The sequence below is a fragment of the Scyliorhinus canicula genome, chromosome 7 (assembly GCF_902713615.1).
Source record: "Scyliorhinus canicula chromosome 7, sScyCan1.1, whole genome shotgun sequence".
Lineage (NCBI taxonomy): Eukaryota > Metazoa > Chordata > Chondrichthyes > Carcharhiniformes > Scyliorhinidae > Scyliorhinus > Scyliorhinus canicula.
Window position 1 is genome coordinate 46,097,746 of NC_052152.1, and position 68,641 is coordinate 46,166,386.

The 68,641-nt window shown below is 48.0% G+C and overlaps 1 protein-coding gene across 2 annotated transcripts; it reads left to right on the forward strand.

Moving 5' to 3' along the window:
• The first annotated feature begins 26,704 nt into the window (after positions 1-26,704).
• LOC119968929 (cytochrome c oxidase copper chaperone) lies at positions 26,705-36,335 on the forward strand. 2 transcript variants are annotated; one of them, XM_038801933.1, is made up of 3 exons: positions 26,705-26,972; positions 33,231-33,333; positions 36,094-36,335. In XM_038801933.1, the coding sequence occupies exons 1-2, from the start codon at positions 26,854-26,856 to the stop codon at positions 33,313-33,315; spliced, it is 204 nt and encodes a 67-aa protein (XP_038657861.1). In that variant the 5' UTR covers positions 26,705-26,853; the 3' UTR covers positions 33,316-33,333; positions 36,094-36,335. The 2 variants fall into 2 exon arrangements, with proteins under 2 accessions (XP_038657861.1, XP_038657860.1); XM_038801932.1 differs by having other exon boundaries at positions 26,709-26,972; positions 33,231-33,340.
• The last annotated feature ends 32,306 nt before the right edge of the window (positions 36,336-68,641 follow it).

Below are 68,641 nucleotides of genomic sequence, written 5' to 3' on the forward strand. Positions count from 1 at the left end.
GGCTGTAGTCCACGACCATTCTTTCTCCCCAGTTTTAAAGACTACCACTTGGGCTCTCCAGGGGCTGTTGCTGGCCTCGGTGATGTCTTTCCAAAGCAACCGCTGGACCTTGGACCTGATGAAGGTCTTGTCCTGGGTGCTGTACCGTCTGCTCCTGGTGGCAACAGGTTTGCAATCCGGAGTTAGATTGGCAAAGAGGGAGGGTGGGTCGTCCTTTAGGGTCGTGAGGCCGCACACGGTGAGGGGTGGTAGGGGCCTGCCGAATTTGAGGGTAAAGCTCTGGAGATTGCACTGAAAGTCCAGGCCTAGTAATAGTGCAGCGCAGAGATTAGGAAGGACATAGAGGTGGAAGCCGCTGAATTCTACACCCTGGACCGTGAGAGTGATCGTGCAGAACCCCCGGATCGCGACGGAATGGGATCCGGAGGCCAGGGAGATTCTTTGATTGGCAGGGTGGACCGCGAGGGAGCAGCGCCTTACCGTATTCGGGTGGATGAAGCTTTCGGTGTTCCCGGAGTCCAGCAGGCAAGAGGTCACGTGACCGTTGATTCTCACACTGGTCGAAGCGGTGGCTCGGTTGTGCGGACGAGACTGGTCGATCGTCACTGAGGCGAGCTGGTCGGTCGTCGCTGGCGTCAGAAGATGGAGAGCATGGGGGGCCCAGGACGTGGAATGCTGTTGGCGTCCATGCCCCGTGAGGAAGACAAGATGGCGGAGCCTGAAGATCCTGCAGGGGACAAAATGGCGGCGCCCATGGGCCACACGTTGCGGGGGCTAGACAAGATGGCGGCGCCCATGGGCCGCACATTGCAGGGGCTGGAGAAAATGGCGGTGCCATGGGCCGCATGGGGACTGAGGGGGGAAGATGGCAGCGCCCACTGGCCGCTCGCGGCCCCGGGAGCTGAAGATGGCGGCGCCCACTGGCCGCCCGTGGCCCCGGGAGGTGAAGATGGCGACGCCCACTGGCTGTGCGTGGTCCGGGGCGAAGATGGTGGCGCCCATTGTATGTAGATCAGGGAGGAGGGGGCGATACCGGCGACTGCACGGGCTTGGCACACCCCGGCGAAGTGCCCCTTTTTGCCGCAAGCCTTGCAAATGGCAGTGTGGGCCGGGCAGTGTTGGCAGGGGTGCTTCTGCTGGCCGCAGAAGTAACATTGGGTTCCCCGGGGTGCACGGGTTGGCGTGTGGCGCAGGCTTACTGGATGGGTAAAGCCCCGGCTGGGACGGCCGTCTGTGGGGTACACGAGGGATAGGAGGGATGGGCCGCGCGGCTGAAGGGGAAGGCCTGAGCATTACATGAGGCGACCGTCATGGAGAGTGCTAGCTTCTTAGTCTCAGCTAGGTAAAACGTGGCCCCTTCTAGCAGTCTTTGGCATATAAGGTCTGACCCAATCCCCATTACGGTAAGGGGCTGGTTTAGCTCACTGGGCTAAATCGCTGGCTTTTAAAGCAGACCAAGCAGGCCAGCAGCACGGTTCGATTCCCGTACCAGCCTCCCCGGACAGGGGCCGGAATGTGGTGACTAGGGGCTTTTCACAGTAACTTCATTGAAGCCTACTCGTGACAATAAGCGATTTTCATTTTCATTTCATTTCATTACAACCGCATCGCACATAAGAAGGTTGGAATGTTTGGTGGCCGTAATGGCCTGACGGTCACAGTCCCGGACGAGTGGGATTAGGGCCCGCCAGAAGTCTTCTATGGACTCACCAGGGAGTTGAGAGCGAGTGGTGAGTACGTGCCTGGCGAAGAGTATGTTCGTTTTCTGTGCGTAGTTTTCTTTGAGGAGCGCCATGGTGTCTGCGTAGTTCGGGGCGTCCTGGATCAGCGGAAACACGCTGGAGCTCAACCTGGAGTACAGGATCTGTATCTTCTGAGCCTCCGTCGGAGGGGTGGTCGCTGAGTTGATATAGGCCTCGAAGCAAACTAGCCAGTGATTAAAGTCCTTTTTGGCGTCGCTTGATTGCGGATCCAGCTGCAGGCGATGTGGTGTGATTCGGAGGTCCATCTTTTAGAAAATCCTACTGCAATAAATTGATGCACGATCAATTGTACAAAGACTAAGGTTGGATACAACTGTGGCTTTATTGCAGTAAGATCTGTGGCCTCCCACAGCAGCTGGCGAAATGGCTGCTGAATAGATGACACGCGTATTTATACTCTTCCTACTGGGCGGAGCCAGCAGGCAGGGGCTACCAGCGAACCTGTGGTACAGGTCCTACCTTACACCACCTAATACAGGTGTAACAGTGGTTTACCACACTCTCCGTCTCGTGTGAATTGATGGTCGCATCAGCCAGCAGTGTCCATATGAAGTGTGAAGGTAGATGTAAGAAAGGAGCGATGGGACCCAGTAGGAGGAACCAGATCAAATTAATTTAATTTCAGTTAGGCTACTCTTGATCTGCTAAGTGTGTGAATTAATTATTTGGTGACAAATCATCAAAGAAAAAGCCAGAGCACAAGCCATGTGCCAAACACTATTCATTACAAATCAAAACTTAAAAATAAAATTGTGACAACAAACACTTCATAAATGTATTCAGAATTACCCAGCAGTTGAGCAGCAATCACTGAACAAAATTATTCACAAAGGTTACAAAGACATTTCAGTGTTTCACTGTAAATCAGCATAAATGGAGTATTTACCTACAGCAGTGACTGCAGTCTGAGATTATAAATTAGTAAAATTAGTTTAGAGTAATTTCTCAGACACCTGACAGGTTAGTTGAATAGTAAGTCTATCATAGCACAAGTATATGTCCAATCAACAAAGTTGAGGTGTACAGCTCTCGGTAGAAGGTCTCAAATGTCCGGTTGACCTCTTTTGGTTCGGATCCCAGTCTTGCTCTGCTGTCTTTTATCTACATTATTTCCCTCAGCTGGTAAGCCAGTAGGCGGCTAGCCTTTTCTCCATGCTCGTAGAAGGTCCCCGTGTCTAGCAAAGGTGATGTACTGCTTTCCTTGTGGATAGCAGGTTAAAGTCCATTTGTAGCTATTTCCTCTCCACCAGATGCTCTACGGTCGGGTTCTCAGAGTACTTTCTATCAACCTCCAGAATGGAGTCAATCAACTGTTGCCTGGTCACCCTCTCTTCCCTGTCACTGCGAGCCTTGTAGGCTATAAATTCCCGCCTGATCAAGCCTTCAGTGCCTCCCAGAACATGGAAGGTGAGACTTCCCAGTTCCGGTTGTTAGTAATATAGTCACCTATGGCTTGTGATGTTTCCTGCAGTAGGCCTTGTTGGCCAAGAGGTCCGTGTCCAATCTCCATGTGGGGCACTGGGCACGGCCCATCTCCAACTCACATCCATGTAATGTGGAGTGTGGTCGGAGATGATGATCACGGAGTATTCCAACCTTGTTATTCCTGGAATGACCAATTTCCCCACTGCAAAGAAGTCGATCCAGATGTATACTTTGTGGATCGGTGAGAAGAACAAGAATTCCCTCGCACTGGTGTGCAGGAGCCTCTGTAGGTCCACTGCCCCCATCTGTTCCATGAATGTTTCCAGTTCCCTAGCCATGCCTGTCTTTTTCCCGGTTCGGGGATTTGATCGGTCTGTCAGCGGGTCCTGTGCGCAGTTAAAGTCGCCCCCTTAATCAGTTGGTGTGAGTTAATGTCGGGGATTTCTGCATTGGTCTTCTTTATAAAGTCTGTGTTAACCCAGTTGGGTACATACACATTTACAAGTTCTACCGATGCCCTGTCTAAACACCACTGACTGTGACGTACCGCCCTAATCTCCGTAAACCTCGTCCTCTTGCTAATCGGTGTGGCTACTCCCTCGTCCCGTAGCCTCGCTATGTTTCTCGGCTGCTCCTCCGCCTTTGGCTTCGGTCTGAGCGGCTTGTGTGCCCTGTCAAATTTTGGGGGGTTTGGGGAAACTGTCCCTTCCGACTTGGTTGTCCAGCATTTGGGCGATATAGTCTGTTGGATCTCTACCCTTGATGCTTTCCGGCAGTCCCGCATCCTTATACTCTGCAGACCAGGACCTGTTCTCCTGGTTCTCGACCTTTCCCTTCAAGTTTCCCTGGGCCGCCACCAACCTTTTCACCTCTGCCTTCAGAGCAACGATCTTGTCGCGCTGGTCCGTCGAGGCTCTCTCGAGGTCTAGGATCGCCCTTTCTGGCACCTCAACTTTCTTTCCCATCGATTGTGCATTGTAGGGAGACCATCGTCTCCATTATCACCACCTTCACTGCCTCCTGGATCTCGCTTTTAATCGCCTCCTTCATGGCGGCCAGCTCCTTTTTTAGGAAGATCCTCCATCCATCCTCTGGTGGAGAGGGGGAGGCTGGTGCTGATGTGGGTGCCAGTGTTCAGGTTGCCGTTCTCCCCGCTCTTCAGCGGCCGGAGCCGCCTCCTCACCTCGTGGGTCCACCAACTCTTCCACCCGTTGCTTGTGGCCCTTTCCTCCATCTCTACCCTCTTGTTGACCCCTCGAGCTTCCATTTGCCGGCATCTTCTCCTCCGTTGCTTCTTTTCCTCCGTTAGGGTCATTTTTTGTTGGTTTTTCAGGCCAAATTCTTCTAAAAGTGTCTTTTTTTGGTTTTGGTTGGGAGGAGAGCCACCTGATGTGCATCCGCTCAGCACATCACCGGCACCGGAAGTCCCGTGTTCTGTGTTCTTGTCTCTGTAATGAATCTACAGAACTGCTGGTGAGTTAATTAGAATCAGGATTTGTTGATGTACATGTGGTTAAGTAACAATCAAAATTGCTATACAGACCAAGTTATCATAGAGTTACATTAGACTGTCCTGGAATTACGCTTATGTCCAACTGTCCTTGTGGATGCGATACAACCTTCTGCTGAGTGTCACATAACCGGTTTCTCAAGACAGCATGGTAGATCGGTTCCGCCACCTGCTGGTTAGAGGTTGCACCACCAACTATATACAATACTATCTACAGGCAAATCACCACAGAGCCAAGATGATTTTACCACTTAATTGCTTAAAGGCCCATATTAACTATTTACTCCCCAGCATTAATTTCAACAGCTGAACTCCATTATTGGTTGGAGGTAAGTTATAGAACAATTTCCACACAATCTCGAGGTGATCCTTTGGGTAATTAATGCTGGGGCAGCATGGTAGCATTGTGGATAGCACAATTGCTTCACAGTTTCAGGGTCCCAGGTTCGATTCCAGCTTGGGTCACTGTCTGTGCGGAGTCTGTACATCCTCACCATGTGTGCGTGGGTTTCCTCCGAGTGCTCCGGTTTCCTCTCACAGTCCAAAGATGTGCAGGTTGCGGTGATTGTAGATCTGACTAGATGCAATACAACTGAGCAAGCACTAGAGGGAGCACAGGAGAGCTATATATACACAGGAACAGGAAGTGACGACGACACTTCACGGAAGGCAGAACTCGTAGCAGGACGCAGTAAGTTAAGCTCTGACGAGAGAACAAATTCACAATAAAGCATCTTCTCCACCTTTGAGACTACGAGCTTTATTAAGACACGAGGAACAACACATGGTACCAGCAGTGGCTTCAGAAGCTTACTACAGGACAACTCAGCTGCAGACACAGAAAGAACAAAATGGCATGGAAATCTCCTTTTGGACTTGGGAAGACATCGCTTATTCGAGGATGTGGCTTGGAACCCCACCTCAGCTGGACATGACCGGCAAAGTAAGAAATGTCTGGAATATGTTTAAACAAATGTTCGATTTATATATCATAGCTAATGATGTAGCAGCAGCCTCAGACGAAATTAAAATAGCAATGCTCATCGCAGGACATGAAGCTAGGAAAGTTTATAATGGATTTAAATACTCAAAAGATGAAGACAGCAACAACTTACAAACAATACTAAACAAATTTGAAGACTACTGTAAGGAATTTGAACAGCAACGCATGCTCAGAGGCCAAACTACACAGAGACTGAGTGATGCAAAACTCAGACAATCACTATCAAAAAAGAAATCGCGAGTGAAAAGTACAGATCAAAAGGAAGAAATAACTTGAATTTTTCACAAAGCCAAAACGCTGAAATCCAGTCCAGATCGAAAGGAAAAGGTAACATACAACTTTCAGAAAGAAAAAACGCTGAAATCCGCGATAAAATGGCGTCCGACCACATTTTACAGTCTCTGGGGCACAAAAAACTAAAAACTGTCTCTGCGCATGCGCAGGAAACGGAAGCCGCGCATGCGCAGTTACAATCACCCGTTTATTGTTCTGCGCATGCCCCAGTATGCGCAGTTTAAAAAAGTTTGTGTTGCTGATCATTATGCGCATGCGCAATTCACGCATGCGCAGTCTCAAAACGTTTTGGTCGCGGACCGTTATGCGCATACGCAAGCCGCGCATGTGCAGTGGACACAAAACCGCAAAGTAAAGGAAGACCGATTTGCGCATGCGCAATTGATTCCTACACATGACGTCACGAGCGTCATGACGTCTGAGCATCCGGACCACGCCTACTTAAAAGGGAAATGCCCGAAAATTGAAAACAAAATACTTAAAGCTGTAAAACCAAATGTTCTTGCCTCAGAACACAGAAAAACGCCTGAACTCAAACCAGCAGTTGAAAACAACTCGCACAACACATTGGAAAAAGCAGTCTGCACCACCCAAAGTGAAGAGAACAAAAAGAAATCCGAAACAAAAAAAGATGATTTGTTTTTCGAAGAATACTACTCAGACATGGCTGAGTTATTCGGATATGCTGATCACAGCATCAGCGACACGGTCGCAAAGATCAACACAAATCTACTCGTGGTAGATGACTCCAACACCATGGTGCCATGGCAGATCGTCGATACATTGGATGACAGCAATACCCAAGACGAAGACGACGCCACACAGAGAGCACAGACAGACTCCACAGAGAGAGCGATGACAGGCTCCACAATGAGAGTGATGAAAGAATCCAAAAGGGAAGCAAGCAAACACTCACTGGCGAACACCATGCATGAACAAGACCATGAAGGTCAACCCGCTGTATCTGAGCAACCGCAAGCAGACTATGAAAGTCTACCAAGCTCACATAAACAAGAAGAAGACAATGTACATCTACCCACTGCATGCGAAAACAGTGACAAGGTGATCACACTCGATGTACAGGATCACAGCGAGACTGACAGTTCTCAGCTTGTCTGTAGAGAAGCACAGAGTCGGGCCACCCAAGAGTCCAGAGAGACAACGCCAATAGAAACCATGCAGATTTTGACTCCAGAGGAGGAGCACCAAGAGTCCAGAGAGACCACGCCAACAGAAACCATCCAGATTTTGACTCCAGAAGAGGAGCACCAAGAGTCCAGTGAGACCACGCCAATAGAAACCATGCAGATTCTGACTCCAGAAGAGGAGCGTCAAGAGTCCACAGAGACCATGTCAATTGAAATCATGAAGATTTTGACTCCGGAAGAGGAGCACCAAGAGTCCAGAGAGACCGCGTCAAATGAAATCGCGAAGAATTTGACTCCAGAAGAGGAGGACCAAGAAAGCAAAGACGAGGAATCAAATCCACCACAAATGACTGATGTCACCAGCATCAATGCAACATCAGATCATTCTCACTATTCTCGAGACGAAACATTCAATTACTCAAATTATCCACATGCGACACTCATTGAGCATAACAAGAAAAACAAAAGCCTAAAGAAGCACAGCAGAAACGAGAACAACAACAGCAAGAACAAAAGCAACATGAAGTGCGACAAGAACAACAAAAATCGCAAGAAGCACTGCAGAAACAAGAACAACAACAGCACCAACAAAAACTACAAGCACAACGAAAAAAACTACAAGAAGAAAAACAGAACCAACAAGAAGCATAACAAAGATAGCGACAACAACAAAGACAGAAACGACAAAAACAGCAACAAGAATGGCAACAAAGACAGGAACGTCAGAAACAACAGCAATGAAACAACGACTTGTACAAAATGGTACAACTCTGCACATGAAGGACAATGCCACAGCACACTGCAAAACAATGACAAGACTACAAACATGCCATGGGATGACAACGAATCGCACAAACTCACATCTGCTCCAGAACAAGCAAGCACACCAGCTTTCAAGGCAGATGACATAATAAAACGATACCACAAGCACAGAAAAAGTCCATGTCAGTCAACATCAGTGGTTCGACCATGCAAACACCTCGGGATGACGCATTGGTTACTTAAAATAACAAGGAACACCGACAACATTCACAACGGAGTTGCAATATCAATATTACCACGTCAACAACAACAAAAGAAAAAACTCAGTGAACAAATTCATCAAGTTTGGACTCATAAATGTTTTTATTAAGATTGGACTCATAAATATAAATTGGCTTTGTAAAATATACAATAGCACCATCACTTGTATAGATACACATATCATAAGTAACTATTTTGTACAATTTTCTTTAACGATGTACAGAAAATATGTAAAGAAAAAAGGGGGGATGTGGTGAATGTAGATCTGAGTAGATGCAATACAACTGAGCAAGCACTAGAGGGAGCACAGGAGAGCTATATATACACAGGAACAGGAAGTGACAACGACACTTCACGGAAGGCAGAACTCGTAGCAGGCACAGACACAAGCAGGCAGCATTTGAGGTAGCCGTAAGTTAAGCTCTGAAGAGAGAACAAATTCACAAGAAAGCATCTCGACCTTTGAGACTACGAGCTTTATTAAGACACGAGGAACAACACACAGGTTAGGTGGACTGGCCATGATAGATTGCCCTTAGTGTCCAAAGTTGCCCTTCGTGTTGGGTGGGGTTACTGGGTTATGGGGATAGGGTGTTGACCTTAGGTAGGTGCTCTTTCCAAGAGCTGGTGCAGACACGATGGGCCGAATGGCCTCCTTCTGCACTGTAAATTCTATAATGTGACAGGGGACATTTCCTGCAAGGGAGCAGAGAGAATTGGACGGGAGGATGGAGGAAGGGGGATTGGTGGGAGAAAGAAAGAGGCAAAGGATAATGAAGGAAATAGTGAACTAGAGAAGAAACAAATGAAGCAAAGGTAGGGAATCCATCTTAGCTGGATGAATGAGCTACGGTGACCTAATCCACTCTCCCACAGGGCCAGACTTTCTGCTAAGTGTTGGGTTTTTCGAGGAGAGGAACAGATGGATATGTATGGAACAGTTTATGTTATTCAGTCAGGGGTTTGAAGAGTGATGCTCTGTAGTGGGGAAAGGAGAGACAATTAGGACCATGACTTAGGGAATTCATCAAAACTTTAATGCTGTAAGTGGCTGAGAGCATGGTGTCAGAATAACGAAGTACCTTCAGAAATAATTGAGAATGGGCAGCACGGTGGCGCAGTGTTAGCAGTGCGGCCTCACGGCGCCGAGGTCCCAGGTTCGATCCCAGCTCTGGGTCACTGTCCGTGTGGAGTTTGCACATTCTCCCAGTGTTTGCGTGGGTTTCGCCCCCACAATCCAAAAGATGTGCAGGGTAGGTGAATTGGTCGTGCTAAATTGCCCCTGAATTGGAAAAAAATTAATTGGGTACTCTAAATTTATTTTAAAAAAAGAAATAATTGAGAATCATTCCAGAATAAAAGCGATGGTGCAAGAGAGATGGGCTGCATTTAAATCAAACAGGAAAAAAAATGTCTTGCAAAGAATATTGGAGCAGCACCAGAAGAATACTTAAGATAAACTTGTGAGAGACAGATCATAGGATAGAAAGTCATCAGATTTCAACCGAGAAACTCAGAGAGATACACATGAACTGGAGGCCAGATATAAGCAAGCGCTGAGGGATGTTAGGAGGAGGAAGAACCATGATGATTAATGCTAGAAATGCTAACAATAAATGCCAGATCTGGAGGCTGTCGTGGTACTAATGGTCTAATGTGGTATTGTTGAAAAGAGAGACATTTTGCTGAAGCTTTTCATCTTGCAGTTATCAGGGAAAATGCAAGAATGCCAAATTTCAAACAATTACGATTTATTTGCAGAAGCAAAGGGTACTGATTGGCTGGCTAGTCAACTCTGAATTGCTCAGGAGCTTGGGGGAGTCTCTAGTTCCCTGTTGCCTTCTCCATGGCAACAACTCAGCCAGTCAGAGTCAATTTACCAACTAATCAGCACCCTTTATTCTTTGGTATAAATTGTTTATTATCATTTGAAATTTGGTTTGCACTGATAAGTGAAAGGTGAAAAGCTTTGGACAATTCTGTGATTCTGAACAAATCTCTCTTTTCAGCAAGATTCAAGTTCTGTATCACCAAGCGACTAAAATGTGGAATTGTTAAATCTGGAGATTGGAATTTAATGTAATAATTAGGGAATTAGAATCTTTATAAAAAGCTGGTGTAGGAGATGAGTTCACTATAGTACCACTTAGCAATAGAAAATCAGTATAAGAAGTAGATCACTCAAGTATTATAAAATCACAGGAGCTGAGGAGTGGGGGGAGAGGAGGTCATTGCGAGGAGCTTTTGAGCAGGAGCTGCCATGCTAGCAAGTAATGCTGGTGAATGGAAGTGGAAAGGGAGGAGGCTGAGAAGGATGGCCCCCGGGGGGCAGGGGTGGTGTTGTTGCGATGTGGCAGGGGGTGATAGATGGCAGGGACAGAGAAGGGGGCCATCTGGGGTGGGTTCGGTATAGGGTGAAATGAAGGGGGCTGGAGTTAGGTGAAGAAAATGACAGACGGTGGAGGGGATTGGAGGCATAAGCCTCTGGTAAGGCTGGTAATGTGGATGGGCCAGTTAAAAGGTCACGGGTGTGTGGTAGTCACCACTAGCTGTATTATATGTATTACGGTAAGACACATATACTAGAGGTACATGGGTAAATCCCTGCCTGCTGGCTCCGCCCAGTAGGAGGCGTATAAATGTGTGTGCTCGCCGGTGCTGCAGCCATTCTGGTAGCAGCTACAGGAGGCACAACATCTTTGCTCAATAAAGCCTCGATTATTCCAACTACTCTCATCTTTGTGGTAATTGATCGTGCATCAACTTATTGAACAAAGATTTTTAAAACGATGGATCTTCGCATCAAGCCTGATCGCCTACAGCTGAGCCCTCAAACAGCCAACGCTATGTCCGCTTTTGACCACTGGCTAGCCTGCTTCGAAAGCTACCTCCGAACATCCGCTGAGGAACACTCGGACGCACAGAAGCTCCAAGTCCTTTATTCACGGGTGAGCCCTGACATTTTTCTTCTCATCCGGGATGTGTCCACTTACTCCGAAACAATGGAGCTCCTGAAGGAACATTACGTTCAGACAGTCAATCAATTATATGCCAGGCACCTCCTGTCCATGAGACAGCAACTCCTCGGTGAATCCCTAGATGATTTCTGGCATGCCCTGCACATCCTGGGGAGGAACTGTGACTGCCAGTGACAGTGTAAACCGGCGACGGCTTGGTCTTCGGTGGCTCCGGGAGCATGTCGAAATCCTCTTTATCCCCGGGTGTGGGCAAGGGGAGGACGGATTGTCCCGGAGTGGGGGGCTGTGGTGGGGTGCGCCGGGGGAAGGGAGGGTGGTGCCGGGCTGGAGGGTGAGGTGTGTGGGGAACCAGCTGGTGCCAGGTCCCGGAGGGAGACTGTGTCTTGGCGGCTGTCGTGGTATGCTACGTAAGTGTACTGCGGGTCGGCGTCATGTAGCTGTACCCTCTGAACCAACACATCCGCCTTGTGGAGTCAAATATGTCTACGGAGGAGAACGGGTCCTGGAGCTGCCAGCGATGTCGGGAGCGAAACCCCGGAGGTGGACTTCCGAGGGAAGGCAAAGAGACGTTCATGGGGGGTTTCATTAGTCGCGGTGCACAGGAGCGACAGAATGGTGTGAAGTGCGTCGGGGAGGACCTCCTGCCAGCGGGAGGCCCACCAGACCATCCCATTCTCCATCTCCACCTGCCCGTTTCCCCTGGGATTGTAGCTGGTCGTCCTGCTCGAGGCAATGCCCCTGTTGAGCAGGTACTGGCACAGCTCATTGCTCATAAATGAGGATCCCCGGTCGCTGTGAACGTAGGCGGGGAAATCGAACAGGGCGAAGATGGCGTTGAGGGCTTTGATGATGGTGGCAGACGTCATGTCGGGGCATGGGATGGCGAAGCGGAATCAGGAATATTCATCGACCACACTAAGGAAGTACGTGTTGCGGGCGGTGGAGGGGAGGGGCCCTTTGAAGGCCACGCTGAGGCGTTCAAAGGAGCGGGAGGACTTCACCAGACGCGCACGGTCTGGCTGGTAGAAGTGCGGTTTACACTCCGCGCAGACCTGGCAGTCTCTGGTGAACGCCCTGACTTCCTCGATGGAGTAGGGCAGGTTGCGGTCCTTGATGAAATGGTAAAAACGTGTGACCCCTGGGTGACAGAGGTTGTCGCGCAGAGTCCGGAGTCGGTCCGCTTGTGCACATGTACATGTACATCGGGATAGGGCTTCGGGGGGCTCGTTGAGCTTTCCAGGGCGATACAAAATCTCGTAGTTGTAGGTGGAGAGCTCGATCCTCCACCTCAAGATTTTATCGTTTTTGATCTTGCCCCGCTGTTTGTTATTAAACATGAAGGCAACCGACCGTTGGTCAGTGAGGAGAGTGAATCTCCTGCCGGCCAGGTAATGCCTCCAGTGCCACACAGCTTCAACGATGGCTTGGGCTGCTTTTTTGACGGAGGAGTGCCGAATTTCTGAGGCATGGAGGGTACGGGAAAAGAATGCCACGGGCCTGCCTACCTGGTTGAGGGTGGCGGCCAGAGTGACGTCTGATGCATCGCTCTCCACTTCGAATGGTAACGTCTCATCGACCAAGTGCATCGCGGCCTTGGCGATGTCGGCCTTGATACGGTTGAAGGCCTGGTGAGCCTCGGTTGTCAGAGGAAAAACAGTGGATTGAATGAGTGGGCGGGCCTTGTCCGCATAGTTGGGACCCACTGGGCGTAATACGAAATGAACCCCAGGCATCGTTTGAGGGCCTTGGGGCAGTGGGGGAGGGGGAGTTCCATGAGGGCGCGCATGCGATTGGGGTCGGGTCCCAGAACTCCGCTCTGGAGCACATAGACGAGGATGGCTAAGCGGTTCGTGTTGAATACGCACTTCTCCATATTATACGTGAGGTTGAGGAGAGTGGCAGTGTGGAGAAATTTGGCAAGGTTGGCGTCATGGTTCTGCTGATCATGGCCGCAGATGGTGACACTGTCCAGGTACGGGAAAGTGGCCCGCAGCCCATACCGGTCAACCATTCGGTACATCTCCCGTTGGAAGAACAAGACCCCATTGGTGATGTCGAAGGGAACCCTAAGAAAGTGGTAAACGCGGCCGTCTGCTTCGAACGCAGTGTAAGGGCGGTCCGCCTTGCAGATGGGGAGCTGGAGATAGGCAGCTTTCAGGTCCACTGTCGAAAAGACTCGGTACTGTGCAATCTGATTGACCATATCAGGTATGCGTGGGAGGGAGTACGCGTTGAGCTGTGTGTACCTATTGATGGTCTGACTATAGTCAACGACCATCCTGTTTTTCTCACCAGTTTTGACCACTACCATTTGGGCTCTCCAGGGGCTGTTGCTGGCTTCGATGATGCCTTCCCGAAGCAGCCGCTGAACTTCAGACCTGATGAAGGTCCTGTCCTTGGCACTGTACCATCTGCTCCTGATGGCGATGGGTTTGCAATCCGGGGTTAGGTTTGCAAAAAGGGAAGGCGGGTCAACCTTAAAGGTCGCGAAGCCACACACAGTAAGGGGTGGTAGGGGCCCGCCGAATTTCAGGGTTAGGCTCTGGAGGTTGCACTGGAAGTCCAGGCCAAGTAGCAAGGCAGCGCAGAGGTTGGGGAGGACGTAGAAGCGGAAGCCACTGAACTCCATGCCCTGGACAGTGAGAGTAGTGATGCAGTGCCCCCGGATCGCCACGGAGTGGGATCCGGAGGCCAGGGAGATTCTCTGGTTAGCGGAGTGTAGCGCGAGGGAGCAGCACCTTACCTTATCAGGGTGAATAAAGCTCTCAGTGCTCCCGGAGTCCAGCAGGCAGGAGATCTCGTGTCCACTGACCTTCACTTTAGTTGAAGCAGTCGCGAGATTGTGTGGTCGAGACTGGTCAATCGTGACCGAGGCGAGATGCGGCTGGTCATCGGTAATTGCAGACGATGAGCGGCCGGATGAGGTGCCCGACGGGCAGGGGTCCTGAGTTGGGTAAGATGGCACGAGCCGCACGTGTCGTGGGGGAGGCAAGATGGCGGCGCCCTAGAGCTGCATGTGTCGTGAGGAAGGCAAGATGGCGGTGGCCATTGCTCCTGGGAGGAACAAGATGGCGGCGCCCATGGGCCGCACGCGCACGTGTTGCGAGTCGTGTAAGATGGCGGTGTCCACTGGCCGCACGTGGTCCAAGGAGGGGAAGATGGCGGCGCCCACTGGCCGCACGTGGGGGGTGCCGGGACAATAGCAGCGATTGAGCGGGCCTGCCACACTGCAGCAAATTGTCCGTTCTTCCCACAGGCCTTTCAGAATGTGCTCTGTTCCGGCCAGCGCTGTTGGGGGTGTTTTGACTGCCCACAGAAGTAGCATTTGGGGCCCCCGGGGTTGGTTGGCTGCCGCACGGCACAGGCGTGTGGTTGGCTGATAGGGTCCACGATGGGGCGGCCGTCTGCGGAGTCCACGATGCACAGGGGGGTGGGCCGCGTGGTCGGGCGCATAGGCCTGAATGTTGCGTGATGCGACCGTAAGTGAGTGCGCTAGTTTTTTGGTCGCCGCGAGGTCGAGCGTGGCCCCCTCTAAGAGGCACTGGCGGATGTAGTCAGACCGTATGCCCGTAAAAAATACGTCTTTCATTAGCAAATTTGAGTGTTCCCTGGCCGAAATGGCCTGACAGTCACAGACTCTAACTAGGGCAAGCAGGGCGCACGAGAAATCTTCCACCGACTCACCGGGAAGTTCGCGCCGTGTGGAGAGGAAGTGGCTGGCGTAGATTTTGTTAGTCCGCTGAGCGTAGTTTTCCTTCAGTAGGGCCATGGCCTCTGCATAGGTTAGCGCGTCCTGAACGAGTGGAAAGACGTTGGAGCTCAGCCGTGTGTAAAGGATCTGGAGCTTCTGTGCTTCTGGAATTGTGTCTGGCGCAGACCCAATGTACACTTCAAAACAGGCTAGCCAATGTTCAAAGTCCTTTTTGGCATTGTTTGCTTGAGGATGCAGCTGCGGGCGATTTGGCTTGATGTGGGGGTCCATCTCTGAAAAATGCAGTGCACTATCAATTACGCAAAGATGAGAGTAGGATGTAATCGAGGCTTTATTACACTGAGATATGTGGCCTCCTACAGCAGCTGACGAAATGGCTGCTGTACGGGGAGCATCCATATTTATACTCCGCCTACTGGGCGGAGCTAGCAGGCAGGGATCTACCCCCGTACCTGTAGTACAGGGGCCTTACCGTAAAGCACCTATATCAACATCCTATATATACAATATATACATCCGTTGTTACTACCTCAGTGGTGCAGTCCACAAAGATATGGAATAAGTTGAGGAGGCGTTTTAGGGTGGAAGGGATGTCGGTGTTAATGGCGCTGTGCGAGAATCATGAGTTTGAGCCGGGGAGGATGGATTATGTATACAGGAGGTGGAGGGAAATGAGGCTAATCAGGTGAGGAATCTGTATTTGGAAGAAGGGCTCGCCAGTCTGGAGGAGCTAAGGGAGAGGGTACAGCTGCCGAGGGGGAGTGAGTTCAAGTATCTGCAGGTGAGGGACTTTGCGCGCAAGGTCTGGAGGGGGTTTCCTAGGTTGCCGGGATACACCCTGCTGGAGCGACTGCTGCTTCCGGAAGTTGAAGAGGAGGGAAGAATTGAGCATATGAACAACTGGCTGGGGGAGCAGGGACGCAAATAGGCACTGAAGATCAAGGCGTAATGGGAAGGGGAGTTGGGCAGGGAGATCAATTGGGGATTATGGAGTAAGGCACTGCTTAGGGTAAACGGGACCTCCTCCTGTGCAAGGATGAGCCTGATACAGTTTAAGTTGGTGCACAGGGTGCATATGAGTCGGGCGAGAATGAGTGGGTTCTTCCAGGGGTAGCAGATGAGTGAGAGAGGTGTGGGCGGGGATCAATGAATCACGCGCACATGTTTTGGGGTTGAGAAAAATTGGAATGATTCTAGGCGAGAGTGTTCACAGTCCTAGGCAGGATATGGAGATGCCAGAGTGGACTGGGGTGGGCCAGTAAGAAGTCTTATTGCACCAGGTTAGAATCCAACAGGTTTATTTGGAATCACTAGCTTTCGGAGCATAGCTCCTTCATCATGTTAGTCCGATGAAGGAGCTACGCTCTGGTAAGTCCTGATGAAGGAGCTACGCTCTGAGAACTAGTGATTCCAAATAAACCTGTTGGACTTTAACCTGGTGTTGTAAGACTTCATACCTAGCCAGGATAGTGGGGGAAGAGGTGGACCTGGACCCTTTGGTGGCGATATTTGGGGTTTCAGAGAAGCCCGAGCTGATGGAGCGGAGGAAGGCCGATGTTGTGGCCTTCGCCTCTCTGATTGCACGGTGACGAATTTTACTGGAGTGGCAGTCAACTTCGCCACTGGGAGTAACAACTTGGTTGGGTGACCTGTATGACTTCCTGCAGTTAGAAAAGATAAAGTATGTGTTAAGGGGCTCTGCAGGGGAGTTTGAGAAAAGTTGGGGGATGTTTGTGACCATGTTTGAGGAGCTGTTCATCGCGGGGGCGGGAGGGGGGTGAAAAAGGGGAAAAGATTCTATTGCTGAGAAGTAAGTTTCACGGGGTGTTCATTTGCTGTAACCTGTTTTGATACATGTTTGTCATAAAAAACATTTTTAAAAAGTATAATAAAATCATAAATGTACACAAAGTGAAAGTCATAGAGCAACAGATTTAGAAATTTAACATGCTTTGGAAATCATTAATATAAAAATCAAGAACTTTGAATGGGATAAATTCAATGAAATTAAATAAACAGTTGGAAGAGTGGCTTTGTGATGAACACCTGATCGGAATTGCCATTGACCATATTTTTGCCTGATAAAAAGCAGGCGTTGTCATGTCAATATGCTGAAGGGCTGCTGTAGGAGAAGGGAGGACGATTGGGAGAGTACGGTGAAAAAGTCTATCACTTTAGCATGTATTGTGGACACATCCCATTTGGAGGAGCCAGATTCTTCCATGGCTCATCAGGGTAAGTTACTTAACTCTGAAATTTTATGTGATTTGGAAGGGGCTGGTTTAGCTCACCAGGCTAAATCACTGGCTTTTAAAGCAGGCCAGCAGCACGGTTCGATTCCCATACCAGCTACGCCAGAATGTGGTGACTAGGGGTAACTTCATTGAAGCCTACTCATGACAATAAGCGATTTTCATTTCATTTTTCTTTTTCAAGAGTGTGTCTCTCCTCTCGACCTGCGAGTGTTTTTATCCACTTGTTTATGTTTATTTTCTGTTGTTGGAAAACCGCATCACTATTGAGGTAGAGGTGCATATTTTTGGGATTCTTTTTGCCTTGTTGTTTTGTCGGATGTTCCCGAATCCAATGGTCTCATAGGGGTTGGTTCAATTTGCTGTATTTTTTCTTAACTCTGCCAAGGTTATGTCTCCTTCATCTCCTCAATCTAACTCTGGGTTCCTGTCCTATCTTTTTTCTTTCTCTACTTTCTTGATGTGCAAAACTGTTATCACTGACTGACTTTAATGTAAGATCCTTACAGTCAGAAACAAAACAGGGAAATTCATAATGGGGAACAAATAAATGGCTGGGGAACTAAATTAGTATTTTGCTTTTGTCTTCAAAAAGAACATGAATAATGTACTGGAGGTTCTGAGAAACACAAGTTTCAGTGAGAGGCTAAAGGAAATTAGTATTTGTAAAGAAACGTTTTTGGGGAAATTAATGGGATTGAACACGGACAAATCTCCAGGGCCTGAGAATCTTCATTCCAGAGTACTTAGGAAGTGGCCCTAGAAATAGTAGTAATTAGTGGTAATTTTCCAAAATTCTTTGGATTTTTGGAATGGTTCCAACAGATTGGAGGATAGCTAGTATAACCTTACTATTCAAAAATGGAGGTAGTGAGAAAACAGGGAACTATAGACCAATGAGCATAACGTCAATAGTAGGGAAGTTGCTAGAGTCCATTATCAAGGATTCCATAGCACAGCATTTGGAAAGCAGTAGTATAATCAGACAAAGTCAGCATGGATTTACCAAAAGGAAATCATGTTTGACAAATCTACTAGAATTCTTTGAAGATTTAACTAATAGAGTTGACCAAAAAGAACCGATGGATGTGGTTTTTTTAGACTTTCAGAAGGCTCTCCACAAGGTCTCACATAGCAGAGTACTATGTAAAGTAAAAGTGCACGGGATTATGGTAGTGTCTTGAGGTGAATAAAAAGCAGACAGGAAGCAAAAGGGTCCTATAGGGATCTGTGCTAGGACAAGCAATTGTTCACATTGTATCATCATGATTTGGACAAGGGAACTAAATGTCTTATCTGCAAATTTGCAGATGATACAAAGTTGGGTGGGAGGGTGAGCTTGTGAGGAGGTTGCAGATCAGCGGGATTTGGACAGGCTGAGTGAGTAGGCATATGCACGGCAGATGCAGTATAATGTGGATAAATGTGAGGTTATCTGCTTCAGTAGCAAAAATAGGTAGACAGAATATGTGGGTGTAAATTGAGAGAGGTGGCTACTCAGCGAGACCTTGGTGTCCTCGTGCATCAGTCGCTGAAAGTAAGCACGCAGGTAATAATAATAATCTTCATTAGTGTCACAAGTAGGCTTACATTAACATTGCAATGAAGTTACTGTGAAAATCCTCTAGTTTCCACACTCCGGTGTCTGTTCAGGTACACTGAGGGAGAATTCAGAATGTCCAATTCACCTAACAAGCACGTCTTTCAGGACTTGTGGGAGGAAACTGGTGTGCCCAGAGGAAACCCACGCAGACACAGGGAGAATGTGCAGACTCTGCACAGACAGTGTCCCAAGTGGGGAATCGAACCGCGGTCCTTGGCGTTTTGAAGCAACAGTGATAACCACTGTACTACTGTGCGATTATATTCATTGGTGTTTAGAAGAGTGAGAGGGGATCACATAGAAACTTATATAACTCTAACAGGATAATAAGAAGTCTTACAACACCAGGTTAAAGTCCAACAGGTTTGCTTCAAAAACTAGCTTTCGGAGCACTGCTCCTTCCTCAGGTGAATTCACCTGAGGAAGGAGCAATGCTCCGAAAGTTAGTGTTTGAAACAAACCTGTTGGACTTTAACCTGGTGTTGTAAGACTTCTTACTGTGTTCACCCTAGTCCAACGCCGGCATCTCCACATCATGGCTGACAGGATAAGACAGGGTAGATTCAGAAAGAATGTTCCTGATTGTAGGGGGAGTGCAGAATAAGGGTCTAGTTTGAGGACAAGAGGTAAACCTTTTAGGACAGAGGTGAGAAGAAATTTCTTCACCCAGAGTGGTGAATCTGCAAAATTCACTACCACAGGAAAGTGGTGAGGCCAAAACATTGTATAATTTTAATGAGTTGGATATAGCTCTTGTGGCCAAAGTGATCAAGGGATATGGGGGAAGACAGGATCAGGGTATTGAATTTTAATCTTTAATAATCTTTATTGTCACAAGTAGGCTTACATTAACACTGCAAAGAAGTTACTGTCAAAAGCTCCTAGTCGCCACATTCCGGCGCCTATTCAGGTACACATAAGGAAAATTTAGAATGTCCAATTCACCTAACTTTCGGGACTTGTGGGAGGAAACTGAAGCACCCAGAGGAAGTCCACGCAGACACAGGGAGAATGTTCAGACTCCACACAGTAACCCAAGCCGGGAATCGAACCTGGGGGACACTGGTGCTGTGAAGCAACAGTGCTAACCACTGTGCTACCATGCCAACCATCTTGATGATCAACCATGATCATACTGAATGGCAGCTTCGGCTTGAAGGACCAAATGGCCTCCTCCTGCTTCTATTTTCTATTAATGTTTCTATGTAATTGGGCTTCAGTGGGGAAGCTCCTCTGTACCCCTTCCCAATCCTAGAATTGCAGCTGGGTGGCACAGTGGCGCAATGGTTAGCTTTGCTGCTAAGGGCGGCACAGGGGGGAGGTGGGGGCCTCGTTGGGGTCCCCGATACGGGGGAACCACCGGTTTGTTCCGGGGAGAATTGATGGCGGGTTCCTGAGTTGGCACAGGGCAGGTGTCAGGAGGCTGGGGGATCTGTTCATAGATGGGAAGTTTGCGAGCCTGGGTGAGCTGAAAGGGAAGTTCAGGCTCCCCCCGGGGAACACCTTTAGGAACACGCAAGTAAGGGCGTTTGTCTGGCGGCAGATGGTGGGGTTCCCCCTGCTGCCGCCGCGTGGGGTCCAGGACAGGGTGCTCTCGGGGGTATGGGTTGGAAAGGGGAGGATCTCGGAAGTGTACCAGGTGATGCAGGAGGTAGACGAGACCTTGGTGGAGGAGCTGAAAGATAAATGGGAGGAGGAGCTGGGTGAGGAGATTGAGGAGGGGACATGGGCGGATGCCCTAGAAAGGGTGAACTCCTCCTCTTCATGTGCAAGGCTTAGCCTCATACAGTTTAAGGTACTGCATAGGGTTCATATGACCGGGACAAGGATGAGCTGGTTTTTTGGGACCGAGGACAGGTGTATTAGGTGCTCAGGGAGCCCAGCAAACCATGCCCACATGTTCTGGGCATGCCCAGCGCTGGGGGAATTTTGGAAGGGTGTAGCAAGGACGGTATCGAGGGAGGTAGGTGGAACCATCAATTCAGCGAACACGTGTAGTTGGATCTGAACAGAGGCTTTAATATACTTACAACAGAGCCAGCCTATTCGTCGTTGAACTCCAGATGACTGTCAGGCTGGCTCCAAGGCACTGATCTTTATACATCGGTCCCAGGGGGAGGGGTCCTGGGTGGAGCCATGGGAGGAGCCCAGTACAAACTCTCGCGTACTCCCAGAGAGACTCCCCCTGGTGGTCGGATAGTGCAACTGCACTTACAATGGTGGATAGTGAACATATATACACGGAGTTATATTGGCAACTATATAGTGTGAATCACATTCACCACATTCACCCCCTGTTAAAAAAAATCAAGTCCGCGGGGGTGATGGCTCAAAGAGTCAGTCTGTCTGGTGGACGAATTGTCCGTTTTGATCTGAGGAGCACTGGGATTGCAGCCTCTTGCGGTGGCTGGGTGGGCGTCAAGGTCTGGGGTACGGTTGCCGGCTCTTGTCCGAGCCTCATACACCTCCTGGTCAAATGGAGACTGGGGGCGTGGTGGGGCGGGCTGGTGCTGGCGCTCGGAACTGGTGGGGTGAGCTTGCAGAATCGGGGGCGCAAGGGGGCAGCCGCATAGGGAACAGAGAAAGGAGTTCCTCTGTGGGGGTAGATGGGGAGCTGGATCCAGCGGGTGCCAGGTCCCGGAGGGATACTGTGTCCTGGCGACCGTCCGGAAACTCAACAAATGCGTACTGTGGGTTGGAATGAAGCAGGCGCACCTTTTCAACAATGGGGTCGGTTTTGTGTGCCCTGACGTGCTTCCTTAGGAGAACCAGGCCTGGCGTCCTCAGCCACACCGGAAGTGAGACCCCTGTGGTAGTGCCCCTGGAAAAAATGAAGAGCCGCTCGTGAGGGGTTTGGTTGGTAGCTGTACACAGGAGGGATCTAATTGCATGGAGCGCGTCAGGGAGGACTTCCTGCCATTGGGAAACTTGGAGCTTTCTGGACCTGAGGGTCAGTAGGACGGTGTTCCAGACCATCACATTCTCCCTCTCCACCTGTCCGTTCCCCCTGGGGCTGTAACTGGTAATCCTGCTCGAGGCGATGCCCTTGTCGAGCAGGTACTGACGCAGCTCGTCACTCATAAAGGACGCACCCCGGTCGCTGTGCACGTAGCTGGGGAAACCGAACAGGGTGAAGACACTATGCAGGGCCCTAATGACTGTGTGGGAGGTCATATCGGGGCATGGGATGGCGAAGGGGAATTGGGAGAACTCGTCAATAATGTTAAGGAAGTAAATGTTTTTGTTAGTGGAGGGGAGTGGCCCTTTGAAATCGATCGCAAGGCGTTCAAAGGGCCTAGAAGCCTTGACCAGGTGGGCCCTGTCTGGTCTATAGAAGTGTGGTTTGCACTCCGCACAGATCGGGCAGTCCCTGGTGACCGCTTTTACCTCCTCGTTGGAGAAAGGCAGGTTTTGGGCTCTGATGTAGTGGGCGAGCCGGGTGACTCCTGGGTGGCAGAGGTCATCGTGGATGGCTTTTAGGCGGCTGATTTGCGCGCTGGCGCATGTCCCGCGGGATGGGCATCCGAGGGCTCGTTGAGCTTCCCCGGTCAATATTTGATATCGTAATTATAGGTGGAGAGTTCAAGCCTCCACCGAAGAATTTTGTCATTTTTAATTTTGCCCCTTTGCGAGTTGTCGAACATGAAGGCGACCGACCGTTGATCGGTAATGAGGGTGAACCTCCTGCCTGCGAAGTAGCGCCTCCAGTGTCGGATAGCCTCCACGATGGCTTGTGCTTCCTTCTCGACTGAGGAGTTTCGTAGTTCTGAAGCGGATAGGGTATGGGAGAGTACGGGCCGTCCTGCTTGGTTTAAAGTGGCTGCTAGCGCTACCTCTGAGGCGTCTCTCTCAACCTGAAAGGGAGTGGATTCATCCACCGCTCACCTGGCTGCTTTGGCAATGTCGTCCCTGATGCAGCTGAAGGCTTGGCGCGCCTCAGCAGACAGGGGAAATAGTGCGGCCTTGAAGAGTGGGTGGGCTTTGTCCGCATATTGGGGGACCCACTGGGCGTAGTACTAAAAGAGCCCCAAGCACCGTTTGAGGGCCTTGGGGCCATGGGGGAGGGGGAGTTCTAAGAGGGGCCCAGGACTCCGTTCTCCACGACGTTGCCAAGGATGGCTAGTCTGTTTGTTCGGAACACGCATTTCTCCTTGTTATATGCAAGGTTTAATTTTTGGGTTGTCTGGAAAAATCGGTGGAGGTTGGCGTCGTGGTCCTGCTGGTCATGGCCACAGATGGTAACATTATCCAGATACGGAAACGTGGCCCGCAGCCCGTACTGGTCTACCATTCGGTCCATTGCTCGTTGGAACACCGAAACCCCATTAGTGACGCCGAAGGGAACCCGGAGGAAATGGAAGAGGCGGCCATCGGCCTCGAACGCCATGTAGTGGCGGTCCTCCGGGCGGATTGGGAGCTGGTGGTATGCAGACTTCAGATCCACTGTGGAAAATACCCGATATTGGACGATCTGGTTTACCATGTCTGCGATTCTGGGGAGGGGATACGCGTCTAGGAGCGTAAAGCGATTGATGGTCTGGCTATAATCGACGACCATGCGGAATTTTTCCCTGGGCTTGACGACCACCACCTGAGCTCTCCAGGGACTGTTACTGGCCTCTATGATCCCCTCACTGAGCAGCCTTCGGACCTCCGATCTGATAAATACCCTATCCTGCAGGCTGTACCGCCTGCTTCGGGTGGCTACCGGTTTGCAATCCGGGGTGAGGTTGGCGAAGAGAGGAGGGGGGGGGCGATGCGCAGCGTGGCGAGGCTGCAGATAGTGAGTGGGGGCAGGGGCCCGCCGAAGCTGAGGGTGAGACCCTTGATATTACATTGGAAATCCAAGCCTAAGAGGAGTGGCGCGCAGAGGTCGGGCAAGACATACAGTTTAAATTTGGAATAGCTAGCGCCTCGAATCGTTAGCGTTGCTGTAGAGCGGCCGTGGATTTGGATGGAATGGGAGCCCGAAGCGAGGGCGATAGTTTGGTTGACGGGATAAATAGGGAGGGAACAGCGTCTTACCAGCTCTGGGTGTATGAAGCTCTCTGTGCTCCCGGAGTCGAAGAGGCACGACGTGTTGTACCCGTTGATCTGGACCTCCGTCATCGAATTTCTCAGATGCTTGGGGCAAGATTGGTCGAGGGTGACCGTGTTGAGTTGCGGGCCGCGTGGTGGGTGCCCGGGGAAGTCGAATTCTTCCGATCGGGCGTCCTGTCGAGTAGATGCCGCTGCGTTGTGGCGAGCTTGATGCAGGAACACTGCGCTGAGTTGCGGGCCATGTGGTGACTGCCCGGGGAGGTCATACTCCTCCGATGAGCTGTTTGAGTCTGGGGGTGCAGCTAGGGCCCGTGGATCGCACGTGGATGGTGGTGATGAAGATGGCGTCCAAGATGGCGGCCCCCATGAATCGCACGTGGCCGGCCGCATGGTGGAGGTTTGCCAAGATGGCGGCCCCCATGGATCGCACGTGGCGGGAGGGGGCGGAGCCTGAGCGTAGGCCACAGCGTTTCAGGTCCCGCGGGCCTGCTGGTGCTTTTTGGACTGTTGGGGTGTTGAGGGCTGGGGCCCTTCTGCCGAGGCACACTTTAGCATAGTGGCCTTTCTTCCCGCAGCTGCTGCAGGTCGCGAATCGGGCTGAGCAGTGCTGCCGCGGGTGCTGGCTTTGTCCACAGAAGTGGCAGGCTGGAGCAGTTGAATAACTGGTTTGGGGAGCTGAATAGTGGCAGGCTGGAGCAGCTGGATAGTTTGAGTAGTTGACTGGGCGATAGCTGGGGGACCTTGCGGCACAGGCTTGGGGGGTCCTCAGGTCGGGAGCCCATGCGGGGTTAGCGGGGTCCACGGGAAACGAGTTGAGGCTGCGGAAGGAAACTTCCATCGTAAGAGCAGCCTCTACGGTTGTCTCTAAGCCCTCTGCCCCATTTTCTAATAGTCTCTGGCGTACATAGCTAGATCGAAGGCCCTCTACAAAAACATCCCGCACAGCAAGCTCTCTATGTTCGGCCGCGGTTACGGCCTGGTAATTGCAATCATTTGAGAGATTGTTCAATTCGCGTGCAAATTCAGCTAAAGTTTCAGTAGCCCGTTGTCGGCGAGTTGTGAACATATGGCGGGCAAAGACCTCGTTCATGGGCCTAATATACATTTTGTCGAAAATCGCCAGCGCTGCGGTGTAGGAACCGGCTGTATTTAGTTGTGTAGAAATTCTGTGGCTTACCCTCGCATGCAGTAGGCTGAGCTTTTGTTCCTCCATAGTTTCAGCGGTGCTGATTTCGGCCACGTCGGCCTTAAAACATTTCAGCCAGTGGCAGAAGGTTTCTTTCGCCTCTGCATCCTGCGGATCGAGTTCTAGACGTCCTGGTTTTAGAGCGGATTCCATGCTTTACTTCGGCAGCTTCTTAAGTGTATTAAATTGATGGAACCATCAATTTTGGTTTGGGTTGAATATCTGTTTTTTTGCCAATGACGGGCGTTAATTTATTGTTTCTCTTTTGTATTTACGGCGGGGGGGGTTCTGTTTTTTTTGTTCTTAGAACTTTCTGTTATTGTTTTCTTTTTTGTGAAAATGTGAAAATTTGAATAAAAATTATTTTTTTTAAAAAAAGCTTTGCTGCTAATGGCGCTGAGGACCCTGGTTCAATCCCGGCCCCGGCTCACTGTCTGTGTGGAGTTTGCACATTCTCCCCGTGTCTACGTGGATTTCACCTGCGTGCATGTTAGGTGGATTGGCCACACTAAATTGCCCCTTAATTGGGAAAAGAAAATAATTGGGTACTCTAAATTAAAAAAAGATGGAATTGCAGCAGAATGCAGGGTGGCTAATTCTTATAAAATAAAGGACAGGTAGTGGGTGGTTGTTGCTGGTGGCTGGCGGGGGACTGATTGGATGCAACCAAAACTTACAGCTCATCCTCTGGAGCAATGTTATCATCTCTGCTGACCGACTCACAAACTTGCAGTCTAATCACACAACATGGGCTCCCAGGCTTCGACTCCCACAGGCTATCCAAGAAATCTAGAAAAAAAGGTGTCCCTGAGCAGGCCAGTCAAATTAAAGGAAAATCCCTTAAATAATGGGACAATTAGAAACTTGGAAAAGTTACAGCACAGGAGGAGGCCATTCAGCCCACCTTGACCATGTCAACCCAAGGAAACGCAGGTGCCCTTTCTAATCCCACCTTGCTGTACCCGGTCCATAACCCTGTAGCTTACAGCACTTAAGGTGCAGGTCCAAGTATTTTTTTAAAGAGTTTAGGGTCTATGCGTCCACCACCAACTCAGGCAGAGAAATCCAGACATAGTGTTGGGTGGGGTTACTGGGTTATGGGGATAAGGTCAAGGTGTTGACCTTGGGTAGGGTGCTCTTTCCAAGAGCCGGTGCATACTCGATGGGCCGAATGGCCTCCTTCTGCACTGTAAATTCTATGATATCTATGATATCTACCCCTCTCAGTATATTCCCATTTATTGTGTACTCCCTATGACTGTTTGACCTCCCTAAATGCATGACCTCACATTTCTCTGGGTTAAAATCCATCTGTCACTTTACCGCCCACTCCAACTCATCTATGGTGATTATATCATCTTGGTGGGAAGACGATAGCATGCCACCATTCCTGTGCCATTTTGCTACCCTTGTTTTAGCCTACCCCAAAGGGCTGGTAAAATTCAACCCCTTAGGTCTTCCCAATTAAGAGCACAGAAACAAGCCATTCGGCGCAACAGGCGCGCGGTGTTTGGAGTCCAATCCATCTCTCCTCACCTAACTATATCAATGCTCACTTTCAAGTGTTTATTTAAATATACTTTTATTTTGACGATTAATAGAACTATCCTGTCTCATTCCCCTTCGAAGATTTAAACATCTGCACTACTGCATCTATAAACTGCAGATATCCGCACAGATGAAGTGCCCGGTCGAGAATGTTGTGTTCTGGGATTTGTAGTTCAATAATCTGCTGAGATCGGATGAAGAACTACAAATCCCAGGATTCAGTACATCCTCAGTCCCTCCGCCCAGGACTCGGATGCGTATTGGTGTAGCATTGAAGTTGTAGGCGGAAGGTCGTATGAAGGTAGAAAATAGAACAATTTGGTTCATAGCAAAAACAAACCGGCAATTAAATATAATTTCAGACGAAGATGTCTGAATTAACCGTGGCTACATCGTTGGGGACTGTGTCCGTTGGAAAGGCTGAAGAGAAGAAGCCTTTGAAACCATGTTGTGCGTGCCCTGAGACCAAGAAAGTCAGGGATGCCTGGTAATGGGAAACTTTTTCCTGCCTCTATTTATATCGGTGCCTTGAGTTGCTCTATTCAAAAAGGGCTTCTAGTTCGTGTACTTTCCGAGCGGACGCGCGCAAATTTGACACGAAGCTTTCTCCTCGGTTGAATTAGCTCGACCTGCTGTTAGTACTGCTTACTGACTTCACTCTCTAATGGCAATTGTACAGATTCAACCTCTCATCCTCACGCTAATAACTGCAAGAGTGTTTATTAGAAGGACGGGAGGAAATGTCCGATTTTCCAAGTGACATGCTTTGAAGTTGAAATTGGACAGCAAGAACTTCCTCATCAACTGTTGGGGAGGGTTGAAATTAATGTGGCAGGGGGGTGGGAACCAATGCAGGAAGTCGGAGAGTAGTAGAGGATAGAAACAAAAGTCAGTAAGGAGAAAAGTGGAAGGCAGAGAAACAGATTGAACTGCATTTATTTCAATGCAAGAGGCCTAACGGGCAAGGCAGGTGAACTCAGGGTATGGATAGGTACATGGGACTGGAATATTATAGCTATTACTAAAACATGGCTAAAGGAGGGGCAGGACTGGCCTTGATATTCTGGGGTACAGATGCGATAGGAAAGATAGACCAGGAGATAGGAGAGAAGGGGGAGTTGCACTTTTTATTAGGGACAGTATTACTGCAGTGCAGAGAGAGGATATTTCTGAGGGTTCACCCACTGAGTCTATATGGGCAGAACTGAAAAATAAGAAGGGTGAGATCACTTTGATAGGACTGTACTATAGGCCTCCAAATAGCGGGATATTGAGGAGCAAATATGTAAAGAGATTACAGATAACTGCTGGAAAAATAGGGTGGTAATAGTTGGGGACTTTAACTTTCTCACATTAACTGGGGCAGTCATAGCATTAGGGGTTTGGATGGAGAAAAATCTGTCGAGTGTATTCAGGAAGAATTCCTGATTCAATATGTGGATGGCCCGACTAGAGAGGGGGCAAAACCTGTCGTCCTCTTGGGGAAGGGCAGGTGACAGAAGTGTTAGCGAGGGACCAGTGACCATAATTACACTATTTTTAAGATAGCTATGGAGAATGATAGTTCTGGCCCAAAAGTTAAAATTCCAAATTGGGGCAAGGCCAATTTCGAAGGTATTAGGTGTGAAATTTCAAAAGTTGATTAGGGCAGCCTATTTGCAGGCAAGGGGACAGCTGGTAAGAGGGAGTCTTTCAAAAAATAATTAACTAGAGTGAAGGGTAAGGCTGGTAGAAGGAGGGAATCCTGGATGACGGGACATTGAGGCCATGGTCAAAAGGAAGAAGGAGGCATATGACATGCATAGACTGCTGGGATCAAATGGATCCCTTGAAGAGTATAGGGCTTGTCAGAGTAGAGATCGAAGAGAAATCAGGAGAGCAAAAAGGGAACATGAGATTGTCTTGGCAGATAAGGCAGAGCAAAATCCAAAGAGCTTTTACAGATACATAAATGGCGACTAGGGAGAGGGTAGGGCCTCTTCAGGATAAACAAGGCCATCTACGTGCAGATCCACAAGGGATAGGAGAAAGGCACGTATGTCAGGGAAATTGGGGAAATAAAAAGTGATGTCTTGAGGAGTGTACATATTAGAGAGAAGGAGGTGCTGGAGGTATTAAAGCGCATCAAGATAGATAAATCCCCAGGACCTGATGAAATGTATCCCAGGACATTGTGGGAGGCTAGGGAGGAAATCGCCGACCCCTAGCTGAGATATTTGAATTATCGACAGCCACAGGAGAGGAGCCTGAAAATTGGAGGGTAGCAAATGTTGTGTCCTTGTTTAAGAAGGGCTATAGGGCAAAGCCTGGGAACCACCGATCGGTTAGCCGTACTTCTGTAGTGGGTAAGTTGTTAGAAGGTATTCTGAGGGACAGGATCTACAGGCATTTAGAAAGGCAAGGGCTAATTAGAGAAAGTCAGCATGGCTTTGTCAGGGCAAAGTCATGCCTCACCAATTTGATTGAGTTTTTTGAAGGGGTAACCAAGAAGGTAGATGAGGGCAGTGCGGTCGATGTTGTCTATATGGACTTTAGCAAGGCCTTTGACAAGGTACTGCATGGTAGGTTGTTGCAAAAAGTTAAATTGGTTTGGTGACCGAAGGGTGGTTGTGGAGGGTTGTTTTTCAAACTGGAGGCCTGTGACCAGTGGTGTGCCTCAGGGATCGGTGCTGGGTCCACTGTTATTTGTTATATATATTAATGATCTGGATGAAAATGTAGGAGACATGATTAGTAAGTTTGCAGATGACACCAAGATTGGTGGCATAGTGAATAGTGAAGAAGGTTGTATAAGATTGCAACAGGATCTTGACCAATTGGGCCAGTGGGCCGATGAATGGCTGATGGAGTTTAATTTGGATAAATGTAAGGTGATACATTTTGGTAGATCAAATCAGGACAGGACCTACTCAGTTAATGGTAGGGAGTTGTGGAGAGTTATAGAACAAAGAGATCTAGGGGTACAGGTTCATAGCTCCTTGAAGGTGGAGTCGCAGGTCGACAGGGTGGTGAAGCAGGTATTCAGCATGCTAGGTTTTATTGGTCAGAATATTGAATACAGGAGTTGGGACGTCTTGTTGAAGTTGTGCAGACATTGGTAAGACCACACATGGTATACTGTGTTCTGTTCTGGTCACCCTATTATAGGAAGGATATTGTTAAACTAGAAAGAGTACAGAAGAGATTTACAAGGATGCTACCAGGACTTGATAGTCTGAGTTATAAGGAGAGGCTGAATAGGCTGGGACTTTTTCCCCTGGAGCGTAGAAGGCTTAGGGGTGATCTTATCGAGGTCAATAAAATAATGAGGAACATAGATAAGGTAAATAGTCAACATTTTTTCCCAACGGTAGAGGTGTCTAGAACTAGAGGGCATAGGTTTAAGGTGAGAGGGAAGTGATACAAAAGAGAGCAGAGGGGAAATATTTTCACACAGAGGGTGGTGAGCATCTGGAACAAGCTGCCAGAGGCAGTGGTAGAGGCAATACAATTTTTTCCTTTAAAAAAGTTAGTCAGTTTCATGGGCTGGTTGGGTATAGAGGGATATGGGCCAAATGCGGGCAACTGGGACTAGCTGAGTGATAGAAACTGGGCAGCATGGACAAGCTGGGCCAAAGGCCCTGTTTCCATGCTGTAAACATCTATGACTCTACTCAGTGAGATGACCACATTAACCATTTTTACTTGTGCAAAACTTTTTCAGTTTACGTAACAGAGGAACAGGGTAATTTGTAAGGAAGAGAGGAGAATATGGGTCTGGTAGGAAAGACAGGGAAAGTCTAAAGGAGAATTGTTGAAGTAGCATAGTGGTTTTGTGACATAGGAGCCAAGGCCCATAAAATCTCAGTGGAGATTCATTGAAGGTGGTAGGACAGGTGGAGAGAACAATTAATAAACCATACTGAGCTTTATTAATAGGGGCATAGAGTACAAGAGCAAGGAAGTTATGCAGAACTTACACAAGACCTCAGTTAGAATATTGTGTACAGTTCTGGCTGCCACACTAAATAGTCTTTTGGATGAGACCTTAAACTGAAGCCCTGTGTACCCTTTTGGATGGCATGAACAGTCAATGGCTCTATTAAGAAAACAAGCAGGTACTTCTTGATGTCCTGCACAATAGTTATCCCTTAACTAATGTCACCAAAACAAAACTTGGTCAATATCACATTGCTGTTCACATGTTGTTGAATTGGCTGCTGAATTTCCTTCATTACAACTGTAACTACTGTATATTTCAAAGTACTTCACTTACATTAATACACTTTAAAGTATCCTGGGTCATGAATGGCGCCATATCAATGTAAACTTTTCTTTCTTGTGTTACTGCCTTTTACTTTAAATAAGTGTTGATGTAGAGCCACTCAGAAGTTTAGTTCTGGAAAAGGATGTGGATTTAAATTACTTTTCAAAACTAACTTTACGCAACCAGTCTTTTTACTATTTTGTGAAAAAGAAAATCTTGCATTTCTGCGGCAAATTCATGATCATGGATGCCAAAAGCACTTTACTGTCAGCTAAGTCTTTTTGAAGTGTAGTCACTATTGTTACACAGGAAACGCAGCAGCCAATTTGCACACAGCAAGCTCCTGCAAATAGCAATGCGATAATGACCAGTTAATGTGTTTGTGATGTTGATTGAGAAATAAGGATTGGCCAGGACGCCAGGGATGACCATGGCGATTTTTGAGATAGTGCTATGGGATATTTTACCTCCATTTAAGAGGGAGAACAGGATCTTGATTTAAGGTCTCCTTCGAAAAGCATTACCTCATGTAGTTTAATATCAGTCCTATAGAAAAATTCAGCAACTCTAGCAGCATTTGTGGAGAGAGAAACAACATTAATGTTTCAAGACCAATATGACTGGGCACATGTGGTGCAAATGTTACTTGTCACTTACCAACCCAGGCCTAAATGTTGTCCAGGTTTTGCTGCAATGCATTTTCTGAGGAGTTTGAATGGAACACCTTTAATCTTAGCTGTAATGAGGCCTAGAATTGAGTAACTGAAACATTTTTGAAGCTCCAGTTGCTACTGGATTCAAATTGACTGCAAAATAAGATCGAAGCGCCATTTTACAGCATATCAAGTCCTCTTCCCATTCAAACCATCTGAAAATTTGGATGTTATGGATTATATTTAATCAATTTAATCCTTTCAGCAAATGTTCTGTAGAATTGTCTCATTATGGTGCAGTGGTTAGCACTGCTGTCTCACGGTGCTGAGGACCCGGGTTCGATCCTGGCCCCGGGTCTGTGTGGAGTTTGCACATTCTCCCCATATCTTGTGGGTCTCGCCCCCACAACCCAAAGATGTGCAGGATAGGTGGATTGGCCATGGTAAATTGCCCCTTAATTGGAAAAAATAATTTGGTACCCTATATTAATATTACAAAAAAGAATTGTCTCATTGACCTCACTTGGAATAGTCTGATAAAACTTTTGTTTTTATACTCTGCCTTAATTACTGAGATCTAACGTGTGGCATATTTATCAAGACCGTTATGCCTCTTCCCCCATCATGCCACAAAGAAAATTTGGTACAGGATGAAACCTGAAACCCAAATTTTCCAGATCATAACCTGTGCATGTTGTTTTAAGAATTAATTTACACTGACACAGTCATAATGCATCTGGGGACACTCGTGAGAAGAGTACAGTGGTAGTGGTGGATCTTAATCAGGTGCCTTAATTATATTCCCTTTGGTTGTACTTCCTAATGAAATATTGTTCTGATGGAGTTTCCATTGAAATGGTCAATGTCAAAATAATTTTATTTTCCATCATCCACAGTAAAGTAAGTTGAAAATCACACATTTGGACAACATTTTTGCTAGTCCCACCAGGTCTTTTTAACAAAAAATACCAAACCCAAAAAGCAGGAATGGAGACTGAATTGAAAGAGAAAATGCTGGAAAATCTCAGCAAATCTGGCAGTCTGATGACTCTTTGACAAAGAGTCATTGGACTCGAAACGTTAGCTCTTTTCTCTCCCTACAGATGCTGCCAGACCTGCTGAGGTTTTCCAGCCTTTTCTCTTTCGTTTCAGATTCCAGCATCTGCAGTAATTTGCTTTTATGGGGACTGAATTAATGGACTGCGCTATTTATGATTCCACTTCTCCATTTTATGGTTTCTATGTTCAGCATTTGAACAATTCCCCCCCCCCCCCCCCCCCCCCCGACTTAAAAAAATGAATCCAGAAATGTTATAATAATAATCATAATCTTTATTATTGTCACAAGTAGGCTTACATTAACACTGCAATGAAGTTACTGTGAAAATCCCCTAATCGCCACATTCCGGCACCTGTTCGGATACACTGGGGGAGAATTCAGAATGTCCAATTCATCTAACAGCACATCTTTTGAGACGTGTGGGAGGAAACCGGAGCACCCGGAGGAAACCCATGCAGACACGGCGAGAATGTGCAGACTCCGCACAGGTAGTGACCCAAGCCGGGAATCGAACCTGGGACTCTGGCACTGTGAAGAAACTGTACTACTGTGCCACCCAATGTTTGCTTAAGAGTACTTGTACAAAATTATTTCTCAGAAACAAACCGTTTTATTGAAAAATATTTTGAATTCAATTGAAAGCAGATTGTGCTACATAAAATAATATCTATGGAAGCTTTATGGTAGCAAAAGCAGCAAGACAGTGAACATTTTGGGTTGCTCACGGTACATATTTTGTGTTTTAATAATTTGAACAAGTCTGCTTAACGTTAATTCTATTCACAGTATTATTGAGAAAGGAGAGGAGAACTGCAAAGACTTGATTGAAGCTCATAAAGAATGCATGAGGGCGTTGGGATTTAAGATCTGATGAGGCAGTGTTTTGGAGGTGTGTGGTGAGTATTAATCCACTCCTTTCTAGCACTCTTTTCTAAATTTTATTTATCGAAACCATTCCATTTACAATGATTTATATGAATAACTAATACAAATTGTATACATCTTGAGAGTATGGATAATCATATTGAATTATTTTCCCCTAGAAAAAGGCACAGGATATTTTAGCAATACTTTCAGATTTGGAACATGCACCATAATTTTATTATGCTTTTAATATTTAACTGGATTTTTGCTTTTAAAGTCAAATAAGAATTTGCTACCTTTAACAGGAGCATTACAGTCTTAATTAACATTTGCATATGGATATCCTTTATAATGTTGCTTGGCTTGAGTATAGTATCTGAATTACTGAAGCTGGTCAGGGTCTCTTAGCCTCTTTCCTATCTCACTCTACATCAATTCCATGTTTGAATAAATGGAAGGAAAGAAGTGGAGCCAGCCAATTTTGGGATGGTAGAACACAGCTATTAGATTTTAGTGTGCAGTTAAGCTTTACTACCCTGCACAGCTTTTTGGGTTGTGGGGATGAGACCCACAGAGAGAGAGAGAGAGAATGTGCAAACTCCATACAGTGACCCGGGGCCGGGATCGAACCCGGGTCCTTAGCAGCGTGAGGCAGCAGTGCTAACCACTGCGCCACCCTGCTGCCCAGTAGAAAATCAAAGTTAAAGGAGAAGGTAGGCATGCAGGTTAATGATGAGGACTTTAAACTAGTTAAAGTGGAGGGGAGGGTTCAGGTGAGGTTTGTAAAGTTTCCAGAATAAGTAATAGAATGGAGAGTATGGAAAGCGGCAGGAATCTAACTTCAGGCACTACAGATAAGGGGAAAACTATGAGAAAGGGATGGTCATCGCATGACTTGAGGGTGTTTTACCTAAATGTGCGCAGTATATGAAACAAGGTAAATGAGCTTGTAGCACACATTGAATTTGGAGGGCACGATGTTGTGGGCATCACAGAGACGTGGCTGCAAAGAAATCTAAATATTCAATGATATGCATCCTGTCGAAAGGATGGGCAGAGGGGACAGGGTTGCCTTGTTAGTAATAAATTAAATTGGTAGCAAGAAGTGAAACTGGGTTGAAAGACGTAAAATCTGTGTGGGTAGAGTTGTGGAATTGCAAAGGGAAAAAGACCCCAATGAGAGTTGTACGGGCCTGCTAGCATTTGTTAGGATGTGGGGTGGGAAATAAATCAGAAGATAGAAAAGACATATAAGAACTGAAAAGGCAATATTACAATAATCATGGGTACTTCAATACGCAGGTGACCTGGGAAAATCAGCTTAGTAGCGGATCCCAAGAAAGGGAATTCATGGAATATCTACGAGGTGGTTTTTTGGAGCAGTTTGTGGTTGAGCCCACTAGAGAACAGGCAATTCTGGATTTGGTGATATGTAATGAGGCAGACTTGATTAGGGAACTTAAGGTGAAGGAACACTTAGGGGACAGTGACCGCAATATGATAGAATTCACCCTGCAGTTTGAGAGCGAGAAGCTGGAATCGGATGTAATGGTATTACAATGGAGGGGGGGAGGGGAGTGGAAGAAAAGGCAAGAGTGGACATTTGAGCACTGGAAAATGAGGCTGGAGAAGCAGAGAAACTTAGTAAGTACTGTGTATCAGTCTTCACGGTGGAAGACACCAGTGGCATACCAGAACTGCCAAGAGTGGGGGGAGAGGCGAGTGTAGTGGCCATCACTCAGGAGAAGATGCTAGGGAAACTGAAAGATCTGAAAGTAGATAAATCACCCGGACCAGATGAACTATGCCCGAGGGGTCTGAAGGAGATGGCTGAAGAGACTGTGGAGGCATTGGTAGTGATCTTTCAGGAATCACTGGAGGCAGGAAGGAATGGAAAATGGCTAATGTAACATCCCTGTTTAAGAAGGGGGGGAAGCAGAAGACAGGCAATTATAAACACAAAGGGACTTGGGAGTCAGAATTCTCTTAAGGTTAACATGCAGATTCAGTTGACTGTTAGGAAGGCAAATGCAATGTTAACATTCATTTTGAGAGGGTGAGAATACAAGAGCGAGAATGTACTGCTGAAGCTGTATACGGCTCTGGTCAGACCCCATTTGGAATATTGTGAGCAGTTTGAGACCCCATATCTAAGGAAGGATGTTGGCCTTGGAGTGGGTCCAGAGGAGGTTCATAAGATTGATCCCTGGAATGAAGGACTTGTCACATGAAGAGCGGTTGAGGACTCTGGGTTTGTACTGATGGAGTTTAGAATGGTGGGGGGGGGATCTTGTTGGAACTTACAGAATACTGAGAGACCTCGATGAGTGGACGTGGAGAAAACTTTTCCACTATAGGAGAGATGAGAACCCGAGGGCACGAAGGGACGACCCTTTAAAACTGACATGAGGAATTTCTTCAGCCAGAGGGTCGTGAATCTGTGGAATTTATTACCACAGAAGGCTATGGAGGCCACGTCACTCATTGCCAAGACAGAGATAGATAGATTCTTGATTAATAAGGGTATCAGGGGTTATGGGGAGAAGGCAGGAGAATGGGTGTGAGAAACAACAGCCATGATCGAATGGCAGAGCATCGGGTCGATGGGCCGAATGGCCTAATTCTGCTCCAATATTTTATGGTCCAACACTGACCTGGCCAATTTAAATTGTGTCAATTCAATACCTACAGGAATGTTGGGATTATTTATATTAGAATATAGATATTTTTGTAATCTAACCACACTACATCTGTCTTAAAATTATGCCTTTTCTTCACGAAACAGGATTGTGTATTGGATTAAATTAATGTGTGCTGTGCTGCCTGAAGTTGAATGAAGATAAGTTGTATGTGGATGCATTGCTACACAGGTGAATTGTTAAAGACAAAAGCTGGAACCGAAAACTCGTCTTCAGTGATTCGTTCCAAAAATTAGTCAGATTTGTGCTTTTTCTTGTCCAGTTACATAAAATCAAAGATACTTGAAAATTTGTATGATTTATCTTTAATAAAAGTTTGAAAATGTCACTTTGATCCTGCTTCATTTTATATAGGATTGGCAAACTTTTCATTTATCAGTATATTTTGATTCTATTTTCAAGTTGCACGCTCAGTGTTGTAAGCTTGTATTACAAAATTTAGCAGCTATACTGTAGAAACCTTATCTGTACTGGGGCTGGTTTAGCTCAGTTGGCTGGACAGCTGGTTTGTGTTGCAGAGTGAGGCCAACAGCGAAGGTTCAATATCTGTACCAGCTGAAGTTACTCATAAAGGTCCCGCCTTCTCAATCTAGCCCCTCACCTGAGATGTGGTGATCCTTGGGTTAAATCGCCACCAGTCAGCTCTCCCCCTCAACACCTGTAGTCACTTGGGATGAATTTACATTCTACTTCTGTAGCTGGGTTGCAAATGGATAGTTATTAAACTAGATATTTATATTGCAGGAAGAACATTCCAGAAATCAGTTTGCTACATTATTAACAGGACACTATTAGCTCTTGATGCACATTGCAGTAGTTTCCTTCTCTTTGCCTTGAAACTTTTATCTTTGCTGTAGATCGTGCTTGCTATTCCATTAACAGAAGGAGCAGGAGTAGGTAATTTAGCCCCTCGAGCCCGTCCGCCATTCAATACAATCATGGCTGATCTCATCTAGGCTTCATCTCCACCTTCCTGCCACTCTTCATAAGCCTTCATCCTGCTACTAATTAAAAATTAATCTATCTCCTCAAATTTGCTTAGTGTTCTGGTGTTCGCTGCACTCTGGGGTAGGAAATTCCACAGATTCACGACCCTTTGAGTGAAGTAATTCCTCCTTATTTCTGTTTTAAATCTACCACCCCTTAGCCTAAACCTATGGCCTCTCATAGAATACCCTGCAAGGGGAAACAGCCGCTCTACATCTACCCTGCCAAACTCCTTTTGCACTTTATATACTGCAATTAGATCTCCTCTCATTCTTCTAAATGCCTGCCTATTTTGTTTTCCAATTAAGGGGCAATTTAGCGTGGCCAATCCACCCACCCTGCACATCTTTGGTTGTGAGGGTGAGACCCATGCAGATACGAGGGAAATGTGCAAACTCCACAAAGACAGTAACCTGGGGCCGGATTGAATCCGGATCCTCGGCGCTGTGGGGCAGCAGTGCTAACTCTGTGCCACTTGTCAGCCTAATTTAATGTCATCTGCAAATTTGGCTACAGTACATTCTATCCCTGATTCAAAGTCATTAATATAGATTGGAAATAGTTGGGGCCTTAAGACAGATTCTTGTGGCACACTACTAGTTACAGCTTGCCAACCAGAAAAAGCTTTCTATTGGTTAGTCAATTCTCTATCCGAGCAAATCTATTACCCCCAACCCCATGGGATCTTGTGTATTAGCTTTTTGTACAGGACCTTATCAAATACCTTCCAGATAACTACATCTACAGGCCCCCATCCACTATGCTTGTTACATCTTGAAAGAACTCTAGCAAATCAATCAAACAGGATTTACCCTTCATAAAACCATGCTGACTCTGACGGATTGTGTTTTGATTTTCCAAATATCCCACTAAGACTTCCTTAATGATGGATTCCAACAATTTCCCAACAACTGACGTTAAACTAACTGGTCTGTAGTTTCCTACTTTATGCATTTATGCCTTTTTCCAATCCACTGGAACCTTTTCAGAATCAAGGACATTTTTGAATATAACCAATGCCTCCACTATCTCTTATCCCGCCTCCTTTAAGACCCTAGGATGTAGGGCCTGCAAATTATCTGCAAACCGGATGGTGACATTTTTAATAGAAAAGAAAAGGCTGCCCATTTGGCTGTTTTTTGTTTCTTTAAAATGCAATGGTGATGTAGCAGTCTCAAAGTTTTCTATTCAACTATACTACAGCACAATACTGAGTTAGTAAGAGTTGGTTTTGCCTCTGTTGCAGTTGGTGTGCTTTTTATGAGAATATCTCCAGATAGTTTGACACCAAATTAAAACCTCCAGCACCAATAGAGATATAATACAGCTTGTATAACTGCCTGTTTTTCCAACTAGATAAGTTTATCTAAACGTATTATCTACCTAAATTCACTTTAATTATTGAGGGTTGCAGGTTATGAGAAAAGAACTGGGAATTCAACCAAGTGGATTGCTCTTCAAAAGAACTAGTACAGACTCAATGAGATGAATGACTGACCTCTTCTGGTGCTGTACTCGTCAATTACTGAGGCTCAAACACTCTTTTTATAAGTTGCTTTGCTTTGGTATTGCTATTTAGGGCTTGGCTCTGAAAACTAACCTGCCATCATTTTAAAGTTCTGATGCAGTCTTTTGTGCCTGATGAATCCTGTTGATTAGTTCCAAATTAGAATTCCTTATTTTGAATCGCAATGAGGATCTCCGCTCATCAGTGCAGGAAGAAATTATGGCGCCCTGATCTCTCGGCAGCCCCCCCACTCCCCGCGATTCCTCCCAATGCCTCAACTCACCTGTTGGGGTTCTCGAGATCCACGCATCCTACCCCATATGGTCAGCGACCCCTGGGCCAGATCCCCACACAGGGAAAATGTCACCTGGAAACCTGGCAGTGCCAGGGTGGTGCTGCCAGACTGGTTGTGCCAACCTGACCAGATACCAACCACCCAGGGGCCTCCAATTGCCTGGGAGACCACCCAAGTGTCATTCTGCCTGATCCCAGTTTGTGGGGACCGATGCTAAATGCCGCCCTGCTCAAGTCTCCTCAGCAAGGCTGGTAGATCTGGGAGCCAGTTAGATTCACCGTTTGCAGAATTAAGTACAAGTCTGGGTCCTGCCCATTGTGGCAGGATCTAAATTGCGATGTCTCACGAGGCGTAAAGATCGTTGCAAAACCCGGAAGAGGCCTCTCGCAGCATCTATCGGCCACGTTCCCTCCCAATTCCGGTGGGACGCAGCAGGTAAATCGCACCCCTAGTCTCTCTAAGAGGCTAATTGTTTTTTTAAAAATAAGGGATACAGGCATATTGGATGCACAAATGACATGAATACGTATGCAATTATCGCTTCCTGTGATAATTGAAATGGGAGGACAAGATGGATTCCATCATCCTTTTGTAATACTGATTAAGAAAAAAGTGCAGATGAAGGGCACATCAGTAGGGATAACTCTAGAACAAAAAGTGTGAAAGAAGATTATTGCTTGCATTGAATAAGAATCTGATTTTACAGGTGTGCGGGAGGCTTGGCTCTTACACATTTTTGTTTTACTGTTGGGATGTTAACATCCAAAAAACCTTGCAGTGAATTAGTGACCCCGATTCGATTTGGGGCAGAATGGAGTCTCACTCGTGCGCTACCTCTACTCTTCATGCCATAATTACTGCACCACTGCCCTTCCCTCGGATCCGGTGGTGGTCTCCTCTCTTAGGATTTGGAAACAGCTTTGGCAGCACTTAAAGCTTTGTCCCCGCCTCCTTTAGTCCCTATTTAGAACAATCACCTCTTCTTGCCTTCTGGTTTGGACCCTTCATTTAAATCTTGGAAGGCAAAGGGACTTGAGCATTTTTGGTTCCTATTTGTAGAGGGGAGGTTTGCCAGTCTTAGGGAGCTGGCTGACAAACTTCAGTTGCCCAATTCTAGCCTCTTTCGTTATTTTCAGATTTGTGCCTTTTCCCTAAAGTTTTTCCTTCCTTTCCTTTGGCTCTGCCCTCTTTGCTGAATGTTTTATTCTTGACTCAACCTGGCGAGGGGTCTATCTCAGACCTATATGGCTATATTCTCTCGTCGGATCCCACCCCATTGAATGGGGGGAGGAAGAGATGGGAGAGGGAGCTGGGTCCTTTGCTTACTGATTGAAGCTGGAAAGGAGGCCCACTAAAGGGTCAACTCCACCTCCTCTTGTGCCTGGTTGAGTTTAATCCAGCTCAAAATGTTACACAGGACACACTTGACCAAGGCAAGGATGAGTAGGTTTTTCCCAACGTGGAGGACAAGTGTGATCGTTGTTCGCTTGCCCCACCTAACAACACGTATGTTTTGGTTCTGCCCCAAACTTTCCAGCTTCTGGGTTTCCTTTTTCAACACCATATCAGCGATTCTTCGGGTGATTCAAGGGCCATGTCCATTGATAGCCATATTTGAGGTCTCAGACTCTGGGGAAGGGGCAGATGTTGTTGCCTTTGCGTCACTGGTAGCCAGGAAGAGAATATTGCTTAGCTGGAGGTCTCCCATCACGCCTGGCTGGACGATTTGATGACATTCCTGTATTTATGAAAAATGAAATGTGCAATCAGGGGGTCAGTGAGGATGTTCTACCTTAGATGGCAACCATTTATTTATTTTTTTAAGGATCTAGACACCTTCGGGTGGTTTCGATAGAGGTTTTAGTTTGTTTTTTTATTGGGGATTTGTTTTGACTTTGTACCCTTACATCTTCGTTGGTTGATTGTTATAGTGTTATTGTATAAAACTTCAATAAATATACTTTTTTAAAAAGCATCTGTTTTTACAATCTCCATTTGTGCAATGGCATTAAGAAAGAAACCAATCACACAATGTCTTGACAAATTTTCATTATTCCATAATTGTTTGCTGTTACGAAATATAACTGTTTGCTATAACTATTATGAAACCCTGCTTTATATTCTGTTATTTCCCAAACAAGAACCATAAATCTATTCGTCAAATCTAGCCAGTGAGTATTGTACCATAGGGCATAAGTGACCACGACTTAGGCATGGTCTTCGGTTCAGCAAAGGAAATTATCTTTTGCACAAACTGTTTTTTTGCCTTCACACTGCATCTCTGGCTGAGCTGTTTCCTGGGGTTGGCTGCCCCTCTCTTTGTCGTTGCTTCTTCAACACCTGTGACTAGCCTGCTTCCTGGCAAGCTAAATGTATCAATTACAAAGAACACCCTGTTTCTTTCCCCTAAATACATGCCAGTTTTATTTTACTGTGTAAGAAACAATGCATTCATTTTAATAGCATACTATCATTTCATGGCAATAAGCGATGTTATTTCCTCACTGTTTCATCATTTTATAGGGAAAGAAATCACATCTATATGATGCCCAAAATACTTTGCATAAAATTAATTACTTTATAGAATTAATTGCTGTTAAATACAAAAATGTCAGCAATTCTACAAACTGAATTGGCGTCTAGTCGCCTATGGGGCCATACTTGGGGTGTCGGACCGGCTGGAACTGCAGGCGGGGGTGCAGGGTCGGATGTCTTGGCCTTCGCCTCGCTGATCGCTCGCTGGTGGGTTCTGTTGGAGTGAAGGTCAGCTGCTCCACCCAAGGCTTCAGTATGGCTGGGGAATCTTATGGAGTTTGTACACCTTGAGAAAATTAAGTACAGCATAAGGTGTGCAATTGAGGGGTTTTACAAAAGGTGGCAACTATTCTGTACTTTAAAGAGTTTGTCACCATCAAATGTTGGGTGGACGGGGTTCCAGGGGGTTGTTGTTTCTTTGGGTTTGTTTTTCTTGTTTTAATGTTTTGTACTTATCAAAAAATGTTTATTAAAAATATGTTTTTAAAGTATAAGTTATATACATATTCGTGAAATTTTCTTTTCTGGAAGAAATCATTAATATTTTAATTCTAAAGGTGAAAGCGTGAAAGAACATTAATGCTTGCATTGAATAATCATCAGATTTTTTTGATTGGGCAGTCGGTAATTCTGTACAAATAAGATGTCCTATATTTGAATATGTCCTAAATCTGAAGTCAGTTAATGTAGTCCCATAGTGTATGTTGGCTATTAGCTTCTTCATTTTAATTGATTTCCATATCTCTAAGGGAATTTTGTAAGTTTTAGTATAAATTCTATTAACCAACATCCGAGTTGCAAATTCGGACCCACCATCCAGACCTGTGCAAACTTCCAAAAAGGTTTTGCTGTGTGTCTAATCTCAGTGCTTTGATAGTCAAAGATCAGTACAGCGAAAAGATTTTTCCCCCACTCCTAATTACTAATCAGAATGCAATATTTGCATTTTGAAGTCACAAAACAGCCTCCTTTTCAACATTCATCATATCGGTGTGTCAGTGGCACTCGGGTGCGATTCAGCTAATTGGGTACAAAGTCCCATAGCGAGCACATTTAGCCACGACTCACGTTGTATAAGAGGCCTCACTTTGTAATGGGGAGCTCCGCTCGCCAGAGCTCCCCGGTGTAGCGAGAGATCGAGACACCATTTTAAAATGTCGTCCCGATCTCCGAGGCCCCTGAAGCGACCCCTGACCACCACAACCCATACCTGCACACAGGGCATGATTGCACGTGTGCAAAAATGCCAGCTTGGCACTACCAACCTGACCCTGGCAGTGCCACCTGGACACTGCCAGGCTGATGCCCAGATGGCACCGGGGCACCACCCTGCCCAAAGGGGATCCAGCTGGTGGCCTTCAAATTCCCTGGGAGTCCCCCACGAGGGCCACTCCGTCTGGTCCCCATTTGTGGAGATCAGTACTGAATGACGCTTATTCAAGGTGAAGGGAATGAATCCCAAAGCCTCTGGTACCGTGGGAATCTGCACATTTGAGTGAGACTAGCTGTCTCGCCCTAATATGCAGATTTGCCAAATTGTGATCTCGGCCATTGTTTACATTGCAACATCTGTGAGATCGTGTTGGATCTCGCAAGGCGTTGTGAGCCGGGTAGATCCCGGGAGCGGGATCTCCTGGCTTTTATCAGATGTGCTGCACCGCGGCGAGCTGCTTTTCGGTCGCAGCGTGGCTGTTGGATCGTGCCTGGGTGCTCTGTGACCCCAATCACAGGAATTTATTTGGAAAGCAAGCATTTTGCCTTGGGTGGCATTTATCGCTTGCTGTATCATACTCGTCCAATGCCATTTGTGCTATCCAGAATGTCCCCAGAATGTAACACTGCCTGGCAACAGGTCAGGTGACTTTGCTGTTGGGAGGGTGTTGATTACAGGACAGTGTGTCATAAAGCAAATAACAAAGTCTTCAGTAGGTTAACTGTAAGTCTTCATTAACTATGAAAACTATTTATATAAGAACTATTTGCATATGTACAGTAAAGGATAAAGGCTAGGAGCTCTATGCTTGGGTCTTTACCTGTCTCTGCTCAACATCACACTGACCCCTGGGTCCAGGTAATGTCTTCTTACATCATTGTGTGCGCTGTACTGTACTCAACCACACTAAACAAACCCTTATACTATACCTCCCGCAACTCTTTATCCAATATATATGGAGTTATACAAGTTTAGTTCATGTCTTGCATTGTTATCAATCTCAAATATTTACATTGTTGTTACTATTATTGCTATTACTATGTTAATGCTATTACTGTATTAGCATTGCTACAACATTCTCACCATCCCATCTCCTTCCTTCAAGTCCTTGCTCAACACCACACTGACATCTGGGTCATGTAGCGTCTTATATCACTGTGTGGACAGTACTGTACCCAATCCCACTTTAACCCTGTATGTAGGACAAAATACTGGAAAATCTCAGCAAGTCTGGCAGCATCTGCAGGGAGAGAAAAGAGCTAACGTTTTGAGTCCAGATGACCCTTTGCTTTGACAAAGGGTCATCTGGATGAAACGTTAGCTCTTTTCTCTCCCTACAGTGCTGCCAGACCTGCTGAGATATTCCAGCATTTTCTCTTTGGTTTCAGATTCCAGCATCTATAGTAATTTGCTTTTAACCCTGTATGTGCCAGACTCATATACTACATTGCTTACCATGGGGACAGGTTGGGACTTGGTGATCAAGATGCAAATTCTCACACCTGAAACAAAGGCTTTCTCCATCTCTGTGACCTTGAACAGAAAGAGTGGTCAGCAGAGAGAATAAGGCTCTGTGAGCTACCAAGTAGAAATGCGAAAGGTAAGACGGTCACTGGTCAAAAAGGCACATCCCATGGCAGTCTAAGAAATCTGGAAGATTTATCTCTGCATGACCAGGGATAGAATCACCACAGTGGGCTTTACTGCTCGCATTCTCCAAAAACTGAGAGAAGCGCCTGTTGACAGTCACTCAGTGTTAAGACTCGGCGAAACATGGCGAAATAATTCCAGTGGAAGTTGGGAGTGATATTGGTTCTCGGGTTCTCTGAGAGCAGGATGTAAAGGATAACTGTAGTGTGGACTTTTCGGTTGTGTTAAAGGTTAAAGAGGAATATCTTTTCTGTAGTTTACTGTATTGCTTGTTGACTAAATATTGTCGAGCTGTCGGATAAAAGTCCTCTCCAACTGGACTTTTATAAAATCCCAAGATCCATGGACTTAAACTGCAAATAAACGGATCAAACCTCAACACACAGAGGCAGGCTATACTGTCAGGGGTTAATCTTCAAAGCATGTCAACATTGAAACCAAATTTATACAATGTATGACCATGGCACAAGATAGTTGCCATCAGAAAACTCAATTTGAGAAGTTTGGAAGACCATCGTAGCAGATGGCTGCAGACAACAGCCATCATACAAACAATATCAACAACAGTTCATGAAAAATGGACATTGTCACATGCATATCAATCTGGGAGCCATAGGGTCCATTGCTTTGGTCAAAGAAACAACTTCAATGATGAATGGGTTTTTCTGGGCCAAGGCAGGGATTAGACTAAAGAGATTAAAAAGGTGCTAAACACTGACCATCCAGCAGAATGTTTCCAGGAATTGTGTTTTGATATTTTCAATAAGATTTGTAATAAAAAAGCCAAGACCGTAGAATCTGGCATTGCAATCGGAAGGAGAGTCCGAGCCAGTCACCTTGACTCAGGCCTACTTCCAACACCGTCAAGGTCAGCCAAATTCGGGATCTTGAGTGTTTTCAGCCATAACGTGGTGATATTGCCCTGAAGCGTTGAGGTTGCAGTCACCAAGGAGGATAAGGGATGGTCAACCTGATTGGTGAATCTACAGCTTGCACTGGAAAGACCAACTTTGTGGGGAGTTGTAAGTCATCAGCCAGATCCGAGGGATATTCGGGCTGAGGTTTAAGGATATTTTACGGGTAACAACCAAATTCAGAAAGGGTTTGGGTTGAATTAAGTATGGTTTGGGGCAGAAACTTGGGATTTTGCCTGTGGTTTTTTTGTAGTCAAGAACTAACAGTAAGTTTAAGCAGGAGTGTGCACACCTACCATTGCCAATAACACTCTGGTATACTTTCAGGTTCCTCTTCCGTATATGCTTTCTGGTATATCCGTTTTATTTCTACATCTTTCTGTTGTAACTCCGCCAATTTTTCTGAACTAAAAATACCTGCCTCATCCTCCATCTGCTCTTGTTCTTTTTCAACCATCTGATCAAAAATCGTTTCTGATAATTGCACTTCCACTTCATCTTCACTCTTTGATTTCTCCTCTTGTCTTAACCTGTGACTTTGCGACCGGGAAAATTCACAATCCGGAAAAATCCCAGGATATTCGTCCTTCAACACTTCAGTTGTCTGATTTTCCACTGGCCTATCAACGACAGTAGGCATCACTCCCACCTGCGATCCAGCTATATCATTACCCAAGATAAACTGTATTCCTGGACAAGATAGTTTCTCTATTACTCCTACTACCACTTCACCACTCTTCACTGGACTTTCCAACCTTACCTTATATAATTGAACACTACTCCCCTCTCACCCTGAATTCCACATATTACCACCTTTTCTGGCAATATTCTTCCCAAACTACATAACTCCTCATCTCTTACCATTAAAGATTGACTCGCTCTTGAATCTCTTAAAATTGTGACTTCTTTGCCTACTCCTCCTGATACACATGAGTAAACTTTACCCACACAAGTATTCTTTAAAAAGATCTGGCACCTTCTTATCAATCACCTCTTGATCAGGCTGTACAATCTTTTGCACCTCCTTCACTTTACTTGGGCTTTCCTTTTCCACCTTAACAAACCCCACTGTCTTATCCTGTTTTACTACATCAGCCTTCCCGATGCTTTTCTTCAACCATCAACACTGACTTTACATGGCCTAGTTTATTACAGTGAAAACATTTGAAACTTTTCATTTCTTTTCCACCCTCCTGGATTTATTTTTTAATCTTCAGGTACACTCCTTATTATCTACCATCAGATCACCTTTATCTTCATCACTTGAGTATTTCTCTTTTCCCCAGTTTCTATCCTTCACCGGCTGAAACTGATGTCGGAAACCAAGCTTTGATTTATGAACCAATTCATAATCATCTGCCATTTCTGCTGCTAAACTCGCAGGTTTAACCCTCTGCTCTTCCACATGAGTTCTCACTGCATCAGGAATTGAATTTTTAAACTCCTCCAAAAGTATAATTTCTCTGAGAGCTTCATACGTTTGGTCTATTTTCAAAGTCCTTATCCACCTATCAAAATTACTCTGATCCTTTCAAACTCCATGTATGTTTGACCAAATTATTTCCTTAAATTTGTAAACGTTTGTTTGTAGGCTTCAGGCACTAGCTCATATGCACCTAAGATAGATTTTTTTTCACCTCCTCATACGTCCCAGATACCTCCGGTAGTGATGCAGACACTTCACTCGCCCTACCTACCAGTTTTGTTTGAATCAGTAATATCTACATGTCCTGTGGCCATTTCATTTGTTTAGCTACCTTCTCAAATGAAATGAAAAAGGCTTCCACCTCCTTCTCGTCAAACCTTGGCAATACTTGGACATATTTAAATAGATCCCCACCTAGCCTTCGACTATGATGCTCTTTCTCACTCTCCTCATCACTACCCTCCAACTGTATGTTTCCCTTTACATCTGCTAATTTTAACTGACTTATGTTTCAAAACCATTTTCTGAAGTTCAAACTCTCTCTCTTTCCCTTTCCTCTCTATCTCTTTCCTTTTGTTCTGCTCGGGCTATTTTTTTGTTTCTTTCTTCTCCCTCCTTTTCTTTCTCCCCGATCTGTATCTCCCTTTCTCTTTCTTTTTCTCTCATTGCATATCAAGCTGCTTTAATTCTTTTTCATGTTCAAGTTGCTTAATCTTCAACTAGATCTTTGCTATTTCTAATGAGTCAGACTGTATCTCAGGCAACTTTAAATGCTTAGCCACCACCACAATCACCTCACCTTTTTGCATTTTGTCAGCTAATGTTAACTGCAATGTTTTTACCAAATCTAACAGTCTGCTTTTAGTCTCTGTCCATAGTCTCTTGCAGTGGAAAGCATTTAGGGGCATTGTTTTAAAAATAAATAAATTTAGAGTACCCAATTATTTATTTTTTTTCCAGTTAAGAGGCAATTTAGTGTGGCCAATCCACCTAACCTGCACACCTTTGGGTTGTGGGGGTGAAACACACGCAGACATGGGGAGAATGTGAAAACTCCACACGGACAGTGACCCAGGGCCAGGATTCGAACCTGGGTCCTCAGCGCCACAGTCCCAGTTCTAACCACTGCGCCGCATGCCACCCTATTTAGGGGCATTGTTGACGGCGCCTCTGCCGTTCTCATCGGCCAGGTACTCCATGAGCCCAGTGGTGGTGTCAGCCTTGAGGGTATGGGGGTAGTGGCGGCAGCATCTGAGGTTGGAAGGTGCCTCGGTGTTGGCACCGATTTGTGACAACCACAGGGGGGCTTGTTGCGAGCTTTTGGTGGTGGTGACAGGCAGGGATCGAATGGTTCAGGAACCTGTTTGCAAGGTGCAGCTTTGCGAGCTTAGAGGACCTGGAAGAGGAATATGAGTTGCCCAGCAGGAAAGATTTAGATACTTACAAGTTTGGGATTTTGGAGGAAGCAGGTGCCGTCCTTTCCAGGTTTGCCGTCCTTGGGATTGCAGGATAAGGTGCTGTCTTGGGAGGGTGTGGGTGAGGGGAAGGCGTCCGAGATTTACAAGGAGCTGATGGACAGGGAGGGAGCCCGATAGGAGAAGTTAAACAGAAATGGGAGGAGGAAATGGGGAGGAAGTTGGAGGCCGGGATGTGGGAGGAGGCCCTGAGGAGGGTGAATGCATCCTTGTCGTGTGCAAGGCCTTTTCCAGTTCAAAGTAGTTCATAGGGTGCATATGACATGGCTAGGATGAGTAGGCTCTTTGAGGGAATAGAGGGTAGGTGTGGGCAGTGCGTGGGAAGGTCTGAAAACCATGTCCACATGTTCTGGGCTTGCCAAACTGAGAGGTTCTGACAGGAATTTGCAGACGTAATGTCTGAGGTGTTGAGGGTGCAGGTGGTCCCATGCCCAGAGGTAGCGATATTTGGGGTGTTGGAAGACTCGGGTGTCCAGGGAGCGACAGAGGTCGATGTCTTGGCCTTTGCCTCCCTGATAGCCCAGAGACAGATTTTGCTTGGGTGGAGGGATTCGGAGCCACCAAAACTGGGGGTGTGGGTGAGCGATCTGGCGGAATTTCTGAGGTTGGAAAAGATTGAGATAGTCTTGAGAGGGTTGATTGATTGCTTCGCCTGGAAGTGGAAACCATTCATCAACTTCTTTAAGGAGGACTGAGGTGTCAGAGGGTGGAGGGAGGGAGGGTGGAGGGAGGGCTGGGGAGGAAATAAGGGGGTTAAAATGGGGAAGGCAGGATGAGAGGAGGGGAAGGGCAGGGGTGGTGTGGGTGTTGATTATTCATGTTGTACCAGTGTGTTCTAGCTCTTATTTGTGTGTTTGTTGTTTATATAAATGCCTGAATAAAAATATTTTTTAAAAAACCTCTGCAGAGCTGCCACATCCAGCCAACTCACTGGAGGAGGAGGCTTCACAAATATCCCCATTCTCAATGATGGAGGAGCCCAGAACATCTGTGCAAAAGACAAGGCTGAGGCATTCGCAACAATCTTAAGCCAGAAGTGCCAAATGGATGATCCATCTTGGTCTCCTCCGGACGTCCCAGCATCACAGATGTCAGTCTTCAGCCAATACGATTCACTCCAGGTGATATCAAGAAACGGCTGAAATCACTGGATATTGCAAAGGCTATGGGCCCTGACAATATCCCGGCAATAATACTGAAGACTTGAGCTCCAGAACGTGCAGCACCCCTAGTCAAGCGTTCCAGTACAGCTACAACACTGGCGTCTACCTGGCAATGTCGAAAATTGCGCAGCTGTGTCCTGTACACAAGAAACAAGACAAATCCAACCCAGCCAATTATAATCCGATCAGTCAACTCTCCATCATCAGCAAGGTGATAGAAGGAGTCAGCAACAGTGCCATCAAGTGGCACTTACTCAGCAATAACTTGCTCACAGATGCTCAGTTTGGGTTCTGCCAGGGTCACTCAGCTCCTTGGTTCAAACATGGACAAAAGAGCCGAATGCCAGAGGTGAGGTGAGAGTGACTGCCCTTGACATCAAGGCAGCATTTGACCCAGTAAAGCATCAAGGAGCCCGAGCTAAACTAGGGTCAATGGGAGTCAGGGGGAAAACTCTCCGCTGGTTAGAGTCATACCTGGCACAAAGGGACGATGGTTGTGGTGGTTGGAGGTCAATCATCTCAGCTCCAGGATATCACTGCAGGGGTTTCTCAGGGTAGTGTCCTAGGCCCAACCATCTTCAGCTGCTTCATCATTGACCTCCCTTCCATCATAAGGTCATAAGTGGGGATGTTTGCGATTGACAACACAATGTTCAGCACCATCACAACTCCTCAGCTAATGAAGCAGTCTGTGTCCAAATGCAGCAAGACCTGCACAATATCCAGGTTTAGGCTGACAAGTGACAAGTTACATTTGTGCCACACAAGTGCCAGGCAATGAGCATCTCCTACAAGAGAGGATTTAACCATCGCCCCTTAACATTCAATGACATTGCCATCGCTGAATCCCCACAACCATCACCCTGGCGGTTACCATTGATCAGTGGTGCACGATCAATTGTACAAAGACTAAGGTTGGATACAACTGTGGCTTTATTGCAGTAAGATGTGTGGCCTCCCACAGCAGTTGGCGAAATGGCTGTTGAATAGAGGACATGCATATTTATACTCCCCCTACTGGGCGGAGCCAGCAGGCAGGGGCTACTGGCGAATCTGTAGTACAGGTCCTACCTTACATCACCTAATACAGGTGTAACAGTGGTTTACCATAATCAGAAACTAGGGACTAGCCATATTAATACTGTGGCTACCAGAGCAGGTCAAAGGCTAGGAATCTTACAGCGAGTAACTCACCTCCTGACCCCCCCCCCCCCCCCCCCCCCCCCCCCAAAGCCTGTCCACCATCTACAAGGCACAAGTCAGGAGTGCAATGGAATACGCTCCACTTGCCTGGATGACTGCAGCTCCAACAACATTCAAGAAGCTCGACACCGTCCAGAACAAAGCAGCCCGCTTGATTGCTCCTCCTTCCACAAACATTCAAACACTCCACCACTGATGAACAGTAGCAGCCGTGTGTACCATTGGCAGATACACTGCAGTAACTCATCAAGGTACCTGAGACGACACTTTCCAAACCCATGACCACTACCATCTTTTTTGATTTGATTTGATTTATTATTGTCAAATGTATTAGTATACAATGAAAAGTATTGTTTCTTGCATGCTGTACAAACAATGCATATCGTACATAGGGAAGGAAGGAGAGACTGCAGAATATAATGTTACAGTTATAGCAAGGTGTAGAGAAAATATCAACTTAATACAAGATAGGTCCATTCAAAAGTCTGATGGCTGTAGGGAAGAAGCTGTTCTTGAGATGTTGGTACGTGACCTCAAACTTTGGTATCTTTTTCCTGACGGAAGAAGGTAGAAGAGAGTATGTCCGGGGTGGGTGGGGTCCTTAATTATGCTGGCTGCCTTTCTGAGGCAGCGGGAATTGTAGATAGAGTCAATGGATGGGAAGCTGGTTTGCGTGATGGACTGGGCTACATTCACGACCTTTTGTAATTTCCTGCGGTCTTGGGCAGAGCAGGCTCCATACCAAGCTGTGATACAACCAGAAATAATGCTTTCTATGGTACATCTGTAGAAGTTGGTGAGGGTCGTAGCTGACATGCCAAATTACCTTAGTCTTCTGAGAAAGTAGAGTCGTTGGTGGGCTTTCTTAACTATAATGGCAGCACGGTAGCATGGTGGTTAGCATAAATGCTTCACAGCTCCAGGGTCCCAGGTTCGATTCCCGGCTGGGTTACTGTCTGTGCGGAGTCTGCACGTCCTCCCCGTGTGTGCGTGGGTTTCCTCCGGGTGCTCCGGTTTCCTCCCACAGTCCAAAGATGTGCGGGTTAGGTGGATTGGCCATGCTAAATTGCCCGTAGTGTCCTAAAAAGTAAGGTTAAGGGGGGGGTTGTTGGGTTACGGGTATAGGGTGGATACATTGGTTTGAGTAGGGTGATCATTGCTCGGCACAACATTGCGGGCCGAAGGGCCTGTTCTGTGCTGTACTGTTCTATGTTCTATAGTGTCGGCATGGGGGGACCAGTACAAGCTGTTGGTGATCTGTACACCTAAAAATCTGAAGCTCTCGACCCTTTCTACTTCGTTCCCATTGATGTAGACAGGGGCATGTTCTCCACTACGCTTCCTGAAGTTGATGACAATCTCCTTCGTTTTGTTGACATTAAGGAAGAGATTATTGTTGTCGCACCAGTTCACCAGATTCTCTATCTCATTCCTGTACTCTGTCTAGTCATTGTTTGAAATCCGACCCACTGCGGTGGTGTCATCAGCAAATTTGAAAATCGAGTTGGAGGGGAATTTGGCCACACAGTCATAGGTGTATAAGGAGTATAGTAGGGGGCTGAGGACATAGCCTTGTGGGGCACCGGTGTTGAGGATGATTGTGAAGGTGGTGTTGTTGCATATCTTTACTGATTGTGGCCTGTGGGTTAGAAAGTTCAGGATCCAGTCGCAGAGGGACGAGCCGAGGTCAAGGCCACGGAGTTTGGAGATGAGTTTTGTAGGAATGATGGTGTTGAAGGCTGAGATGTAGTCGATAAATAGGAGTCTGACATAGGTGTCTTTGTTATCTAGGTGTTGCAGGGTAGAGTGCAGGGCCATGGAGATGGCGTCTGCTGTGGACCTGTTGCAGCGGTAGGCGAACTGCAGTGGATCAAGGCAATCTGAGAGGCTGGAGTTGATTTGTGCCATGAATAACCTTTCGAAGCACTTCACGATGATGGACGTCAGAGCCATCTAGAAGGACAAGAGCAGCAAATACCTGAGAGGTACCCCTCCAAGTCACTCACCACCTTGACTTGGAAATATATCTCAGTTCCTTCACTGTCGCTGGGGAAAAATCCTGGAACTCCCTCCCTAATAGCACAGTGGGTGTACCTACACCTCAAGGACTGCAGTGGATCAAGAAAGCAACTTATCAACACCTTCTGAAAGGCAATTAGGGACGGGCAATAAATGCTGGCCTAACCAGCGACACCCACATCCTGTAAATGATTTATTTTTTTAAAGTTCAGCCTTCAAGAAACTAAGCGAGTGTTTGAAAAGATGTCAATAAGTCAACATGAATACACAGAGAGTTGTTACCACAGTCCTGTGCGACATCAAACCTGGAAAGTGTATGAGCAACACATAAGAGCACTAATAAAATTCCATTGGCAGTGCCTTCACCATGCATCCTCCGTATTCAATGGCAGGATCATCAAACAAACGCTGGCATCCCGGGAAAGAGACAAAAGGAAAGTTTGTACCTCCTGCGCTTGCATGGGAAGGTGCTCTGGAAGGGGTTGTTGGGGTGATGGGAGAATGGATCAGGGTGTCATGGAGAGAATGATCCCTTTGGAATGCTGAGAGGGGAGGGAAGAGGGTGATATGTTTGGCTGTAGCATGGCACTGAAGGTGGCACAAATGGCAGAGGATGATCTGTCGTACTATCTGCAATAGTACTGTAGATGTGCTCCAGAACATGCCACTCCCCTGTTCCAATATGGCTACACCATTAACATTGGCCCAGGTATGTCCTGTACATAAGAAATAGGATGAATCCAACCCAGCCAATTACCACCCCATCATACTACCCACAATCATCAAGAAAGTGATAGAAGGGTTCATCAACAATGCCATCAAACGACACTTGTGAAATAACTCCCCTCACTTCCCCAAACCCTGTCCACCATCTATAAGGCACAAGCCAGGAGTGTGGTGGAATACTCTCCAGTTGCCTGGATGAGTGCGGCTCCAACAACACCCGAGAAGCTCAGCAGCACCTGGGTCAAATCAACCCGCTTGATTCCTTCCACAAACATTCAATCCCTCCGCCGCCGACGAACAGTGGAAATCATCTGTACCATCTACAAGATGCACTGCACGATCTTAGGCAACACCCTCCAAACCCATGACCACTACCATCTAGGAGGGCAAGGGCAGCACCTGGTGGATCGCCTCCGAGTTAGAACATAGAACAGTACAGCACAGAACAGGCCCTTCGGCCCTCGATGTTGTGCCGAGCAATGATCACCCTACTCAAACCCACGTATCCACCCTATACCCGTAACCCAACAACCCCCCCCCCCTAACCTTACTTTTATTAGGACACTACGGGCAATTTAGCATGGCCAATCCACCTAACCCGCACATCTTTGGACTGTGGGAGGAAACCGGAGCACCCGGAGGAAACCCACGCACACACGGGGAGGACGTGCAGACTCCACACAGACAGTGACCCAGCCGGGAATCGAACCTGGGACCCTGGAGCTGTGAAGCATTTATGCTAACCACCATGCTACCCTGCTGCCCCACAGATGCACATCACACCTCCCTCCGCACCATACATACGCATCACACCTCCCCTCCTCACACAGACGCACATCACACCTCCCCCACACAACCATACACACACATCACACCTCCCCCTCACACACAGACGCACATCACACCTCCCTCCGCACACACACAAATCACACCTCCCTCTGCACAGAGAAATCACACCTCCCTCCGAGTTGGAACTATATTGCTGTTCCTTCACTGTTGCTGGGTCAAAATCTTGGAACTCCTTCCCTATCAGCACTGGGTGGGTGTGGGTGTACCTAAACCTCAGGGATTGCAGCAGCTCAAGAAGGCAGCTCACCAGCACCTTCTCGTGGCAATTGGGATGGGCAATAAATGCTCGTCTAGCTAGTGATGTTCACATCCCATAAATTAATTTTTAAAAGTTACATGGAGATTGGTTGGGTGGAAGGTAAAGACAAAGTAACCCTTTTGTAATGTTGCAGAAGGAGTGAGGACAGAATTGTAGGAATTGGAGTGGACATATTTGGGGGCCTCTTCAATCGTGATGGAGGAGAATCCTCCGGTAAGGAAAAGGAAGACAAATTGGAAATATAGGTGTGGAACATGGCATTTTTGGAACAGGTGTGACAGAGAGGGTGAAACTGGGAGAAAGAAACAAGAAGTGGAGTGGGGGAAGTATCATCTACACAGCTGTGGGTGTTACTGGACTCACAGTAGATATTGGATAACAGCCTATCCCCAGAAATAGAAATAAAGTCAAAGAAGGGTAGGGGGAATCAAATATGTACCATGTGAAACTTCCCATTTGGGCAGCACGGTAGCATAGTGGTTAGCACAATTGCTTCACAGCTCCAGGGTCCTAGGCTTGGGTCGCTACCTGTGCGGAGTCTGCACGTTCTCCCTGTGTGTGCGTGGGTTTCCTCCGGGCGCTCCGGTTTCCTCCCACAGTCCTTAGTGTTGGGTGGGGTTACTGGGTTATGGGAATAGGGTGGAGGTGTGTGCTTGGGTAGCGTGCTCTTTCCAAGAGCCGGTGCAGACTTGATGGGCCGAATGGCCTCCATCTGCACTGTAAATTCTATCTAGCTATCTAACCAAGAAGGTGAAACTTGAAGCAAAGTCCACAGGGAACTAGACTCAGTTCAGGCCTACTGGGAATCACTGAGCTAATTTCAGTTCAGAGAATTGTTTTTGTAATTTTGTTGAGTAGGGAACTTTAAAAATACCACTTTAATTAGTTGCTCAAAATTACATAAAAACTGACCCACATCATTTTAGCACCATACGAGTATATCACTGTTTTAGCCACACAGTTATTTTTAGAAGGGTGCCATTCAATCTTGCAAAAGTTCCAGCACTTTTGAAATTACTCATTATTTGTATTACTATCCAAAAATGTTCATTTAAAGTGGTTGCACCATTTGTGACTGTGTCTTGCAATTACTTTTGACACCTGTAAACATGCTAGATTGATCCCTGGATGACAGGATTGTTGTATGAGGAGAGATTGGGTCGAGTGACCTGTATTCATTGGAATTTAGAAGAATGAGAGGGAATCTAATTGAAATGTACAAGATTCTGACAGGGCTGAACAGATTGGATGCAGGAATGTTGTTTCCTCTGGCTGGAGGGTCCAGAACAAGGGGTCACAGTCTCTGAATATGGGATAGGCCATTTAGGCCTGAGATAAGGAGATATTTCTTCATGCAGAGGGCGGTGAACCAGTGAGAATTATCCACATCTAAAATCTGTGGGGATCAAATCACTAAATATATTTAAGAAGGAAATAGATAGATTTTTGGACAAGATATGAAGGGGTATGGGAAGAGTGCTGGAGCATGGCATTGGAGATAAAAAATCAGCCATGATCATGTTGAATAGTTGTGGTAGTATGACGAGGGGTATTACGGTACCTGGAAGTGTGAGCTGCCATTGGTGCAGAGGACTCGCTGCCCATTGGCCCAGGTATGTCATGTGCCTCTCAGCCGATTGGCTGAGGTAGGTAGCTCCGCCTATGAGTGGGGTATAACATAGAACATAGAACAGTACAGCACAGAACAGGCCCTTCGGCCCTCGATGTTGTGCCGAACAATGATCAACCTACTTTAAACCCACGTAACCTGTATACCCGTAACCCAACAATCCCCCCATTAACCTTACACTACGGGCAATTTAGCATGGCCAATCCACCTAACCCGCACATCTTTGGACTGTGGGAGGAAACCGGAGCACCCGGAGGAAACCCACGCACACACAGGGAGGACGTGCAGACTCCACACAGACAGTGACCCAGCCGGGAATCGAACCTGGGACCCTGGAGCTGTGAAGCATTGATGCTAACCACCATGCTACCGTGAGGCCCCAAAGAACCCGTGTTCCCAGGCAATCTGCCATCCTTCTGTACGTCTGCTGCCGGGTCCACTTCTTGTGTATTAAAGCCTATCGTTCGGACTTTATCTATGTTTCGTGTCCATTAATTGTGCATCAATTTAATGCACAAGACTTTAAAGGATGGAGCTTCGCATCAAGACGGAGTGTCTTCGACTCAGCCCGCAAGCAGCGAATGCAACAGCAGCATTTAAGCACTGGCTGGCTTGCTTCAATAGCTACCTGAGTACAGCCGAAAACGTCCTGACGAGGGAACAGAAATTGCACATCCTCCACTAGTGCGTCGGCACCGCCGTGTACACGCTCATAGAGGACACGACAGACTACGACGCGGCCATGGACTTACTTAAAGGACATTTCATACGGCCGGTGAACCAAGTCTACGCTCGGCACTTACTGGCCACGAGGCAGCAACTACCTGGTGAGTCTCTGGATGAATTTTACCGTGCCCTCCTCATGCTGGGGAGGAACTGCGGCTGCCCACAGGTTTCTGCTGCCGAGCATACCGAACTTCTAATCAGAGACGCTTTCGTTGCAGGTATGCAGTCCTCACAGATCCACCAAAGACTTTTAGAGAGAGAGACTTTAAGCCTCACGGATGCACGGGCCCGCGCCTCCTCCCTAGACGTTGCGAATCGGAATGCCCGCATGTACGCTCCCCACGTGACCTCCCTCACCCCCAAGGACACGGCCCCCCCCCAGGCCTGCGCCGCAGGGCGCCCCGATAAACCCACGGGGCCACGCTGCTATTTTTGCAGCCAGTCAAAGCACCCCCCGCCAGCGCTGCCCGGCCCGCACTGCAACCTGTAAGGGTTGCGGCAAGAAGGGCCACTTTGTGGCCGTTTGCCAATCTAAAGCGGTCGCTGCGGTCCCAAGCAGCGATGGCAGATCCTCCCCCCACCCCACTCTCCTCAGGGGCCCTGTGCGGCCCGCGGACCTCACTGCCCCCACCCCCCACCGCCACGTGCGATCCCCAGGCGCTGCCATTTTGGGCCCCCGACGCCACGTGCGACCCCAGGCAACGGGCGCAGCCATTTTGTCCACTCCCCACCATGTGCAGCCGACGGGCGCCATCATCTTGGATCGACACCGAGGACACCACAGGTGACTACTCTCTGCCTGATGACGACTCGGAGTTTCTGCCACGACTCGCCTCAGTCACATTGGACCATTCGCGGCCTCACACTCTATCCACGGCAACCACGAAGATCCTGCTCAACGGCCACGAGACCAGCTGCCTGCTGGACTCCGGGAGCACAGAGAGTTTCGTCCACCCCGCCAGGGTAAGACGCTGCGCTCTTCCTGTTTACCCAGTCAAACAAAAAATCGCTCTGGCCTCCGGTTCACACTCGGTCCAGATCACATGGTGCTGCATAGCGGACCTCACGGTCCGGGGAGGGAGTTTAAAAATTACAAGCTCTTCGTCCTTCCTCACCTCTGAGCAGCACTCCTGGGGTTAGATTTCCAGTGTAACCTCCAGAGCTTAACATTCAAATTCGGCGGCCCTATGCCCCCCCTTACTGTCTGCAGCCTCACGTCCCTCAAGGTCGATCCCCCGTCCATGTTTGCAAACCTTACCCCGGATTGCAAACCCGTCGCCACCAGGAGCAGATGGTACAGTGCGCAGGACCGGACCTTCATCAGGTCCGAAGTCCAGCGGCTTCTGAAGGAGGGGGTTATCGAGGCTAGCAACAGCCCTTGGCGAGCACAAGTGCTGGTGGTTAAGACCGGGGAGAAAAATAGGATGGTCATAGACTACAGTCAGACTATCAACAGGTTTCCGCAGCTGGACGCGTACCCTCTCGTGCGTATCTCCGACCTGGTCAACAGGATCGTGCAGTACAAGGTCTTCTCCACGGTGGACCTCAAGTCCGCCTACCATCAGCTCCCCATCCATGCGAGTGACCGAAAGTACACTGCGTTCGAAGCGGATGGCCGACTCTACCACTTTTAAGGGTTCCCTTCGGTGTCACAAACGGGGTCTCAGTCTTCCAACGGGAGATGGACCGAATGGTCGACCAATATAGTTTACGGGCAACCTTCCCGTATCTTGATAATGTCACCAACTGCGGCCACGACCAGCAGGACCACGACACCAACCTCCGAAAATTCCTCCGAACCGCAAAACTCCTTAATCTGACCTATAACAAGGACAAATGCGTGTTTAGCACCGACCGTCTAGCCATCCTCGGCTACGTAGTGCATAACGGAGTGATAGGCCCCGACCCTGAACGCATGCGCCCCCTGATGGAGCTCCCCCTTCCCCACTCCCTCAAAGCCCAGTGGGTCCCCAATTACGCCGACAAAGCCCGTCCCGTCATCCAATCAGCCACGTTCCCCCTGTCGATGGAGGCCCGCCAGGCCTTTAGCCGCATCAAAGCAGACATTGCAAAGGACACGACGCGAGCTATCGACGAGTCCCTCCCCTTCCAAGTCGAGAGCGACGCGTCCGATGTAGCTCTGGCGGCCACCCTCAACCAAGCGGGCAGACCCATGGCCTTCTTCTCCCGTACCCTCCACGCTTCCGAAATCCGCCACTCCTTGGTCGAGAAGGAAGCACAGGCCATAGTTGAAGCTGTGCGACATTGGAGGCACTATCTGGCCGGCAGGAGGTTCACCCTCCTCACAGACCAATGGTCAGTGGCCTTCATGTTCGACAGCGCACAGAGGGGCAAGATAAAGAACGACAAGATCTTGCGGTGGAGGATAGAACTGTCCACCTACAACTACGACATCTTGTATCATCCTGGGAAGCTAAACAAGCCTCCCGATGCCCTGGCCCGCGGCACCTGTGCCAACGCACAAGTGGACTGCCTCCGGACCCTCCACGTGGACCTCTGCCACCCGGGGTCACCCGCTTTTTCCACTTTATAAAGACCTGCAACCTGCCCTACTCCATCGAGGAGGTCAGGACAGTGACCAGGGAATGCCACATCTGCGCGGAGTGCAAGCCGCACTTCTACCGCCCCGAACAAGCGCATCTTATAAAGGCTTCCCGCCCCTTTGAACGTCTCAGCATGGACTTCAAAGGTCCCCTCCCCTCCAACAACCGCAACACGTACTTCCTCAACGTGATTGACGAGTACTCCCGCTTCCCTTTCGCCATCCCCTGCCCTGACATGACCACCGCCACCATCATTAAAGCCCTACGCACCATTTTCTCCCTGTTCGGATTCCCCGCTTACATACATAGCGATTGGGGGTCCTCCTTTATGAGTGACAAGCTGCGTCAATTCCTGCTCAGCAAGGGCATTGCCTCAAGCAGGACGACCAGTTATAACCCCCGGGGTAACGGACAGGTCGAGAGGGAGAATGGTACGGTCTGGAAGACCGTCCTGCTGGCCCTACGGTCCAGAAATCTCCCAGTCTCCCACTGGCAAGAGGTCCTCCCAGACGCCCTCCACTCAATCCGGTCACTCCTCTGTACCTCCACTAACCAAACGCCTCACAAACGCCTTCTTGTTTTTCCCAGGAAGTCTTCCTCAGGGACCCCGCTCCCGACCTGGCTGGCTACACCGTGGTCCACCCTGCTCCGGAAGCACGTGCGGGTGCACAAGTTGGACTCGTTGGTCGAAAGAGTCCAGCTACTCCACGCGAACCCGCAGTACACGTATGTGGCGAATCCCGAGGGCCGACAGGACACGGTCACCCTTCGGGACCTGGCACCCGCCGGAATCCGGCCACCCCCCCCCGGCGCCAGCACCCCCCAACTCCAACTGCCCCCGGCAGGCACCCCCTCCCCGGCCCCACCGACACCTGCACACACTGCCCAGTGGACAGGACGACCCTTCCCCGGCCTGGCCCCCGCTAGCTCCGACTAGGGGTACGGACGCAAGAACAGGATCATCGTTCCCGGAGTCACGGACAACCACCGCTGCAACGTCGCCGGCACAGCTCCGCAGGTCGTACAGGACATCCAAGGCACCCGATCGGCTGATCAAATCCATGTAACCTGCTGATGGACTCTTGTTTTGCCTGTTCTCCATTTCCCCCCCCCCCCCCCATTTTTCCAAACTGTACATAGTTCCTGTTCTGTATTTTGTAAATAGTTGTGGGCCAGTCGGCAGCCATCAATGCAATGGTACAACCTAACATCTCTAGTCATACTACCAGTTTCTCACATATTCACGGGACATGCACCCCCCCCCCACTCCTCCCCCCTCCATGTCTGCGTTCCCCATCCCACCCACCCCCCCCCCCAGGTTCCTTTCTCAACAGGGGGTGAATGTGGTAGTATGACTAGGGGTATTACGGTACCTGGAAGTGTGAGCTGCCATTTGTGGAAAGGACTCGCTGCCCATTGGCCCAGGTATGTCATGTGCCTCTCAGCCAATTGGCTGAGAGGTAGGTAGCTCCGCCTACGAGGTGTGGTATACGAACCCGTGTTCCCCGGCAATCTGCCATTCTTCTGTACGTCTGCTGCCGGGTCCACTTCTTGTGTATTAAAGCCTATCGTTCGGACTTTATCTACGTTTCGTGTCCATTGATTGTGCATCAATAGTGAAGCAGGCTTGAAGGGCCAAATAGCTCACTCCTGCTCCTATTTTCTATGGGCGTGATTTAACCAGAAAAAAATCTATGTCCGGTTTTGGGTGTGTTTAGTGGGGTGTTTCTCGGTGGCTACAGCTCCAAGAAACATCTCACTCTTTAATGGCACTTTGCCGAACTTGTAGCCACGGGAGTTTCTCCCTGCCAAGGCCACACTTAGAGACATTTCCTGCAGGAAAGGCTCCCTGCAGATCGGCCGCCATTTTGTCTGGCTGCCCCGATCCTCCCCCCTACTTTTCCACCCCCCCAAATCTCGGGGAGGCCCCCGGGGGCACCCTTCCACCTAGTAAGGCCCTCCAGGCCCGATCCCTGGGTGTGCCAACCAGCCTGGCAGTGCTACCCTGGAAGTGCCAGTTTGGTGGCAGAGGCAGATGCTACCCTGCCCTATCCCTGATCACCTGTGGATCTGTGTTAGCCTGGGAGACCCCCGCCGGGTGGCATTGCGACTGGTCCATGTTTGTGGAAACCAGTATTAAATGGTGCTCTGTCGAGGTCTCCCAGGTGCAGCCATTAGGTCCCGGGCACCAGGAGAATCCTGTGAATGCATATTTAAATTAGCCTAATAAGTCTTTTAAATATGCTGATCAGGATCACTCCCAGTGAGGGCGAGATCCAGATCGTGACGTCTCACAAGACTCCACTAAATTTGGTGAGGCATTTCGAGCATCGCAAACCTCGCCAAAGGCCTCCTGCAAGATTCAACTGCCTCTCCTCGACACCAAGACGAGGGCGGCAAGGCCTTAAATCACACCCTATATTTCTATGTTTCTGCGATTTTCATGTGAAGTGCAATCGGGATGTATGACAGCCCCCTAATCCATTTCTGGGCATAATTAGGGTTTTTAGCTTTAAAAATCCTGAGCGGGATTCTCCGTCGAGCGATGCTGGAATCGCGAATCGTAATTGGGTGGAAATCGGGCATCAGCCGAAAATAGCGGTTGGTGATGGGTGCCCAATGGAACATCATACTCCGGCGCCTCGATGGCGGAATCCATTCCACACCCCGCGCAGGCGTGAGCAAACAAATCGTACAGTAACGGCTGTTAGCATATCATTAACGTGCCTGACCCGGTAGTATCCGGCCTCCCATGATGCTCGCCTCCGCCAAGTGGATGTGACGGCAGCGCAGTTCACTTGTAGTGTTTAAAACTGGGAACCGGTTGCCGTGGCTGCTGAGGGCGAGGAAAGAGGTAAGACATGTTTCCAAAGGCGCAACCGTGGTTGTGCCGCTGGCTCAGGGGGAGGCAGGTGACTGCCAGGGCTGGGGGAGTAGTGGGGGCGACCAGGAGACGGGCTGTGGATTCAGGGTGTGCCCCCCAGGACCGGGGTGCTGGACATGGATCACTATTGCCGCGGCCTGCAAGGCAGCCATCTACCTACACACTTCATTGACTGCCCACCATGACCCAAAAATGTGCGGAGTGCCATCGGCTGTATGGGTGTCCCGAAGTCACCCCCCTAGGAACCCCCAGACCCAAGCAGACTGATCATCGGGACGTGCGTGGCCCAGCGGAGCCAGTGACCCACCAAGTGTTGGCACCCCTCAGTACACCTATCCGAGGCATTGTGCCACTGCAGGGGGAGCGGGGGATGGGGACGGGGGGGGGGGGGGGGGGGGGGGGGGGGGGGGCTGGGGGGAGGGTGCAAAGTGCAGCCCGAACAGTGGGTGCATGCACCGTGACCCTCGCCACCATCCCTGGCACCATCCCTCCAGGGCGGATGCCCCACCAATGGCACCATCAGCTGTCCACCCCACAGGAACATCGGCCGTCACCAGGTCCCGACTGCCCACTGCACCCCTGCTGCCATCCATCCTGCCCCCGGAGAGGTAGGCACCACATGTCCGGTGAGTTGCTGAGTCTCCTGCGGCGTTTCCACCCACCATCTGTTCTTTAGGTCACGAGTTCTTTGTTGCACCTCTGCTTTCTGTTGCCTATAGGCTTGTTTTCTCGCATGCGATGTTTGATGGAGCTGCCAGTTGAGGAACGCCTTGCGTTTGCATCCAAGGAGATCCTGATCTGATCATACTTGTCAAACCAGTCTTGGTTTTTGCTGGTCGATGCCCGAGCAGCTCCTCACAGGTGCTGATTATGGTGGCTGTTTTAAAAAATGTTTTCCCCATGCCGTTCCTGCCTAACACGCCCTTCCAAAGGTTTGTGCCCTTCTTGCGTGGGTTTCCTCCGGGTGCTCCGGTTTCCTCCCACAGTCCAAAGATGTGCGGGTTAGGTGGATTGGCCATGCTAAATTGCCCGTAGTGTCCTAATAAAAGTAAGGTTAAGGAGGGGGGGGGGGGGGTTGTTGGGTTATGGGTATAGGGTGGATACGTGGGTTTGAGTAGGGTGATCATGGCTCGGCACAACATTGAGGGCCGAAGGGCCTGTTCTGTGCTGTACTGTTCTATGTTCTTGATTACAACATTGAAAATGCTGAGAAGAATCAGCTTGTCTCCCTTTGGGATGCGGGACAGCGATTGATCGAGGCTGAAGTGGAATGCCTCCTTTGTCTTGTCCAGTGGATCTAGGGTGGGTCGTAGGCACTGACGGCTGAGTTGTGCTGACTCTGGTCCAGGGTGAGCCGTAGGGTCAGGAGTCGTTCGTTCACCCTCTGTGGTGTTTGTTGGTTTTTTTACTGCGAAGTCATCCCCACAGAGACGATGGTCCTCTTCTGGAAAGGAAAACCAGAAGAAGGTGTATGTTCTTTAAGCCGGCCACATCCTGCCAGTCATGTCTCACTCAGGGCGGTGATGTCAATGTTGTGGATTTGGTTAGGTTAGGGCAGACCACCTAGAAAATGTAAGGAAATGAGACCTCTCCATTAATGTCAGCTGCCACTTTATGTCCTTCTTCTGCCCAGGAGTACTGCCTGCACCGGGGCACACACACACTAAGATTGTCCTCCCATAACGTAGAATATCATAGAATGTACCATTTTGCTCAGCCAGTCATTGTTGCCGTTTATGCTCCACTGCAGCTTCCTCCCATCCTTTCACAATTAACTCCATCAGCATATTGCATCATATGCTTACCTTGCTTCTCCTTATATGAAAACAACAGAAAAAGGTGGCTTTATAACAGGGGTGTAAATTTTGGGTCTGAGCTAAATATTTTTTTCCACAGGAGAGGAAGGCAAAGACTTCACCCCTGGCCCTCAGCTCAGCATATCCAGTGATTATAGACAGTTGAGCTGACATTCAAACCCGCTATTGCCTTTCTGCATGTGGACTTCCCTGGTAACTAACCCTGCTGCATTCCAACACATGTTATGCATCATTAAGGATGTTTCCAGGGGGCTTGGAATGTCTTTCTGTCGTCTTAAACTGACTTGGGTTTTGGGAAAGCTTGTGAATATGTTTCAATCTGCATCCGCAGCTGCATTGGCATTTTTTCTCTGTCCAGCAAAAAAAAAAGATATTATGCCTTTGGATATTAATGATGAAAATATTGAGTCCATCTTCATTTCAAAACCATATTAGCTTAAACCGAAATTCTCTCTGAGCCAAATAGTTGGAAACTCTGAAACACAGCAGGGGCCTATTGAAAAGCAATATTATAATAAGAATTTCTTGTAATTTATAAGGACAAAGGTAGCTGAACTGCTGCATTAGAATGCATCTGTGTCGCCACAGCACATTGTACATAATTTCATTTTGCTTTTGTTCTATTTTGTGACAATGGCAGCTATCAGTGCAGGTTGCAGCTGTCACTGCAGGCAGCAACTGCCTAAGCCTTCCACGTCCTTAGTATATGAGTATTTTTTAAGAAGACTAATAATTTTGCTATTACTGACAGAGTACTGTGACCACTGTAGTTGAGGCCTTTTGCTTTTCTAATCTTTTCCAATATTTTGATATGATTTTATGATTCTGGATTTTCTAAGTCGGGGATTTGCACACTATCTTTTTATTACAAATAATTTTGAGACCTAATCTTCCTTACACTCAGAGTACTCTTCAGATTTTTCAATTGATTTGGACGGAGCATGTCTTGAATGTGCCCTTTCTTAACACTGTTGTAAAAACACAAGATAAATAAAAATTCTGTTTTTCTATCTGTTACTATTGGTCTAATCTTAAATAGCCAAGATGAGCACTATGCACAGTAGGTCCAATTACAATTGCTTTTTGTTTTGTTCCAGAGGATTTACTGGCCTTAAAATAATATTCTGTGTTTATTTTATTGGTGATTCCTCAATGCAACCACTTTAACCCCTCTAATTTATCTTCATAGCTTATCGCTTTTAGGTTTAGGATCATCCATGTTTGTTTTTGCACCCAGAGATTCTTCTGTGACCAGCTTTAACGCCTTGGGCTAAATAAACAAAAAAGAATACAGTTGTAGTTGTGTAATATTAAATGGTCTGTTCTTATAATTTGTGTAACATTATACCAGTGGCTGTTTCATTTGGCAGTGTTTGCTATATTTGGAACATATTTCAGATTGTTGTATCTGCTCTATTCAGATACTTTTGACCAATTTATTTACTCAAAGGTTTTACCCATATGTCATTATAGCGAAGAGTACAAAGGACAACACAAGTATAAGATCAAACCAACTTTATTTAACACAACAATATTTCCCCTTAAATTAACCCAATAACATTTACCAAAGATTCCCAAGATTCGTTATACTACCCTTAAAGAGCCGGTTGAGCCGTGGGTCCGAATCTTTGAGTGTCTCAGGTCCGTTGTTGCGAAGCTGGGTCTAGCACGCTGCTTCTTTCTGCTTTCAGACAGACATCTTGATTACCTCTGAATGGAGTCTTCACTGCTGGGAGGTCCTGGTGTTTGATTCTTATAACCCTCCCCATGCTTTTCCAGAAACTTCTCTGGCTCCTGGCCAATGAGGTCTGGGGACCGGGTCCCATTGCCCAGTGGGTTTCTTGACAGGAAAACCTTGTACACGGAGAGCTGGCTTTATCTACCACCGGATAGGGTCTGGCGTATTTTGGGTACAAGAAGATATGGGGCTGGAAAATGTGGAGCATTATCTTTTGTCCCACTTCGCACTCGATGGGGTTTATCTTAACATCGAAATTGGCCTTGCTTTGCTGCTTGCTTTTCCCTATCTTAACAGATGCGGCCTGTTGTCCAAACTGGATGTTCCCCATTAATGTTTTCACTGCGCTCTCATGCGTGAGGGTCGTGAGTTTGGGGTCTGATAAGTCGAACCCGAGTAGAGGCGTGTGAATCTCCTGGCTGATTTCTCTTGACCCTCCCACTTTTGTTTTAGCAGAAAGGGCCCTCTGGGGTAATTTATTGCTGGAACCTTGCATTCGTGGGGCTCCCCTCCATAGGTTAAGTTGTTTGCTAGGAAGGTGGGGGCTCGGGTATGTTTGACTGCAATGTCCCGGCCCTGGAACATAAGTGTCTGTGGTAAACCACTGTTGCACCTATATTAGGTGATGTATGGTAGGACCTGTACTACAGGTACGACGGTAGTCCCTGACTGCTGGCTCCGCACAGTAGGCGGAGAATAAATATGTGTGTTCTCCGTGCAGCAGCCATTTCGCCAGCTGCTGTAAGAGGCCACACATCTTTTTTTTAAAATAATTTTTATTGGAATTTTTTACAGAAAATATAAAATATAACAACAAACAATGAAATGCAACAAAATAACCCATAACAACTGTAACACCCCCCAGACCGCCTCAACGCATGTATCATATCCCCACCCCCCACCCCCCCCAACCCCAACAAAAGAACTTAAAAATAAATTAAAATTAAATAGTAAATTAAAACAAACATAGTCATCGTCCCACCCCACCCCCCGAATTTTCCCTCCCCCCTCCCCCCCCGGGTTGCTGCTGCTACTGTCCCAGTACCCTATCGTTGAGCCAGAAAGTCGAGGAAAGGTTGCCACCGCCTAAAGAACCCTTGTACCGATCCTCTCAGGGCGAATTTGACCTTCTCTAGCTTAATAAAACCCGCCATGTCATTGATCCAGGTCTCCACGCTTGGGGGCCTCGCATCCTTCCATTGTAGCAAAATCCTTCGCCGGGCTACTAGGGACGCAAAGGCCAGAACACCGGCCTCTTTCGCCTCCTGCACTCCCGGCTCCACCCCAACCCCAAAAATCGCGAGTCCCCAGCCTGGCTTGACCCTGGATCCCACCACCCTCGACACCGTCCTCGCCACCCCCTTCCAGAACTCCTCCAGTGCCGGGCATGCCCAGAACATATGGGCATGGTTCGCTGGACTCCCCGAGCACCTGATACACCTGTCTTCACCCCCAAAGAACCTACTCATCCTCGTCCCAGCCATGTGGGCCCGGTGCAGCACCTTGAATTGGATGAGGCTAAGCCGCGCACACGAGGAGGAAGAATTAACCCTCTCCAGGGCATCAGCCCATGTCCCGTCTTCGATCTGTTCCCCCAGTTCCCCCTCCCACTTAGTTTTCAGCTCCTTGACTGACGCCTCCTCCACCTCCTGCATAACCTTGTAGATATCAGATATCTTCCCCTCTCCGACCCAGACCCCCGAAAGCACCCTGTCACCCACCCCCCCCGCAGGAAGCGAAGGGAATCCCTCCACCTGCCGTCTAGCAAATGCCTTTACCTGCAGATACCTGAACATGTTTCCCGGGGGGAGCCCAAATTTCTCCTCCAACTCCCCCAGGCTCGCAAACCTCCCATCAATAAACAAGTCCCTCAGCTGTCTGATGCCCGCTCTGTGCCAACCCTGAAATCCCCCATCAATGTTCCCCGGGACGAACCTATGGTTCCCCCTTAACGGAACCTCCATCGAGCCCCCCACTTCTCCCCTATGTCGCCTCCACTGCCCCCAAATCTTGAGGGTAGCCGCCACCACCGGACTCGTGGTAGACCTCGTAGGAGGGAGCGGCCACGGCGCCGTTACCAGGGCCCCCAGGCTTGTATCTCCACAGGACGCCCTCTCCATCCGTTTCCATGCTGCCCCCTCCCCTTCCATCACTCACTTGCGCACCATCGACACATTGGCTGCCCAGTAGTACCCCGAGAGATTGGGTAACGCCAGCCCCCCCCCCCCCCCCCATCTCTACCCCGCTCCAAGAAGACCCTCTTCACCCTCGGGGTCCCATGCGCCCAAACAAAGCTCATGATGCTGCTGGTCACCCTTCTAAAAATGGCCCTAGGGATAAAGATGGGCAAACACTGGAAGAGGAACAAGAACCTCGGGAGAACCGTCATTTTGACGGACTGCACTATACCCGCCAGCGATAGCGGCACCATGTCCCACCTTTTAAATTCCTCCTCCATCTGCTCCACCAGCCTGGTAAAATTAAGCTTATGGAGAGTCCCCCAACTCCTGGCCACCTGCACCCCCAGGTATCTGAAACTCATCACTGCCCTCTTAAATGGGAGCCTCCCAATTCCCTCCTCTTGATCTCCCGGGTGTACTACAAATACCTCGCTCTTGCCTAAATTTAACTTATAGCCCGAGAAGCCCCCGGCATTCCGCTAACAGGTCCATCACCCCCGGCATTCCCCCTTCTGGGTCCGCCACATACAACAGCAGGTCGTCCGCATACAGCGATACACGATGTTCCTCTCCACCCCGCACCAGACCCCTCCATCTCCCTAACTCCCTCAACGCCATAGCCAGAGGTTCAATCGCCAGTGCAAAGAGCAAGGGGGACAGGGGGCACCCCTGCCTGGTCCCACGGTAGAGCCTAAAGTACTCCGATCTCCTTCCATTTGTAACTACACTCGCCATCGGAGCCGCGTAGAGCAGCCTCACCCATTTGACGAATCCCTCCCCAAATCCAAACCGCTCCAGCACCTCCCACAGGTACCCCCACTCAACTCTATCAAACGCTTTCTCTGCGTCCAGCGCCACCACTATCTCCGCCTCC

What these genes read in the sequence shown, in the direction of transcription:
- LOC119968929 (XM_038801933.1), top strand. Translation starts at nt 26,854, where the DNA reads ATGTCTGAATTAACCGTGGCTACATCGTTGGGGACTGTGTCCGTTGGA. An exon ending in AAGAAAGTCAGGGATGCCTG is followed by an intron (nt 26,973 to 33,230) that starts GTAATGGGAAAC and finishes TTCTATTCACAG; the next exon opens with TATTATTGAGAAAGGAGAGG.